The sequence below is a fragment of the Canis aureus genome, chromosome 23, assembly GCF_053574225.1.
Source record: "Canis aureus isolate CA01 chromosome 23, VMU_Caureus_v.1.0, whole genome shotgun sequence".
Lineage (NCBI taxonomy): Eukaryota > Metazoa > Chordata > Mammalia > Carnivora > Canidae > Canis > Canis aureus.
The window spans coordinates 184,146-255,247 of record NC_135633.1 but is presented as its reverse complement, the minus strand read 5'-3'; the positions used below and the strand labels follow the sequence as shown (position 1 = coordinate 255,247).

Below are 71,102 nucleotides of genomic sequence, written 5' to 3'. Positions count from 1 at the left end.
CAATAAGTCTTGATAAGGATCTTCAGAATGTGTTCTGATCAAGCAACTCAGTGCAGAAACCTAGAAATATGACATCATAACATCTACAATTATTTCATCTAAATTTTCAGTGATTTTTGTCTGATCATGTCAGCTTCTCTCTGCAATGCTCTATGTAGCTCCCTGATTCTCAGCTAGTGGTGCTCTTACATGCACCCCCTCCCCCCACCATGCACCTCCAGGGAGATTTAGCAATGTCTGAAGACATTTTGGTTGTCAGAATGAGGGGTGGGGTAAATCGTTGATATCTAGTGGATAGTTGCTAATAAACATCCTACCAGGCACAGATCATATGCTGCACAACAATTAATTATTCAAATTATTCATTACAAAATGTCTTTATGTCAATAGTGTTGAAGCTGAGACACCCTGGCCAACCAATGTTTTCGTGACAGCCTAAGGAGAGAGAAGGCAATTCCAGCCATGTCTGGAACCACTCTAAAAAACTTCTTTTGGTGATCTTTTTAGACATTTATGTACCAACAATCCATGCCAGCATCACCAGGCATTTGAGGAGTAAGAAAAAGGGTCATTCCATAAAAAATAAAATGTTATCCATGAACCCCTGGGTGGCTCAGTCAGTTAAGTGTCTGCCTTTGGCTCAGGTCATGGTCCCGGGGCCCTGGGATGGAGCCCCACCTCAGGCTCCCTGCTCAGTGGGGAGTCTCCCTCTGCTGCTCCCCCACTCATGCTCTCCCTCAAATAAGTAAATAAAATCTTTAAAAAAATGCTATCCATGAACACAGTGAGGTATGTCCCTCTCTTTTGTCCTACAGACATGCAAACAGAAATATCAGTATGATAAATTTGGGGTGTAGTGAGGCCAACTATTTATGATGGCTTCACAGAATCTATATGGTATGTGGCTCTGTGGGAGACTACATAAACACACGAGTATGCATGTGTGCATGTCAGGGTGTATATGATTGATGGGATGACATGGACAATTATGAGGTGCAGAAGTAATATTGAAATTACAGTTATGTGTTCCTAAAACTATTGTATCTCTTATTTGATTGCTACTTTTCTCATTAAGTGTTTACTTTATCCATCACGACTTTCACTAGTTGAAGACATGGCTAAGGACACTGTTTCCTTACCTCACAACACACTAAATACATGTTCAGTATATTTTATTTTATTTTTTTAAAGATTTTATTTATTTATTCATGAGAGACACAGAGACAGAGAGAGAGAGGCAGAGACGCAGGCAGAGGGAGAAGCAGGCTCCATGCAGGGAGCCCGACGCAGAGCTCGATCCCAGGACTCCAGGGTCACGCCCTGGGCCCAAGGCAGGTGCTAAACTGCTGAGCCCCCCAGGGATCCCGTGTTTAGTATATTCTAGATGAATGGATAAGAAATTGAATGTGTAATGGAATTAGGGAAACTGACTGTGTAACTCACTAGGAATGAAATATATCTACAAAGGAATAGGTGGAGACAGAATGGCTGGTGAGTGTAACACAGGGCCCCTGTCCTCTAAACCCACCCGCTCCCACACCTTCCCATTAAGAGAGTTTGGGGGCTGTTTCGTTGTGGTGGTTTTGCCATCTCTCTCTTCAAACAGAGATTGGAATGGACAATTAGCCTAGGATTCTCTGAGATGCTTCAAATGCTTCCCCACCTTCCCAGTAAAACAAGGCTACTCACCAGGCTCATCTCACTGCCATTCATGGTGTAAGTGAGCCCACAGAGTGAGAAGGAAATGAAGATCTGCGCACAAGTCACTATCATTTGAAGGATCACAATACTCTATGGAAGAGAAGAAGAGCAAGAGTTTATATTTCCCCAACCAGCTTCAGCCTGTGAGTGACATTCCCATCCTGGCTGCCCAGGGACAAGGGCTGGCGGATATTTCGCAGAACGATGCACTTCCTACCCAAGGTCTGCACATTCTGTTCAGACAGAAGATTGCATCTGACCCAAGCCCTGCTTCCCTGAGCTCCCATATGTAAACTCCTACAGAAACAAATATGAATTATGGGAATTCTAAGAGGCGAGGCTCTGCAGAAGAACTCCCTTCACATGCTAGAGTTAGTTACTCCTGCTACCATTTTGTCACACGTCGTAGACAAACACTGACTGAACACACCAGGATCTCTCTCTCTCTCTCTCACACACACACACCACACGCGTACACATACATACACAGACATCAAGTGATTCAACTTTACTCACAGAAAGGATGGGTTTACCAAAATTATTGATCTTTTAAATTAACATTAAAAGGACACAGACCAGCTCCCAAATTTTGTATGATTTTGATTATAATTTACATTTTTAATTTAACTCATTTGAACCCACAAGCTGATTCTCAACTCATGTTCCAGATCAAGTTTCTCTTCTTTGGGCAGACTGTTCATAGATCAGTGTATCCAGAAAAGAGAGAGAATTTGAAACGATAAGAGTATGTGTTTTTCGAGCAACATGCACACCTAATTCTGCAGTTCTAAAACCGGGGGTTTGTTTTGTTTTGTTTTTAACAAAATTCATGATGACATTTGTTTGTTTCTCTTTTCCCCTATTTTCAACATTTAGCAACTTCATAGTAGGCTTCAGGCCCTGGGAACTAATGTAACTGAAAACAAGCATCGCATACGAAAATACTCAACAAAATAGTACTTACGGTTATAAAAGATTTAACCAATGAACACTCACGTAACTCTGAGCATTCAAATAAGAATACATCAATTAGATTCACGAAGAGAAGAATTAGCCCAGTGCTTGAAAGTAGCGTGCTGATAATGTGAGCTCCCATACTGACTCCAATCTGCAAGAGAATAGTGCATGTAATAGAAATACTCAGGGCCGTTGGTATTTGCAGACACATCTTCTGTAGGGTGCTTGAGGCACACCTTGGCTCCCTGGGCTAGTGCAGGCCATCCGTCACAGGCAATTCCATTTCCTTCGTCACCAAAGCCATTTGCTGGCAATCCGCTCCACCTCATGGGAGAGAAGGAAATAACTGGTCCCCCCGAAATGAAAGTCCATGGATGGAGCCAACACGATGGGGATTATATTTGTTCCAATATCGCTTGCAGGGGGGATCTTTACTATGTCCACCTGAATTAGCAGCTCCCTGATACACACCCACAACATGTACCATCCCTCCCTTTCAGCCTTGCAAAACGGATCTCTTCAACCACTGCAACAGGATCTACATGTAAAGACTTCCTTACTTTGATTCTTACCAGGAGATTTTTTTAAAAAATGTTTGTGAACATTCAGACAGTTGGATTTTTCCTCTTCAAAAAGCTAAGCACATACTTTGCGTTCTAAAGACTTAATAGATTGTTGAAAAATAAGTTGCAAGATAGTCAACGAAATAGACTGAAATATCTAAATTCTGTGTTGCTTTGGCTTTGTGCACAGAGTCAGAGTCGACTGTTCTTATTAACTTGTTAATTGAGCAAAATGGAAAAGGATACTCACCAGAAATTTTGTTTGTTTTTTCATACATGAGATGGTCAAAGATCCAGATATGATGAACTGTTCATAAGATAGGGAAGACATTAGTGGGGAGCTGTTTCCCATCCGCATCAGCCACCTCCACCCTGGATGATCTAACCTGGACCCTCACCTCTCCCAGTCAATACACATATTCTGACAGAGTATTCCTAAAGAACAAATATCTGAATTGAACCCAGTTGAATCTATTTTGGGAAAATGGGAATATTGATGTGGAAAGAAGGGGAGGCAAGAGTTCGAGATGACATTAATTGTGACAAAGCTGGATGGGAAGAATGACCCTTCCCTACACACCCCCATCCTAATCTGTCCAAACATCCTAAAGGTTCATTTGCTTTCTAAAGTATCCCTGGACCATCTCAGTGAAGAATGATTCCTCCCTTCAGAGAAGGGAGCATGGGACTCAAGAGCATTTTTAAGTTTTGACAAGTACTTGTGATTGGTCCTGAGGCTACTTTTGTCACCTTCTCTCCTACAAATTCCCTACTTACTTGGCACAGCGCCTCTACTAAAGAGTCTCAGCTATTATCTATAAAAAGAGAGGATAAACTAATTAAATGTATTTTCCGTTATTTATAATTTCTAAATAACTTCTTTGATTTCCAAAGTAGTTCCAACAGATATACTCACAGATGCTGCACCCCAGAATGGGTAGCCAATATAAAAGCAGAATAAGAGACCTCTGTGATTAGAGTGCCAGTAAAAAAAAATCTCAATGATTCCAAACAAGAAGCATTTCAGGCCAATCATGATCTGAGCTACCTGGAGGAAGAAAACATAGAAGATTGGGGTGAAGTAGAAACTCTACATTAGAGTCTTCTTTCCCTCAATTGCAAGATGACATATGAATCACACTTGATCTTTCCCATCTTGATTGGCTCTTAAAAATAATCCCTGGAAGAGTGAAATCCAAAGAAATTGTGTCGGTTTGCCAAGCTCTGTGAATGGACATTACCTCACGGGGATATTATTTTTGGGAAAAACATTCCATTTGATGTCTGGGAGCCTGGAACACCTTCACACCAAAACACCTGACCTAAAGGTACTCCCAGATATATTTTCCTCTCTTATTTTTCCCCTAACCTTATGAACTGGCATAAAATAATTCATCCCAAATAAAATTATAGACCACTTACTTTTCCATACTCACCCCCAAATATCTACAGGACTAAAGATAGCTTACACCCAGGGAATGCAGATTCTTTTTAAGGAAATCGTGCAGCTTGCTGGATCGATGCCGAGCAGAATCAGATGCATCTGCTTGTCCCACCTGCGTGCTTTGAATTTCATTTGTTGAAATGCCCTCCACAAACTCATCCATACCAACAACACTGCTCATTCTGCAAAAGACCACATGCAGTCAGAAGTCCTCGGTAAGCCCCATGACTCTCAGTGCACAAAATACTGCAAACGTTTCTGGGAGGCATTTCAAAGAAAGCAGCCTCGTGCTTCCTGGTACTGAGAGGATTTTATTTCAGAGGAAGACAAGACACTGGCAGATTGTGTGCACCTGTAAAGCGTGTTACTCTGGCTCTCAAGAAATCTATCTGAAGGGAGATGATAAGCAACCCTTAAGTGAGGCCTGGGAGGGTGGGTTCTGAGGTCCCGCAGGATGGAAGAGTGGAATATGGGGTTCTGGAGCAGAGTAGTGGGAGACAGGCAGGGACAGGTAAGTGGGTGCCCCTGGGGTGGGAGGTTTCGTTATCGCTTCCAGGAATCAAAGGAAGGGAGAGCATGTGTGCCAGTGGTGAGGGGGCGGGGAGGAGGGAGGGACAGGATCTTAAGCAGGCTCCTCGCCCAGCACAGAGCTGGCCAGAGGGCGGTGGTCCCTCTCAGTACCCTGAGATCATGACCTGAGCCAAAATCAAGTCAGATGCTTCACTGGCTGAGATACCCAGGCACCCCCAAACTAGACCATTTCTATGTACTTAACATAATAAATCCATTATAAGATTTTGAAAAATAGAGAAAAATTCACATGGTTATACTAGCCTCACACAGCTAGCAACATTTGTCTTCATTCCATCCCAGTATTTCTTGATATATATAAATGGTCTTGAGAGCTTAATTATGGTTTAGGCACATATTTATCTCTAATTATTTTCACTTAGGATTATATCTTTTTTTTAAAGATTTAGTTAGTTAGTTAGTTAGTTAGTTAGTTAGTTAGTTAGTTATGAGAGACACAGAGAGAGGCAGAGACCCAGGCAGAGGGGAAGCAGGCTCCATGCAGGGAGCCTGACGTGGGACTCGATCCTGGGTCTCTAAGATCACGCCCTGGGCCGAAAGTAGAGCTAAACCGCTGAGCCCACACTTAGGATTATATCTTAAAAATCTCTCCAAGGGATCCCTGGGTGTCTCAGCGGTTGGGCACCTGCCTCCAGCTCAGGTCGTGATCCCAGGACCCGGGATTGAGTCCCAGGTCGGGCTCCCTGCATGGAGCCTGCTTCTCCCTCTGCCTGTGTCTCTGTCTCTCTCTCTTTCAGTCTGTCTCTCATGAATAAATAAATAAATCTTAAAAAAAAATCTCTCCAAGTGTCTTCTAATCATCCGTCATATATTTGCACAATATCTGATAAAAAGGCTAATGGTATAATTTATCAAGCATTCCCAAGATGCCATATATTTAAATGACATTTTTGTTATTGTAAATAAATGTCCATTTAATGTTTACATTTATAAAATTTCCTTTTGTGGGATTAGAGTATCAAAACTCAAGGATTATATAACATGTGTTACACACCCCAAATTTCATGCCAAAAAGGCTTTCTCTGTTTTCATTGTCACTAGAAATACTTGGATTATCAGGTTATGACACCCTCACTGAAACACTTCTGTTCTAAAGATTAAATCAAATAGTTACAAAATATTTGAAGCTAAATATGAAAAGTAGTAGCAAATTTTTTCTTTTTCTGATGCTGACATCCTGGTAATATAAGATTTTATTTATCTTTTTCTTTGTTTCTTTAGCATCTAGTCCATTGCTTGGCATGTAATGAGAGAATAACCTTTACTTTTTAAATGAACGAATGATAAACAATTAAAGGAAGATTAGAATTGATTGCTGAAATCGTAAAACAAAAACAGGTAATATTTTTATGGGTAAAATATGAATTCTGATGCAAAGGATGTCTAGGGTGACACGTTACTCTAGAAACTTTCTAAATTACTCTTGACTCCATAGCATACATTTGCCTCTGTGAAAACCTTTCTCTCTGTTTATTTCAGAGTTTAAGAAAAGGGCATATTTAGCTTCTAGTGAAGAAATAATCTCTTACTTTTCAACACTCCAATTTTAAAACAGGACATTGCCCTAACCTATGTTTGAGTGCATATGCATGTGGTAAAATTTTTACATGGAAAAGAAGGGAAAAATAAAGATGATCTCTGAGTGCGGGAGGGAAGAAAGGGGGCCAGCAGCTCAGGGCTGGGACTTCAGCTCTGTCTACAAAGATTTATTTATTTGTATTTTGTAACATGAACCAAATGAGGCAGAAATCTGCCTGTTGACTCTGGGCAGGAGGTGAGGTGTTCGTAACAGTATTGCTCTTACCAAACAAATAATAATAAGAAAATACCGACACAGAACACCTGCCTCATCGGCAGAGAAGGAATTTTCTGCTCCCTGCTCGCCTCCCCAGATCCTCACTCTCTCAGCTTGGATCTGCTCCCAATCCGAGGATTATTGTACATGCCGGACCCAGACTCAAGCACAGAATCATTGCCAATTTCCACCGGAGTGTATAAACCCGAAAATGCACTGTGCCTACCTTGGGGTCTACCGCGGGCTGCTGGGGGTCCAGGTAGCACGCTATCCTGGTTTGCAACCTCGTGTTTCATCTCTTCCACACTCGCCCCCTGCCCTCGGCTGGGGAGGACGATGGTTACCGTAGAACTGCTACTCTAGGCGTCTTTAATTCCACTTCAGCTTACGTAGAAGGCCAATAGAGATAAGCTGGCCCTAATATTATTGGAAGATGATCAAAATCTACCACACTCAGAAACAGAGATATTTTCACAGCTTCCTGACCTCTTCTGATGGTACATATTCCATCATATTTGTCTTCACCTGATTCTTTTATTTAGACTCAAACTCCCTGAAGTCTGTTTGTATTAATAGTTCTGTTCTGGTTCTAGTGATGTTCTCAAGGTGTCCCCATCAAAGGAGATCACTTCAAACCCTGGCCTCTTTCCTGTACCACATGCTTTTCTCTCCTTGCTGAGACTACACGTTTGAAGGATGAAAATGATTCCTTTCCTTTATCTCAGACATCAGAGAGAGGTAGAGTGAATGGCACTTAGAATTTCTTTTTCCAGTCCTTACATGACACAAAGATCTACTTATTATCTGTATTTTAGAATTTAAAAAAAAAAAAAAAAAAAAGGAAAGCTGAGCATTGATCCAAGACCACACGAGCAGTAATTAGTCCAATGAAGTCTGTCAAAATGCCTGGTTGTGTTGTCAGGTTTAATTTCAAGAAGCCTGAACAGCCTGGGCTGCTCCACGGGAGTCCCTGCAAGGACTGACCCTTAGTCCAGGCGTGAACACATGGATTCCACGCATTGTAACTGTGGATCTGAGGAGTTTCTGGGTGGTTTGTGCCAGCTTGTCAGCATTCTTTATTGGTAACTGTGTGACTAGTGATTTGCCTGTGGCTTCAGGGACATCACGGAATGTGTGCTGCTGGGGCTAGGTACATAGCAGGCCCGCACGACAAGCTGCCCATGAGAAGTCCAGCCACCGCCACAACCTGGGGCTTCCTGGCCTGAAGTATTTTGTTGGGATTCCCTATCAAAAACAGGTCAGGCTCCCTGTGGGGGGCCCGGTGTGGAACTCGATCCTAGGACTCAGGATCACGCCTTGAGGTAAAGGTAGATGCTCAACCACTGAGCCACTCAGGTGCCCCCATGACTGATTTTCATAATATGTATCTTCTCTCTCATTTTATTTCAATTTTGCTGGTATTTTAAAAGAATCAACTTTTAGTTTCATTGAGATTTCTTTATTATTTTTCTGTTCCTTGATTTTTTCTCTTTTTTCTATTTATTTTTATTTTTTATTTTTTTATTTTTGTTCCTTGATTTTTTTCAGTCTAACCTTAATTATTTCCTTATTTCTGCTTACTTTGGATTTTTTTCCTCTTCTTTTTTTTCTAGTTTCATAGGAGGGGGCTTAGGTTATTGATTTGAGACATTTTTGTTTCTGATATAAGCACTTAAAGCTATACATTTTCCTCTAGGTCCAGTATTAGCGGTCTCTCATATATTTTGATGCATTTTGTGTTTTATTCAACTTAAATCTTTTCCCAATTTCCTTTTTTTATTTCTTCGACCCATTGTCAATTGAGAAGTGAGTGATTTAAATTTACAGTTATGTAGGGGATTCTATAATATTGTACTGCTATTGATTTCTCATTTAATTCCACTTTGTTCAGGGAAATTGTTTTATTTCAATCTTTTAAAACTTATGGTCTTCTTTTCAGTACTAGCATATGATTGGCATTTGTTTCCTGTCACTGCAGAACATATACATTATTACCAATTTCCTGGTTTAACACAATCCAAACGGATTATCTCATAGTTTCCTTGGGTCCAGAGTTGAGCATGGTGGGATTGGGTGCCCCACCCAGGGTCTCATGTGCCTGACATCAGGTATGGGCCAGGGCTGCTAATCATCTTGGATATGGGGTTATCTTCTAAGCTCATTCAGGGTGTTGAGAGAGTTTAGTTCCTAATGATGTTGGGAATGAGGTGCCACATTCTGGCTGGCTGTCAACTGGAAGCCTCTTGGAGGCCATCCACCACCATCCATGGCCACAGGCCCTCTCTACAACATGGCAGCTTTGACTTCTAGACCTAGATATAAGGGGCTTGTGTGATTAGGTCACGGCTGTTGGGACAGTCTCCCCTTGATTAACCCCAAATCAATTCCTAGTAATATTACTTATATCCTCAAAAGTCCTTTTGCCATAAACCATAATTTGGGGAGTGATATTTCATGATATTCACTAGTTTCACTCAAAACCTGTTCCCAAGGCAGCCCCAGCGGCCCGGCAGTTTAGTGCTACCTTTGGCCTGGAGATGTATTGTCACATCTCCAGGTGTGATCCTGGAGACCTGGGATCGAGTCCCAGGTCGGGATCCCTGCTTGGAGCCTGCTTCTCCCTCTGCCTGTGTCTCTGCCCTGCCCCCCTCTCTCTGTGTCTGTCATGAATAAATAAATAAAATCTTAAAAAAAAAAAAAAACCCTATTCCCAAAATGGGAGGAGAGTTTTATACTGTAATATAATATGACACAATATATATAATTACATATTATATTATATTAATATTATCATTGATTAATTTGTATTATATTGCATTATTATGTTAAGATTATATATATATGTATATAAGTGCATCAGGATAAGTAGGTTAATAGTATTCAAGTCTTTTATTTTCTTCTTGATTTTCTGTCTAGTTTTTCTTCCAGTGCTTGAGGATAAAATATGGAAACCCAATTTTGCTGAATTCTTTCAATCCTAGCAGTTTTTGCTTCCTATCATGGAAGGGGTCTGCTGTTAAGTACACATTTATTTACAGTTGTTTCTTCCTGTCTGTTGACATTTTTATCATTATGACACATCCCTCTTTCTCTGTAATAACGTCTCATATTAAATATATTTTATTTCATATGAATATAGTCACTCCAGCTCCCTACGGTTATGGTTTGTGTCTTTTTGAAGATGCAAACGATAAATAATTTCTGAAAGATGCATTGTACCCCTGACTGCTGACATGTGCAGACAAAGTTTGCAGATGTGATTCTGTAGTGTCCAGTTAGCAGCCGGCAGGGAGATTCTCCAGGGAAACTGACTGCTTATCCCCACCTGCCTTTTGTTTTGAGGGGGGGGGGGGGGGGAAGAAGGGGGAAAGTGTTTCTCTTTATCACCACTGGATGTCAGTAGAGTCTCCTGTGCAGAAGCTCTGAGAAAAGCCCTTTCTTCTAAAATCTTCCTTTGTAGCAAAGGGGAGAGAAAATAACTGTGGTGGAAGATTCTCTGTTTGGAGCACTATACAGATTCTCTTGAGGAAAGGAAGGATTTTATGAGATGAAGCAGTTTTGAAATCCCAGGGGTGGACTGAGATTAAAATTGATTAGAGGATCAAGTTGGTGTAGGAGAGAAGGGGAGGTGGAAGAAAATAGAAATAAAACTCAAGGTAACTGAGCATCTTCAATGTGCCAGATATAATGGTGAGCTTCACACACGCATTTTCAATGTAGCGTCGCATCTCCAGGTGGACGCCAGTCTCATTGCCCTCACGCTAGAGGGGTACTGCTACTTAAAGGACATGGATGCAGTTTGGTGGTTATGTTGAACCGAGGATGAGAATTGACCTTGAGTGTTGTTGCCTAAAGGGATGGCCGCCTTTTCTGAGAAAGGAGGCAAAGCTAAGAGAGGCCCAGGAGGAGCTCCAGGTACTAGAGATTTATTATACTGGTTGCTCATGATGGAAGTGGTGGTGTGGTGGGTGAAGATATGGGGGAGCACACCTACTGTGCGTGGAAGGGGGGTGACCTATGGGGTTGACAGCCCCACTGGTAGCATGTCCACTGAGGAGGTGGCGTCCTCAAAGGAGGGAATTTCTCTTTCCTACTCACACACTCACCTATATCCTCTACAATCTTACAGGCAGAGAAGGGTGTTCTTTCTTTGGTGCTCAGATAGCACTTACTGCCTTGTATGGTGCTTCTCTATCTCTATTGTCATCTGTTTTCCTCCTTTGATTATGAATTCCCTGAAGCCAAGGAGTGTATCTTACTCACTTCTGTAATCCTGGCATCTAACCTGGTGTCTGGTACCCCCAAAGTGCTCGTAAATGTAGAACATCCATAATAAGCCAATAAATAAGAGGAATGGTGTCCATATGTCTGTGTAAGGAGGGAGGGCAGAAGAACGAGAGAAGACAATGAGGAGAGAGTTTGAAGAAAAAGCTAAAAGCAAAAACCAAAATTCTATTCTGATAATGAAGAATAGACTAGGGAAACTGAGCGCCAGATACGACACAGTGGGTCAAGGCAGGGAAAACATGAAAAAAATCTTCCAAAGAAACGGAGCTCATATAAAATTAGGAGGAGTCTTTCTAAACCAGCCTCTGTGTGTGTGTGTGTGTGTGTGTGTGTGTGTGTGTGTGTGTAGGCTTAACATTTACCCAGGAACAATTGTTCTTTCTTTCTTTGAAATCAGGAAAAATTATGAACTGGCTGTCTCTTGATAAGTATTCCAGTTAGCCTTTGTTTGCTTATTTGTTTTGTTTGAATGCTTGCTGAGGGAGAAGGGAGTTCAAATCTAGGTTTATATCTATCATTGTTGACTTACTCTCTATTTAAAAGGACAAGTAAAAAAAAGAGTTTCTAAAAATATGTAATGATGATTTTGTGATATTTGTAATAAGTATATACTTAGTCTTCCTTCTAATTTCTGGCACAGATCTGTGGAATCTCCTAACTGATAGAGCTGTAAAGATGCAAATTTTTGTGTTAATGAATTGACTTTCAGAAAGCCCTCAGGGAACCTAAGGGCTAGGTTAGGTTGGGGTTAGGGAATGTTCCCAGGCAGAGAAACCAACCTTGTGATTAGAGGATGGGGACTTTCAGTACCCCTCCCCATGCCAACCTCTGGAAAGGAGACAGGAGCTTAAAATTGGGTGTAATTACCAATGGCCAAAGATTTAATCAATCCTGGGTATGTAGCAAAGCCTCCCTAAAATGCCAAAAGGGCAGTATTGGGATAGCTTCCTGGTAAACGCTGGGAGATTCGGTAAACGCTCCACACCCCTTCCCATTTCTTGCCCTCTGTTTCTCTTTCACATGGCAATTCTAGAGTTATATCCTTTTATAGTTAACTGGTATTCTAGGAAGTGAAACATTTCTCTGAGTTCTGTGAGCCACTCTAGGAAATTCACTGAACCAAGGAGGGGGTCTTGGGAACCTCCATCTATAGCCAGTGGGTCAGGAGCTCAGGTGATAAACTGGACCTGCTACTGGCATCTGAAGTGGGAAGAGAGTGGTAGGGAGATGGTCTAGTAGGACTGAGCCCTTGACCTGTGGGGTTTGATGCTATCCTCAGGTGGAGAGATGGTATCAGCATTGAGTTAATAGCTTGGTGGTGTTGAGAAACTACACATCATAGTAATCCAATAAAGATTTTATCTTGAAGCCAGTTCCTAAGGCAGCTCCTGGGACTTAATTGTAGGGGGCTTGTCTGCATGCCACAATGAGTAAAATCATGTGATACACTAGTGTCTACCACAAAAGAGTCTGAACACCACCTTTAATCGGTTAACTCCGGTTTTCACTTAAGGAGGACAGGAAAGAGTTGTCTCCTTGACTTTCCCAGGACCCCTGAATCACACCATCGTGTCTAGTTTCTTGGGAAATGTCCATTTGTCAGTCTAGTCCATGGTAATTTACGCATCTGTGCTTTGCCTCATGGCAAATCAAGAGACCGTCCTTGAACACACAATTCAGTAACATCAAAACAAAGATATATATTTTTGATATTCATTACATAAAAGCCTACATTTCAGAGAATTCAGGCTCTGCTTTCTTAAGTTTGGTTTCTTTGGTTGGTTTTGGTATTTTATCATAAATCCAAACTTCTGATGAATATTTCCCCTAAGAAGTCAATAGTTTTTCATATCCAGGGTCAGAAAATGCCTTGATGGGTATGCTGGATTCATTCTTGTTACCCTGAGGCAGGAAAAGCACACTCTAAAAGAAACAAAAGATATTAGTTCTTTATATCCATGTTCTTCATATGTTTGTTCTTCAGACTTCGCTCAGGTTTAGCTTCATATATATACATTTATCTCAATGCCATTTCCTCCATCTTTGCATATATACATATATGTAGCACACAAGAGGAGCATAGCATGTCGTTAAGTTCTTTAAAGAAGTGCTGCTCATCGGCTCAGTATTTATCGTGCTTTCTGTACCAAAATGCTGGATAAACCAAGGCTTTTTCATTTAGTGAAATAAAGCCATGAGTCCATGGTGGTGGTAGGGTGCTGTGCCATGGAATTTGAAACAACAATTTTTTTAAAAGTATCTTTCAGGTGAAAAAAGAATTTTAAGATCACAGGAAGGTGAAACCAGAGCATAGGACATTTACAGAGTCCAGTCATGTGTGCAAATGCCCTTGACCAAGTCAAGGTTGTTAGACAGCCTAGGGCTGTGGTAGGAAGTGTTCTTGTCTGGAAAACACACAAACCAGGTCCTAGGGATCTGATCACAAACTCATCCTCAATGGCAGGCAAGCCATTCAACTTCCAGGTTTCTTCACTTACAAAATAGAAAGATTGAACCCGTCCACTTGTCAGGTTCAACCAGCCCATTTGCTTAGGCCTCAGCCGGTCAACTGCTTTCCTCATCTGTCTTCCATCCCCACCCAGCCACCTGCCATGTGTATCTCATGACTCACAACCCCCACCCTCTGCCACCCTTGCAGATGCTCAACACAGCCCAGAACCTGAGATCCCCCTGGCAGGACTCGGGGAGGGGAGGGGGGCGGGTGGCCAGCACACTCACCCCAGTGAAGTCTGAGCGAGCCTGTTTCCACCAAACCACGGCAGCGAGCCAGGCCAGGCACAACTCCAGCACCGTGCAAATCAGCATCACAGACAGAGTTCCCTGAAATTCAGGACATACAAGGTGAGCAGTGCTTGAGTCAGCCCAAGCCATCATGCCTTGCTCAGTGGTGCCTGCAGAGGTGAAGACCACCTGCACCATCAGGGGATGATGAAGGAAGAACATCCCTCAGTGAGACAACGCTGCTCCTTCCCAGCCTAGCAGTTGGCTTCATTGGATCCCTCTGCTTATCTGTCCCCTCGAGAGGGAGGCTGAGCAAGAAGTACGGCAGCTACGCATAATCCATTTTGTACATTGTTTCTTATCCCACAGAGACACGGTGACGTCCGATGCCACTGTTCCCTCAGTGAGTGGTGCAATAACGTCCAGGACTGACAAGACAGCTTCCACCCCAGCCTCCCCTCTACCACTTAGTAGCTGTGTGAGCCGGAAATCTCCACATTTATCAGATGCTCACAATGATAATTGCTCTGAGGTAGTTGAGAGTCAATCAGGTTTTGACACCATGGGTGCAAGCCTTTTGAAAAATTCAACATTAGCACCCCCTTTGGATGGGCTTTCTTACCCTTTCTCGATGTCCGTGAGAATTAGCAAAAACAATCGAGGCAACAAACATAGCACACACAAAGGTGCCGCCATTGCTGACAACCCAAACCAACTCAACAAAGATCCTGCACCTAGAGACCAGGTCCTACCACTTTGGTCCCAAGGCATCCTTCACGCAGACCTGGCAGCCTGATAGAACAGGAGAGAACACGTGATCGCACAAACCTCTAAGTCTCTTTACCTACAGTTCCGGAGGAAATGCAGCTCGTTCACATTATCTGGAGATCATCCTGCAAGCACGTGCAGGATCATCCCTTTGTGTATAAAGCAAAGTCATTCCTCATGAATTCGTGCTTTATCCATTACACAAAACCCTCCTGGGCCTCTCTCCAGGATTTTCCCAAGGTGCAGCTGCCTCCCCTCCCACGTGTTGGTTTATGCCAACTACTATCAACCTCATTTGCATGTACCGTTCCTCACTTTAATATCGTGAGCCTGGAGAAAAGCCCCTGGGCCCAGCTCCAAATGGAATGGTGAGCAAGTGGGTCTTGACCAGCTCTGTCTGCATCTGGCCACCCTCCCCCTGTGGCCTTGACATAACTCACTTTGTGGTTGCGAGACAAGAGACATTCTGTAACCTCTTTATTGTTATGTTGCCTGGGTCCCTCCCCGTGTTTTCTGACCATATGCAAACCGTTAATGCTCCAACTTAAGGCATTATATCTGTGAGCCAAACCTCATTGTTTTCTTTTCGTCAATGATGGCGATTGTAATCAGTTCCCATTCTCCATATTCCTACACTTCTCATCTCCCAGTTTAATAAATCCCACCTCTAAATATCACAACCAACAATGATGTTGCCTTCTCACCCGATGCATCCTTTTCATCACTGGGGTCACTGGAAGGAGGAGAAGCCCTCACCTGTGAGGCCCTATTTCTTCCTCCCCTCTTCTTAGTGCTGGGCCCAATGTCTGCTGACACTGAGTTAACACCTCAGCACACATACTTTCCGTGTTTCCTGACCATTTGGGTCTTCCTGCTATGATCACCTTTCTTAATTTGCCTTCCTTCCGTATGCCAAGATTTTTGGTGGAACAAACATACTTTATGCCTCTAACAACAGAATTACTTTGATTATTAAGAAACTCTATCAGCAGTAAGTTTTAGTTTTTTATTATCAACTTGATTTAACATTTACTCTTCCATTTCACCTCACTAGTGATGTAACCCCAGAGTCTAGCCCTTGTTTCTGTCATGTCTTTTGTTCACATAGCCCTGGCCTTCCACCTGATGCCCAAAACAAAGAATTCGACAGATTTTCAAAAGAAGGGAGAAAAACGGTCAAGGATTTCAGAAACCTCAGAAGATTGGAACAGTTCACCTAAAAATACTTACGGCCAGAGTGCCTTTGGTCATGAAGCATTCCTCCTTAATATCAGGGTGCATCAAGTGTAAGTAATATTTATAGTGTTCATGTACTTCCTTCTTGGAGTCCAAATCACAATTCCAAAAGGCAGGATCCAAAGCAGCCAGGTTGACAGAGAGGAGAACAAAACCCAGGAGAGCACATAGAAAGCTCAAAATGTTTGCAGCCACGGTGCTCTGAGCCTGCAAGACAATGGCTGAGTGAGCATCGTGCCCCACAAGCAACACAGACTCTCATCCCGTTTCCTGAGCTGTGTCCCTCAGGGGCTCGAGCATTGGTAGACTTCAACCAGTATGTCTCCCCCGGTCTCAGCAACATCCCTGAGCCTGGAAGCTCAGTCTCGGCTAAGTGAATGAATGGAGTGTTTCTCCCTCGGCAGGACTTTGTGCCCAGGCAGGACTTCAGTAGGCGGCAGAAAACATTGCTCTTCTAAATTCCTTCCCTGGGACCAACAGCAGGGCTTCATGTGGCCATGCCTGCAGGATCCCAAAAAAAGCATGACCAAAGGCGGATAGGATTTCTCTTTCTCCCAACTCATTCAGAAGCCCATTGTAGAAGTCATTGGCCACACAGGAGGGGCTACTACTTGCACAGGGTCTCTTAAATCCTCATCCCCCACCAAAGATGAGTGTGAGGACATAGTTCTGAGGCTTAGGTGAGCACTGGTGTGGGCAGGATCTGGATGGTCCCAGCCAGGGGCCCCTGTGAGTGTGGCCAGAGTTCTAGCATCAGGCCCAAGGATGGTAATACTCATGAGCGGGGGGGGGGTGGGGGGGGGAAGGTAGAAGATGAGCCTGGATGTCAGGAAACTGAGGTCCTAGTGTGATCTTGGTCTGAGATCCTCTCTGTTTTCTGAAGTGTTCACTTCTTCAGTTTCATTTCTGTCTCTGGGTTTCATTTCTACATTTAAGAGGTGAGTGATAGCAATAAATACACTGATATCAAAAATGTGCTCCCTTCTACCCCAACTCACAGAAGGGGGAAGAACTAGGGTTATCCTGAAAGTTGTATTTATGGGTAATTGTGGTCCAGGGCACACTCAAGAGCCATAAATAAGAATATTACTAAAAAAAAAAAAAAGAAATATTACATACTCCCATCTAGGTTCCTCCTCCTGTACTGGCTCAGCAGTTGGACTTGGGGCAGGGGGACTGTGGAGAATCAGCAGGGCATTTTCTCTGCTGACCCCCAATCCCTAAAACAAGGACTCAAGTAGGGGCTCCTAGGCTTCTTGATAATCACAACAGTCATGATTCTAGAGGATATATTTCTTAGAGTGATTTAGGTTTGTTCTGGGACAGTCTTCTTCCCCAGCCTCCAAAAGGGCTGGGTAATGTGAGAATACGGTAGAATTTACGACAGGCTAGATGACTCTGCTGAGCCCGAGTGTAGCCACACTCCATATCCTTGAGTTCGGTGCCCTAGTCACTCTGGTATTGTTCTTCTCTGGGTAAGAGCTTCATATGCTTGCCCCAAAAATCTAGAGGTAGGGGGCTCCTGGGTGACTCAGCAGTTGAGTGCCTGCCTTTGGATAAGGTCGTGATCCCAGGATCCTGGGGTGGAGCCCTGCATCAGGTTCCCTGCTCAGCAGGGAACCTGCTTCTCCCTCTCCCTCTACCTCTCCCCCTGCTTGTACTCTCTCCTCTCTATGTCAAATAAATAAAATTTTAAAAAAGAAATTCAGTTTCTCAATTTCACTAGCCACATTTCAAAGTATCAGTTGCAACAAGTAACAAAACGGGCAGCATGACTATTGCATCTCCATCATCACAGGAAGCTCTACTGGACAGTGCCGACCTAGTAGTTTAGAGGCTAGGTGAGGGTTCCAAATGATCAGTCTCCAAATTCTGGTGAAAAAAGGGAGATAAATTGGCATTGTCTTGACCGGTTGCTCTAACATCCTCATGCCTTCAGGAAATTCTTAAGAGCAGAGCTTCCAAAATGTGTTTCTGGGCTGCTGTGTTACATGGCCTTCTCACACATGACCCCCAACATCAAACTACTTGTGGGATCTAAGATTGAGTGAAGACTTAGTGAAACTTTACAGAGTAGATCCCTTCTCCCTAGAATCCAGCTTTCCTTTCCCTGCCCTCCCAATTATGGTTTTTCTTAGAAGAGCTAAATGCAGGTAAAGCTGTCTCCTTAGCCAACATTTTGACTGGGTTCTCTCAGGGCTTTGGACAGATGGGCTTGCACAGTGAATCCACAACAAACGGACCTCTTTATAACACTGTCACTTTCTTTGTCATTGAAGGCCATTATCATTAAAAAGACATTCTGGGGAGACAGATGTTTTCTAGAATAGTTTCCTGAGCACTGGTCTAGGACATAATACAACACCCTGAATGAAGAGTGTGATTTAAGGTACAGTGGTTAGAGGAGTGTGCACTGGGCTGGAACATGTATTAGCCGGGCTCAACTCCTGACTCTGCCAAACATCTGCTCTCAAACTGAGTTTCCAAGTGTGTAAGGTAGAGACATTGACCTTGAGAGTTCTCCCTCAATTTCATTTCGATCCATGAGTTGTGGGTTTTGGTTCTGTACTCACCAAAGGCTTAGTTGACCTTTTCTCCATGACGATTGATAGAATTCCAGAAATGACAAACTACTCAGAAAGGAGAGACAATGGCAAGGTCAGTTTCTACGTAAGGTGTAGCCACAATGTTATTAGCAGGGTGTTTATGGAAAATTTCTATGGAAACAGTCCTGGGAAACCAAAGACCAACAATATAAGACCCAATTAATTACACAAATCTCCCCCCACCCCTCCAGGCCACAGGGTATTCAGAAAAGCATGATAATGTAGATATAAGTAGGAATCTATCCCAAGTAAACAAAATGAGGGTCTTAAGAGCCAGGAAAGAAGGTGTTTTTTAAACAACAGAGAAGAGAGTTTTTGAGTTAGACATCATATAGAGAAAAGTACAAAAGTAATGGTAAGGAAAAAGGAAGGAAAGGGGGCAGCTAACATATACAGGAGGACAGAGACACACACTTTAAGTAGGTGGCTCCTCAGGGTGGACTGGCAGCTGAGATCAGAGAAAAGACGAGCCTGAATGCAGAGAACCATTAAGGCTGAGTTCTGGAAATCAAAGATACTATTTTACAATATTCACAATCTGATAGGTTTGGGACAGCAAAGTCACAGAAAGTTCTTTAACAACGGGAAAAAAAATGGACCACGCAGGGAGAAGAGAAAAAGTTGTAGATCCCACAGCCCCAGCATTAAGCTTTAGGTCTGCCTAACTAAATCCTGGGTCGTCAAAATTGGACAAGGTACCTCTAGCGATGTGGGCTGTGCTTCATGACTTTCTCTCAAAGAGTAGAGTACGGAAAGCGGAGGGAAGAAGTGACCTTATGGTGCAGGCACCTGCTGCCTCTCCCTCGGCCACAGGGACAAGGCAAATGTCGTCTGTGAGAAATCGTGCTGATAGCAAATGCTCTTGGTAGATACCTCACCTCTGTCCCTCCCACCTGAAAATCCATCACAACTAGTCTGAACACGGGGAACAATATCAGATGAACCCAAATTTGGGGGCATTCTAAAACTCAAAGCATCCTGACCAGTGCTACTCAAGCCTACCAACATCCTCAAGGGCAAGTCTGAGAAGGTGTAGGGGAGCCGGAGGAGACACAACTAGGTGTCATGTACTATCTTTCATGGGATCTTGGAACCGATAGCAGGACAGACTCGGGAAATGCTTGAGGTGATGAGATGAAAAGTAAGATTTTCAAAGGAAATAATTATTTGAGCTAACCAAGAAATAGATTTAGAATCAGGCAAAGTCTTCCCTGCCACCCCATCAACCCCCTGGACTGAACACACAGGGAAACCTCTTCGACCGTGCAGCAGAAATACACTGAGCTGCCAGCTGCAGAGCCTACACTATGGCATCTTCTCCAGCACCCACCCCATCCTCCTAAGGATCTCTACTCACACACAAGGCTCCTATGAATGGGTAAGAAGTCTTCAACAGGACGGAAAGCACTGCAGTAAAGTGTGGAGAGGAGGGAGCGAATGCCAAAATAATTCCCAAGATCAACAGCATCGCTCCGCACAGGATCTGAATGGTCTGTTGGAAGTAGGATTAAAGTCAGCATTTGGAAATTTGGAAAAGCCTGCATCTTTGTCTCTCCCAGGGTGCTTCACTTATCACCCTCTGCTGGACCCAGCAACGGATACAGACATTGTAAAAGCTCCGGAGTGAGAGCTCTGCAAAGAGCTGGAGGAGATGCTGCTGAGCCGCGGGAAGCTGCTGCCTCGGGCCGCCTGGCGAGTATCTGGCAAGCCCTCAGGCATCTCTGCCTCTCTGGCCCTTGTCTGCTAGCGATGGTTGCTCCTAGACCTTTTTCTCTGGCTCTCTGGGTCCGTTGCTACCAACTCTCCTTCTACATCTTACGGGAACAGGTGACATTTGAGAGCCCTCACACGCACTCTTAGCCCTGGTGGTGTGCAGGTGCCTCCTTACATACCCAGACCCGGCTGGACACAACGGAGAGCCGGCCCTCTGGCCAGCTCCTTGACCCTGATAGCTGAGGATCTCGGCTTCCAAGTGGCCAAGTTTTCCTCCTTGACATCCACCTCAGATATTTATAGCCCTGCTAACACTTACCAAGCCAAAGTTTCCAAACATTATGTCCCACGAGGCTCCTAATAACCCACAGGATCACACATACAAGGCAAAGTAACCACTCCCACCAGGTTCTGCAAGCTTAGGTCTTAGAAGTGCGGGGGCAATTCCAGGAGGCAGGCTCTATAGGCCCTTCCAGTCCCAGATATATCACTACTTGCCCTCCTCCCTTTGCTCCAAGGAGCTTCTTTAATAAATCATTCATGAGAGGAGAGAAGCCAGCAAAAGGAAAATATCTCTGTTCTCAGAAAGGAAGTTTATTTCCTATAATTCACAGTGAGAGAAAAAAATTCCCTTAAAAAATAGACTATTAAGCATGCAATTGGTGAACACAGAGAAAAAAAAGTACCTAAAATATGAAATTATTTCCCAACATTACTTTTGTAAAAATATACATATGTACAGCTTTTTGTATGCCAATTATTCCTCAAGAAAGTGTCTTTTTTTAAAATAGGAAAATGTTGAGAAGTGTGCTATTGCAAACAGGCAGAAACATCACCCAAAAGTCAATTGCTCAGACTCAGAACAGGAGAAAAACACTTTAAACATCATGCGTTGTCTGGGGAACGTTCAAATGGCTCTCCAAGTGGCTTCCACTGGTCTGTCCTTCAACCCAGATTTCCTCTGGCAAAACCTAAGAGCCTCCAGACTCATGATGTAGACCACATGAGTAGTCTTTCCTACGCCCCCTCCCCATCCCGTTCCAGCATATTCTGAATTGGACTTACCCCAAAAACTTTGACCTCTGCCTTAAGACGTTTCTCTAGGCTGTCTTGCCTCTGCTTGGTAGGTTTGGGTTTCCTTGTTTGGGGGAAATTGATGCCATTTGGTGTCAGAACTATGATGGTCTCACTGGCCATGGGTTGTGAAATGACGGTGCCACCAATACTAGAAGAGAAAATAAATTCAGCTCTAAAAAAGTTTGGAGTTCCCAGGTTTCCTCAAACCGGAAGGCCAGTACTTTCCCATCAGTCCTGACTTGACCTATCCTTTAGGGAAGGAAGCTGATAGCATGGAACTGTGAAAACCACAAAAATCTAGTATCATGAGTATTGACCACAGTTGGCACATTCCATTCGTTCTAGATAAGACGCCCATCACAGGGTAGCAGCAGCACTGATCTTGAGAGGTCTCACTGTCCAGTGCCAAAAGGTCACACAAAACTTGCAATATGTAGAAATCTCTTTCCTCTAGTTCTACCCACAACAACTGAATTGCCAAATATTCAATGGATTTCACCCTCAAACTTTCCTGCGGTTCTTTTGGTCAATGTCTTCCTATTCAGGTTCTGCAGATCTCATGTTCTATTCATTTTTTTAGTTCAATAAGAATACGTACTAGGATTAATCCTAGGTATTTTTTATTGTATTTTACTGGACATTATCCTGTAATACCTTTTATTTTCTTTACTTTTTTGTAGTACAGTTTGTTACATTTATTAAAATTTTAATAAAATGCATGCTCCTATCTATTCTTTTATTTATTTTTTTTTAAGTAAGCTCTATATCTAACATGGACTTTGAAATCATGACCCTGATTCCAAGAGTCACATGTTCTACTGAGCCAGCCAGGTGCCTCCATCCCATAACACCTTTAATCTTACAACAACACTCTACATTAGTTAGTGCTTTAGATAGCAACACCATATTTAGTTAGAGAAACTCTGGACCAAAAAGTTTATTATGAGTGGAAATAAAACCACTTTGTCTATATGCATGGGAAAGAGTTAATGTTGACGAAATATTTGCAGTTATAATGATTCCTCGGGCAGTGTCACACACCCGGGGAGCGGTAGAGCCAGGGTTGGGCCCCAGCTCTCTCTGAGTCTGGAGCCTCTGCACTCTGCATTAGAGCATGTGACCTCTTTGTCCATCCTCCCGGCATCAGACCCTGTGCCTGCGTTGAGTCAGTCTGGAGAAGCAGCAGCATGCAGAAGTATGGCAACAGGATCTGGAGTCATGAAACCCAGGTTCAAGGCTGGAGCCCTCTGGTTGCCCACCTCAAGGACCCAGTTACCTGTGGTGTTGGCGGTATTCACCATAGTAGCGGCAAGCTCAGCTTGGATTTCTGTTTTGCAGCACCAGTCTCAGCCCAGGAGCGCCTGCTTTGCGCAGGGCCCAAGAGCATCCGAAGAGGCAGGAGCTGTGCTCCCATTAATCACATGGCCTCAGGTAAAGGGCTCACCGAGATCACACAGAAAACAGCAGAAAGAATTAAACCAGATACTCCTTCCCTCTGTTCACTCAATTTCCAAAATACTCTAGTGCCCCTTCACTTCTTTCCAGAAGCTTCCAGTCAAAGATCCCCTCTCAGGGAAGCAGAGCAGAGCAGTCCCAGAGAGCGGAACTTTGAAAACAGTCTCTCAGCACTGCCTACCTGCACCTGTGGATCAGCCCGTGGGTTCCTGCTGCGTGCTCACAGACGCCCAGGAGACTGTAAGTTTGGGCTCTCATGCACTCCTGTAGAATTTTTTACTTGTCTTCTTCTTTGAAAAGTCACCAGCCCTTCCTTAGTCAAGAGTTTACACACAGGATGTGATACTAAACAGATTGTAGATTTGTGAAATGTGCCTGCACTTGCTTTTTTCCCCACAAACTCCTACATCTTCAGAAAAGTCACAAGTAGAGCCACCTAATGACTGGAAGTATCCCAGGGCACGCTCTGTGTGCATTGCCTCCCGATGCTCAAACAGTGGGGTGCAGTCCTGTCCTGGGCTTTGACAAAGCAGGAGCTCAGCCCCATGAGGGACAGCCACAGCCTCTTCCTCTGCGGTGGCATGTGCTAGTCACCAGTGAAATCTATAGCCCAAGCAAAGATTCTCTCCACACTCTGTCTTCTCTTCTCTACTGTTATTACTGCAAATGATTCCAGAGGAGTTACAAGGATTGCGTGGCACAACACACATAAGGAGCCTGGTACCGACCCGAGTCTGAACTCTCTAACCCAGCTTGGAAGGAAAGGCCTAGCAGAGCAGTCAATACCTGTGTTAGTAAATTGACAGCTCTTCTCCCATAGAAACATTAATGACATTTTGGATTGGATAATTCCTCGTGGCAGTGCAAGGAGGTCCCATCCTGGGCACCACAGGATGTTTAACAGGATCTCTGGTCCCTACTCCCTAGATGTCAGGAGCACAGCTCACCCCAGATGTGATCAGTAAACACGGTGCCAGATACTGACGATGTCCCCTGATGGAGAGCTGATGAATCTCCTCTTTAACAACCACTGATCTGAGAGAAACTTTTTTTTCTGTGACTGCTGCATAAAGGCAAGCATGTAAGAAACGAAGCATTATGGTACTTAAACTCATTGATTTCTCTGGTTTTTATTTTTAATCATGGTAAAAAAAAAAAAAACATACACACACACATATAATTTACCACCTTAGCCATTTTTAAGTGTATAAGTCAGTGGTGTTAAGGATATTCACCTATTCACCTTGTCCTGCAACAGAGCTCTAGAATATTTTCTTTCTTTTTCTTTTTTCTTTCTTCTTCTATTTTTTTTTTTTTTGTTTGTTTCGTTTTTGTAAAATGAGAGCTCTATAGCCATTGAACGGCCACTCCCCGTTTCCTCCATTCTCAGCCCCTGGCAACCATCACCGTGGCTGTTTCTGTGAATCTGACTACATGTGACATGTCCCATGCATAGAACTCCATCATGTTTGTCCTTTTCTGACTGGTATATTTCACGTAGCAGAATGTCCTCGAGGTTCATCCAGGCTGTCACATGTGATAGGATCTCCTTCTTGTTGAAGCCTGAATAATATTCCATTGTCTACATATGACACTTTCAGTTTACCCATTCATCTGTCAATGGGAATTTGAGTGGTTTCCTTGATTACTGTGAGTAATGCTGCCATAAATGTGAGTGTCGCATCTTTTTGAATTAAGATAATTCGTAGCTCTCCTTTTCCTTAGAGCCAGTTTCCAAACATTTATTTTGGTTTGGTTGTGCCATGCTTTCCTGTTTCTCTCTATGCCTTGGGATCTTTTGTTGACTTGGGGAATTTGAAAAAAAAAAAAAAAAAAAGTCACCTCCTCCAGTCTTTCGAACTGGCTTTCTAAAGGGGAAGACCTTTGTCAATCAGCATGGCTTGAGGTTCTGGGGACCTTTCCAACCTTTTCTCAGGATGTGTGTGCTCTGCACATGTACATAAACTTCCCAGTTAGGGAGGTTTCCTTGCTTCTTCTCTGGACCCATGCTCTTTCTTCCCCTCATGTCTGCATGCTGTGCTACAGTTACTCTGGTGCTGTGACAAGCCACAGCACTTGCTTTCCTCTTAGAGACCCCCAATCTCACATCACAACTGTGCAGCTTCCCTCAGCACTCCAGATCCGGTGAGACAGAAACCGATCCCTCTGGCAGCCCCTTGAAAATCCTGAATGCTGGACACATGCTCTGTGCCTCCATTCTCCTTTTCCTCCTGAGCAGAGAGCTGGAGTTGGGAGTTTTCTCCTGACTAGGGTGGGAGAAGTGCCACAAGTTTTCCCACTCACTTAGATGCATGTCTTCTTGGTTTTGTGCTTGCCTAGGGTGTTGTGACCTCTTAACTGGTTTCCAGAGGGCTCACAAGACAGTTTGGTCCATGGAGTGTTAATTTGCTGTTTCCATGGGAGAATGGGGGCCTGGGCCTTCTTATTTTGCCATCTTGCTGATGTTACTAAAGTTAATTTCTTGTTATAAGACTTCGTTCTGCTGAGAGGTGGAAAGTCTCCCTTCTACTTGTGGCAGGGCCTGCAAGCAGGTCTTTATATAGTGACAGACAGTTGAGTTAGGGAGTAATTTTGGTGTTCACCTATCAAAGAGGGTCATTGTTCCATGATTGACTTGGAAATTAAGAAGTCCCAAACTCAAAAGAAACAGTCAACAAAAATAAGAGACAACCTACAGAATGGGAGAAGATATTTTCAAATGACCTATCAGATAAAGGGCTAGTTTCCAAGATCTATAAAGAACTTATTAAACTCAACAGCAAAGAAACAAACAATCCAATCATGAAATGGGCAAAAGACATGAAGAGAAATCTCACAGAGGAAGACATAGACATGGCCAACATGCACATGAGGAAATGCTCCGCATCACTGGTCATCAGGGAAATACAAATCAAAACCACCATGAGAACCCACCTCACACCAGTGAGAATGGGGAAAATTAACAAGGCAGGAAACCACAAGTGTTGGAGAGGATGTGGAGAAAGGGGAACCCTCCTGGACTGTTGGTGGGAATGTGACCTGGTGCAGCCACTCTGGAAAACTGTGTGGAGGTTCCTCAAAGAGTTAAAAATAGACCTGCCCTACGACCCAGCAATTGCAGTGCTAGTATTTACCCCAAAGATACAGATGCAGTGAAACACCGGGACACCTGCACCCCGAGGTTTCTAGCAGCAATGTCCACAATAGCCAAACTGTGGAGGGAGCCTCGGTGTCCATCGACAGATGATGGATAAAGAAGATGTGGTCTATGTATACAGTGGGATATTCCTCAGCCATTAGAAACAACAAATACCCACCATTTGCTTTGACGTGGATGGAACTGGAGGGTATTATGCTGAGTGAAGTAAGTCAATCAGAGAAGGACAAACATTATATGGTCTCATTCATTTGGGGAATATAAAAACTAGTGAAAGGGAATAAAGGGGAGAGGAGAGAAAATGAGTGGGAAATATCAGAGAGGGAGACAGGACATGAGAGACTCCTAACTCTGGGAAACGATCTAGGGGTGGTGGAAGGGGAGTAGGGCAGGGGTTGGGGTGAGGGGGGGCGGGCACTGAGGGGGGCACTTGATGGGATGAGCACTGGGTGTTATGCTATATGTTGGCAAATTGAACACCAATTAAAAAAAAAAAAAAAAGAAGGCCCAAACTCTTTGGACTCAACACCACCATCTGAGTCTTTGTTGTTTTAGCCAGGTCCTATCTGCATCTCAACTTTTGTCACTGACTCCCTGCCCCCTCTCTTCTTCAGAACCACAAGAATCTTCTCAAGTACCCAAGGACATCTGTTCTCTTAATTATCATAGTTACTTCCTTCCATTCCCTGTTTCCTCTTGCACCTAAACACAGGAACCCTTCTCTTTCTGAAGCACCTATCATAGCTTCTTTAGCAGGATCTGATTGTTTGGACTTTTGGAAAACAAAAGCTGTAAATTCATAGGCAAAATCTCCTTTTCCTTCCTCTGTTTAGGTATTCCTGTACTTCCCCCACCATTTCCTCAATTAATAGGTTATCTCAAGGAAAAAGCTAAGAAAGTTCCAAATGTTTGGGCTGGGGAGGAAAAACAAACATTATCTTGCAAGAATTGCAGTCTTGCTCAGTCTGTGCATACATTGCTGTTGCACAACAGGAAATCTGCAGCTGAAAACAAGGCCTGACCACCTGCTCCACCCTTCAAGGGTTTTGGAGAAGCAAAGGCCAGAACCAAGCCCAAGCTGGTTTATGTCAGAGCCTGAGATGCTCCTACATATGTGAGGAGTTTCTTCCCATAATGGAGAAGAAGCCTGCAGTGGGCAGCAAGAAAGGGGAAAGTTGTCCTCCAAATGGGAATTAAGTGGGCTGAAGTGTGTGGGATCTATGTGACCTGAAGAAATAGACCCCTGAGTCTGATCTCAGTAGGCATTGGGAGGTTTCTAATAGGAAAATCCTTGTTGTTATAGCTAAGGAATAGCCCTGATCAATTGCTTTCTATTTCTGTCCCATATATACAAAAGTCTGTTGCAATTCTGTACACTAATAATGAAGTCGCAGAAAGAGAAATTAAGAAAACAATCCCAGGGCAGCCCGGGGGGGGGGGGGGGGCTCAGTGGTTTAGTGCCACCTGCAGCCCAGGGCATGATCTGGGAGACCCGGGATGGAGTCCCAGGTCGGGCTCCCTACATGGAGCCTGCTTCTCCCTCTGCCTGTGTCTCTGCCTCTCTATCTCTCTTTGTGTGTCTCTCATGAATAAATAAATAAAATCTTTAAAAAAAAGAAGAAAACAACCCCACTGTTTACAATTACAACAAAAATAATGGAATAATTGGGAATAACCTTAACCGGGGAGGTGAAAGACTCATACCCCTAAAACAATAAAACATTTGTGAAAGAATTGAATATGACACAAACCAATGGAATGATATACCATGCCCACGGGTTGGGAGAAGACATTGTTAAAATTTCCATACCACCCAAAGTAATATACAGATATAATGTAATCCCTTTCAAAATACCAACAACATGTTTTACAGAACTAGAACAAATAATTTTAAAATTTTCATGGAACTACAGAAGACCCTGAATAGTTAAAGCAATCTTGAAAACGAAGAAAAAAGCTGGAGGTATCTCAATTCCAGATTTCAAGATATACCACAAAATAGCAATCAAAACAGAAGGGCACGGGCACAAGAACAGACACACAGATCAATAGGACAGATTACAGAGCCCAGGAATAAACCCATACTTATATGGTCAATTAATCTTCAATAAAGGAGACAAGCATATGTAATGGGAAAAGGTCTCTTCAACAAATATTGTTGGGAAAACTGGACAGCAGCATGCAAGAGAATGAGCCCAAACCACTTTCTTACATCATACACAAAAACAAGCTCAAAATGGATTGAAGACCCAAGTGGGAGACCTGAAACCATAAAAATCCTAGAAGAGAGCACAGGCAGTAATCACTCTGACATCAGCCATAAAGTGTTTTTCTAGATAGGTCTCCTGGGGTAAAGGAATTAAAAGCAAAAATAATCTATTAGAACTACATCAAGATAAAAAGCTTCTGCACAGCAAAAGAAACTGTCAACAAAACCAAAAGACAGTCTACTGAATGGGAGAAGATATTTGCAAATGACATATCCAATAAAGGGTTAGTATCCAGGATATATAAAGAACTCCTACAACTCAACACCAAAACCCAAAATTGTCTTATTAAACAATGGGCAGAAGACACGAGCAGACATTTCTCTGAAGAAGACTTATGGGCCAGCAGACACATGAGAAGATGCTCAATGTCACTAATCATCAGGGAAATGCAATTCAAAACCACAAAGAGCTATCTCCTCACACCTAACGTCAAACACACAAGGTGCGTGAGGACACACAAGTGTTGGTGAGGATGTGCAGTAAAGGGAATCCTCGTGTACTGCTGGTGGGAATGCAAAGTGGTTGCAGCTACCATGGAAGACGGAACAGAGATTCCTCAAAAAATTAAAAGTGGAACTACTGTTATGACCCAGTAATTCCACTGCTGGATATTTATCCAAAGGAAACAAAACACTAGTGTGAAAAAATATATGGACTCAAAAATCTCGGCAGCATTATTCGCAATAGCTAAGTTATGGGAGCAGCTCCCCAAGTGTCTATAGAAAGATGCATGGATAAAGAAGGTATGGTGTATAATACAATGGAATATTGGCTACAAAAAAGAATGAGATAGTGTGTCCTGCATTTACTATTGGTATTTTGTGTTATGGCTTACAGCCAAAAACATTTTGAAATATCTCTCTTCAAATTATTAATGTGCGCCTACTGATAAAGAGATAGTAGTTTTATGGTCATGCGAAGCTTTATGTCTCCCTGAACGACTCAATATCTGCTTTTAACTTCCTAGCTTGGGGGAAACATTGCTTTACCTGGGATCTACAGGTGGTTTAAACTGTGCCATGTCAACCTAACACAAGATCTAGGCTCATTTTCTCATGAAGTAATAAACACTGGACCTAATTAGGATTAATTTATTTAAGAGAGTTTGCTACCGTTGTGTCTTCCCAAGAATGATACAACATTTTTAGTTTGATCTCAGAGTTTCTGAGGAACTACACACTGGATGATTATATTAAGAAATTTGGGGAAATAATAATGGTAGTAAGTTATATAGGAGAACGATATTCCTAGGAGATAGGTTCTGGGTATTTAGGGACCGAGTATCATGATGTCAAGTACTAGCTTCCAAATGATTCAGCTGTAGGTGTGTGTATGTGTGTGTGGTGTGTGTATCTGTAAAGTGGTTCTGATCACCACTCCAATGTGTATGTGTGGTGGGGTGGGTTTCCTACACCACTAGGCAATTCTTGCACACCTGCAGGAGTCCCTCAATTCAACTCCATTCTGACACTATCAACTTGGATACAGCATCAGATTCCACAGGAGAAGGGCTCAGTCCTACAAAACCACTCCTCGCCCCCAACATACAACTTCAAATGCCAGTCCCAGTCCCAGGTTGTTATGTGCCTCAGACTCACTCCCTATAGATTTGGAGGTGTGCACAACTCCCTTGGGTTTGATTAATTAAACTCAGAAGCATGTTACAAAATGACTCTTGATAATGTGAGGGTTGGGGCATTGACTCCTGCGCAGTTGAAAACTGATGTATGACTTTCGGCTCTGCAAAGACTTAACTAATAACTGCCTACTGTTGGCCAGAAGCCTTACCAAGAATGAAAGGAGTGGACTAACACATATTTTCTATGTGTATTTTATATTGTATTCTTACAATAAATAAGGTAGAGAAAAGAAAATGGTATTAAGAAAACAAGAGTATGTATTGTAAAAAAAAAAAAAATCCACATATGCGGTGCATGGGTGGCTGTCAGTTGAGCATGTGACTCTTGGTTTTGGCTCCGATCATGATCTCAGGATGCTGGGATTGAGCTCCATATCAGGCTCTACACTCAGCATGGAGTCTGCTATCCTTCCTCTGCTCCTCCCCCTGCTTGCACTCTCTCTGTCTCTATCAAATACATAAATAAATCTTTGAAAAAAAATCTTTTTTAAGTGGACCCATGAGGTTCAAGGCTGCATTGCTCAAGGGGAAACTGTTCTTATTAATTTATCAGTTTATCACATAAGGACATGACTCAGAAACAGGCAGATGGAAGAAAGGCATAGGGCAAGGGGAGGGGAAAGGGCGCAGGGTTCCATGTCCTCTCTGAGCATGTCACTTTCCCCAAACCCGGGTGTTCACCAACCAGGAACCTATCCTAACCTTTTCCTTCTGGATTTTGATGGAGCCTTTATCACTCAGACATGATTGTTGGCCATTAGTGATTGATTCAACCTCCAGCCCCTCTCCTCTTCCTGGAGGTTAGGGGGCAAGACTAAAAGCTCCAACCTTCTAACCACATAGTTGTGTCCTCTGGTGAGCTTCCTTCCTTGGGTAATTTCTAAGTCACTTCATTAATATAAACTCAGTCGGTAGAAAGCAGCTTATAAATTGCTGGACACCCATCTCACCTTTATGTCTCTGAAAGGATTTTAGTAACTGAGGACGAGACATCAAACGTTATAACCAAGACGCTCCTATTGCTCTTGTTACTAAGGAAAATCCAAGGGTTTGGGGAAATGTGAATCAGGAACTGTAAATGAAACACTATAGATGATAAATATATTTTGGTTATCTGAATGACCAAATGCACATTTCTGTAAATGCAGTCGTGTGTGTGTGTGTGTGTGTGTGTGTGTGTGTATTCAATAACATAAAATATTACCCACAGATATAGACAGATAAGGCCCATCTAATCAACAGCCTCAGAGGCAAATACATAGTGCAACAGAGTGGGTTTCTGGACTGTTTGCCCCAAGTGAGAGCACCAGCATAAGAACTATGAGGCACCTAATCACAGGAAAAAATTAGATAATTTTAGGATTTGGAGAAAGGTGGAGTTTAAGTAAACTTTAGATGTGGTGTTTTGAACGGCTTGAAGCAAAACAGAGCAGCGTGAAATGGGGTTACCCCCAGGCCTGGGCCAGACTTAGATTCAGAGTTCTGTTTCCCTGGAAACCAGAAAGTTGAGGGAAAAAGTCTGTAATGTTGTATCCCCAAAGCCCTGATGTGAAGCTCTGCACTGGTGATTGTTGGATTGGTTTGTTTGTTTTTTTTCATTTCCTATTAAACTAGGAATGAACATTTAAATGCTGATGTGATTTTTTGTCTCTGCGGAGACAGTCCAGAGAAAATGATTAATGCATAGACCAATTTAGGTGTGGGTTGCACATAGGTAGACCTTTTCATATGTAATCTGTCTGCATGAGAATGTGGAATGCCTATTTTTAAGTTAATTTTCAGTGGTGTTAGCCCAAGTTTCCAGAAAACAAGGGCTGGAGACAGGTGGTTGTTGTTGTTGTTGTTGTTGTTGTTGTTGTTGTTGTTTGGAGACAGGGATTTAATGTGCGTATTTTAGTTGGAGGAGCATCAAAAGTGCCCATGTCATAATATGCAGCTCAATGGGCAACACAGGGCGAACGCAGCTTTGTTACCAACTCCTGGATCAAAAGTTAAAAAAGTGCCAGCACCCAGAGGCCTACAACCCTTGAGCTCCCTTCCAGTCATTCCACCCCTAGGGTAACCACCATATGGACTCCTAATACCAGTGATTCGCTGGTCCTGGTTTTGGTGTCTCAATAAATAGAATCACACAGCGTGTACTCTTTTGCATTTGCCCTGTTAAAGAAGAAAACCACAGGGGCATCTGCGTGTCTCAGTTCCTTAAGCGTCTGCCTTGGGTTCAGGTCATAATCTCAAGGTCCCGTGATTGTGCTCCACCTCAAGTCCCTCGTTGGGCTCCTCATTTGGTGGGGAGTTTGCTTCTCCCTCTTCTCCTCCCCCAGCTCTCTCTCTCTCTCTCTCTCTCTCTCTCTCTCTCTCTCATATAAATAAACAAAATCTTTAAAGAAAGAAAACCATAAGCCCCGAATGGAGCCACTTATGTTAAAGCCCTGCACCAGCAAACCAAGACTTAACAATTGCAGTTTCAACCCCTTCAGGAATGGAATCTCTAACCGGTCAACACACAATTTCTTGGTCAGCACTAGGATATTTCCTGGAGGACCTTTCCGTCCCCCTTGGGAGGGTGACCTTGTCTAAAACAATGCATCTTTGTTAGCAATTTCTGTTTTCTGTCCCCTCTCTGTCTTCAAAAGCTTTTCCTTTTATGTGTCCTGATGGAAGTCTTTTCTTTTTTTTTTTTTTTTTATTTTAAAGATTTATTTATTTGTTTGACAGAAAGAGGGTGAGCACAAGCGGGGGAGCAACATGAAGAGGGAGAAGGAGAAGCAGACTCCGCAGGGAGCAGGGAACCCAGCACAGGGGCTCAATCCCAGGACCCTGGGATCATGACCTGAGCAGGCTGAGCCACCCAGGGGCCCTGACAGAGCTCCTTTCTATCTGCTGGAATGTATGCTGCTCAAATCATGAGTTGTTCAATATAGCCAATTTGATCTTTTAAATTATCATTTGCATTTTGGTGTTTAACAGCCTTCTCTTCAATATTATCCTATCAAAGCGCTGGGTAGCACATAACCCCCAGACTGAGGCATTAAATCAAATGTATATTATCCCTCAAGCTTGTGGGATGGAGGGGTTTTAGTTGCTAAAGGGAAGCTAATTCTAACGGGGAAACGAAGTTTAGAGACGATGCCAGGTTTTTATTGTCACTTTTAACTGAGAATTCTGCATGGATATGTTAACACTGCCTTCCAAGGAATAATTCTGGAGATAACTAGAATATCAGCTCTGCAAAATCACAACAAGCCTGGTTAGTTCATTGCTGTATGCTTGGCAGGTAGCAGATGCTCAATAAATATTTGTTGACTAAAGATATTGTAGAGATGGAGTTAATTTGCAGCTCTACTGAAAAAGCTCTATCTTTATCCCTGAGGATGCGTGGATGTCTAGATTTCGACTCCTGGTTGGAATTTAGGGTGTGCTCTTTTGAATCCTAAGCTGCCTCCTGACCTCTCTTAGCAGTTTCTTTACCAATCATGTATAATTCACGGAACTGGTTTCATAAGCCTGGCTTGACTACTTAGTGAGATATTGAAAGATTCATGGACAAATCTGGGCAATTCAAGCCAGAGCCAGCAGGCTTTACCTACGTAGTTGGGTCCCTGAGGAGCAGTACTGAGGAATGTCTCCAAAGCTTGTCTGAGCTTTCTCCTGCTGCATTGTATCTTTTGTCTTTAGATAAAAGCCTTATGGGAGGGATCCCTGGGTGGCGCAGCGGTTTGGCGCCTGCCTTTGGCCCAGGGCGCGATCCTGGAGACCGAGGATCGAATCCCACGTCGGGCTCCCGGTGCATGGAGCCTGCTTCTCCCTCTGCCTGTGTCTCTGCCTCTCTCTCTCTCTCTCTCTGTGAGACTATCATAATAAATAAAAATTAAAAAAAAAAAAGCCTTATGGGAGAATAGCCTATAGAGTCTGATGAGTCCTCTCATATATGCAAACAAGACTGATTTGGGCAATCTAATTAAGAATAGAGAAGAAATAATCTTTGTTGACAAAGACTTTGAATTGATTTTCTTTTTGGGCCAGATATCTTCCAGTCAGGAGCATAAAAAATTACTTAAAATATGAAACCTATTTACTAGGTCAAGTAAAACAAATGTCTTTTTAAATCTTTTAAGTTTTTCAAGTTTATTTAAATGATCTCTGCACCTCTCATGGGGCTCAAACCCACAACCCTGAGATGAAGAGTCATATGCTCTTCCAACTGAGCAAGCCAGATGCTCCTGAAACAAATTTCTTATAAAGCCTCTATAGTATTCAATTGAAAGGTGAATATTTGGATTGTACGCACATGATGGATTTATAGTCATTATCATAATCATTTGTATCACAGGCTCTTCCCTAGTTCCAAAATAAACCTAACTAGAGTGATATTGAGATGATTTAACCAAATGCTAAATGACCAAATTTTGTAGTGTATATGTAACATGCAACTTAGGTCATTTGGGGTAAAGTGGGAAAATTTTCATTGCTCTCTGTCATCTTTAATCAAATCTGGGAGGGAAGGAATGAATACTAAGTAGAAAAAAATAATTGAAGGGAAAAATCAGTTTTCAAAGATGATCAATACAGATTGAGGTGTTCTGGTGTGGTGGCCAGGCAGAGGAAAACCGCCTGGATGACAGCTGGGTGCAAAGCACCAGGAAGGTCTGGCCCCCAGCCAGCCCACGACTCTCCTCCTCCTAATGGTCAGACCCACTTGGCCAAGCTCAAGGGGTCCATTCAAGGGGTGGATGATTCCAGTGAAGCTGTATGTGGTAATAGAGAAGAATCAGAACAGGCTGTCTGACCTTTTCATTGTGGGAAAATACCACACTTTGCTAAAATTGATAATTCAAATGGGAACATCCAGACAGCAACCACAAGACTTTGAGAACTTCCTCTGCCTAATGTCTGTACTTATCAGACCTGGAAAAAAATGTCTAAATTTTAGCCCTTATGAGTTATTCAGAATTAGTTAAGCTCCTGGGAATCACATGGGCTGCAGCAACCCCAACAAATGTCAATCAGTAAAAAACAAATTCTTGACCTTGAAGAGGTTCCAAAAGGAAGCCAAATACATTGTCAGCTTTGTTTAAACCATATCTCAAATTTAGAAGCCTTATTTTTTTCCTATTAACCAAGAAATCAAAAGAAAGTGATTTCATGTATCTTTTCTGTGTTATCATAAGGCTATCTTAAAAAAATCAAACCAAGGAACATCCTTGGATTAATTTAAAAATGTAAATACTTTCCCTGAAACTTGTCTATCTTTGTCTCATTGTGATACCACCATTTGTGTTCTGTGTAAACAAAAACCTTTGAGCGCGGATCAAAACTGTCCCGATATTATTATATGAAGGCATTGGGAAATAATCAGAACTTAAATATAAAGTAACAACTGAAAAGTGCAAATGTCTTTTAGTAGTTGGTTCTCATGGAGCATATGAAACTTGTTGAACTTTATAGTTAGGATTTTAAATGATCAGGCAAATATTAACTTAATTCAATGACCTACTTAGATATCCTTAAATAAACTTTAAATATGGAAAAAAAGTAAAAAAATACCAACATCTATGTTTATAGGGAACCTTTTAAAATTGAAGGAAAAAATCAATTCTCCCTGTTATTATGGAACCAGACTGACTCTGCAGACAACTCTGTTCAATTACAAAAGTAGAAACAATTCTAAACAACTACATTCAGACATTGGACAGTAGTCACTGCAGAGCTTTTACCACTGAGGAAATGGAAACAAATATGATTACAGTAATTGGTCTGGTTCTGCATGAAGAAACGCTCTAGACCTTGGTCAAGGAGATGGATCCCTGCTGATCTTGCCACATTGAGAAGACAGAAATCAGAGGTTGAGGGAGCTGAAGCAGCTAGATTAGTGAGCGAGGGAAGGAGGTAGCTATGCAGAGACAAGAGTTCCTGAAGTCTGAAAGAAAGTCCCCTTGAATTTGTCGTCAAATACTAAGCTGACATTCAGAAGTTGAAATTCCAAAAGTCCTATCAATGACTAAACATAGAGTTGCAAGCTAAAGGATTACCCGGACTCACACAGAGCTGGGAGACATTCAAGATTCTATGAGCTAGAGTGCAGAGTCTCCCTTGAACACTTAGGATGTAAGGGCTGCCAGAAAAGTTAAGCCTGATTAATAAATCTAAAGTAGCCCAGAACAATAATGACTCTAAAGTCTCCCTATAAAGGCTTTTAAAACATTAAAATGGAAGCCTAGAAATGCCATATAACCGCAAATTAATATTATTACGTGTAAGTCTGTATGTAAAGACATTAGCAGGTTAACAATGCTTATCTTTAATGGTAGGATTATTGGTGGATTTGGTGTCATATATTCCTAGGTTTTCTAGTTTTTTTCTGCAGTGTATTAGTATTATAATAGCATTATTAGGGACTGATCTTTCACTTGGAACCTTTCAGTTTTGCTGTCTTCTGTAAGCATTTGTCTCTGAAAGGATTTGGAGAGTAGCATGTTGATTGCTAATAGCATCAGATGCATGTCCACACAGCGCTAAGCTCCACAGGAAAGAGAAAAAAGGAAGACAGTCTTTCCTGGTCAATGAAGCAAAAATGTTGGGATGAGCTTTGATTGGAAACGTGTCATCTATACATTTGATTTTCTTGGGTCACTAAGCTACTGCAGAGTCAGCCACTTGAGTCGAGTTGATGTAATCCTGCCATGGCCCAGATCTAGGAGAAGTTGAGGGTAGGGTCAGCTCCACCCTAGTGCATAAATTGCGAGTAAGGGAATGGCGGTTTCTTAGAGGAACTTCACATCACAATCATCATAATAAATGGGAATAAATTTTATGGCTTTTGACCGTGTGTCAAAAGCCATAAAAAGTAAATGAAATAATATCAGAAAGGGAGACAGAACGTAAACTCAATAGCAAAAATACCCTCAAACAGAAACAAAACAAAATAACAAGAAAAAAAAACTCTAAACCCAAATAACCCGATTACTAAGTGGGCAAAAGTCTTGAATACACATTTCTCCGAAGAAGACTTGCAAATGGCCAACAGGAATGAGAAAAGATGCTCAACAGGAATGAGAAAAGATGCTCAACATCACTAACCATCAGAAATAGGCAAAAACCACAATGGAATATCACCTCACACCTGTTAGAATGACTACTATCAAAACAACAGAAGAAATGTTGTTGAGGATGTGAAGAAAAGGGAACCTTTGTGCGTTGTTGTTGGGTTGCAACAGTACAGTCACTATGGAAGAGTACGCGGATTCCTCAAAAAATTAAAAATTAAGTACTGTATGATCTAGCCATCCTGCCTCTGGGCATATAGTTAAGAAAATTAAATCATGGTCCCACAGAAGAATTGTACTCCCACATTTACTGCAGCATTATTCACAATAGCCAAGAAATGGAAACAGGCTAAGTGTCCACCAGTGGATGAATGATAAAGAGATGTCTGCATGTATGTTCATGTATTACATACACACATATGGAAATCAGGCTTAGAAGGAAATCTTGCCATTCGCGACAACAGTTTGAGCCTGGGGGATACTATGCTAAGTGAATTAAGCCAGACACAGGAAGACAAATGTTGTGTGTCTCACTCACATGTGGAATTTGAAAAATTCAAACACGTAAAAGCAGAGAGAAAAATGAGAGTTGCCAGAAGCTGGGGAGTGGGAGAATGGGGAGATGTTGGTCAAAGGGTACAAAGTTTCAGTGAAGCAAGATGAGTGAGTTCTGCAGATCAGCACGCTCACTGCAGTTAATAAAATAAATACTTGAAATTTGCTAAGAGAGTTGATCTCAAGTGCTCTAACCACAAAAAAATTATATATATAAAAGGCAATTTTGTGAGGTGATAGCTTTGTGATAATCATTGCACAATATATACGTATATGAAAACATCGCAGAGTGCACCTTACATATATATAATTTATTGTCCATTATACCTCAATAAAGCTGAAAAAAGTTTAAAAGTTGAAAGAGAAAGCAAATGTCCATAAAAATGCAAGGATAGTATTTCTGACATAATGAAAATGGTACTTCCTCAGGAAGAACTTTCCTGGTGCTCTAATGTCCAACCCCTGCCCAGCCATTGTTAGCCCACCAAGCTGTTCATCATCATAGCTTCTAACAACACATGAAAATATTTTGACTGATTATTTATATGTTCAACTATGCATTGCCCCATAACTTTAACCTACATGAGATAAGGCACATCAGCCTCTCTCTTTAAAAAAAAAAAAAAAAAAAAAAGATTTTATTTATTTATTCATGAGACACACAGAGAGAGGCAGAGACACAGGCAGAGGGAGAAGCAGGCTCCACGCAGGGAGCCCGACATGGGACTCGATCCTGGGACCCCGGGGGTCACACCCTGAGCTGAAGGTGGCACTAAATCGCTGAGCCCCCCGGGCTGCCCGGCACATCACTCTCTTGATGCCTGCCCATCATAGGTACTTTATAAATATGGGTTTATTTATTTTTTACTTTCTTAAATATTATTTATTTATCATTTATTTATTAATACCACACAGAGAGAGGCAGAGACACAGGCAGAGGTAGGAGGATCCCTGCGTGGAACCTGATGTGGACCTGATCCCAGGACCCCAGGATCACAACCTGAGCCAAAGGCAGTTGTTCAACTTCTGAGCCACCCAGGTGCCCCCATAAATATGTGTTTAATAAAACAGCAATGAATGGATATATATGCCAATAATACACATGCACATGTATATTCGTGTCAGTGTATATTAAGACTTTATGGCTCAGCCTCTGCCAGCCAGAGTAGTAGTTACTCTACCAATATTATCACAAGCCATGTGATATTTTTTCTGTTTTACTGAACAGAAATAGGAAGCACAGAGGCATTTGGTGGCATGTTCATGGCAAATGGGAGTTATGGAATTTTAGAGATGAAACCCAGTGTTGTCTGATTAACAAACCCCCCCTAGTTTATCACCACTCTGTATTTCCTGATATCACCACTTACACCGCTTAGTCTCTTTCCATCATATCAGATATGACTAGGAACTAGGCAGTACATGAACTTATTGTTTCTAATTTCATTGAATTTATTTTTGCTCTATATACATAAATTGTATTTAATGAGCATTGAGGAAATAGCATGTATTGCACAATCACATATATGGCACGAGATATAGATTTGATTAAGATAATAATTCTGTCCTATAAAAGAGAGAGAATTCGGGGGGGCAGAAGGAGAGGGAGAAAGAGATTGAAAGAGAGAAAGTAGGGAAGGAGGGAGGAGAGAAAGGTGAAGAGAGATAGAAAACATAAATGAAATCTGATCCACGAAATGATTTTTACTCTACGTTTACTTATATTCAAATCATGGTCTGTGTGCTTCAAAGGACCGAATGTGTATTAGAAGGTATTTTCTATGGGAGAGGAAAAACAGGAAAAGGAAGGAGAGGAGAAAGCTATGCATCTCAATATTCTGAAGGTAAAAAAAAACCTTGCATTCCCACAGGTGAGAGAAGAAAGTCAAGAGTCGGGGTATTGGCCAGGGAAGGAGAAAAATGTCATCTTTAGGGAGCCCTCATTTCAGCAATATCCTTTTAACCTTCTGCTGCTGAATCTAATTTACCAATTTAATGTCCTAATATAGAGTTCTGAAGATGGATAAAGACTTTTATTTTTTTATTAGAGAGAAAGAGCATGAGCGGGAAGGGGTGGAGGGAGAGGGAGAGAGAGGATCTCAAGTAGGCTCTATGTTCACCATAGAACCCAATGCAGGACTTGATCTCACCACCCCAAGATGATGACCTGAGCCAAAATCAAGAGACAGATGCTTAACTGACTGAGCCACCAGGCACCCCAATGGATAAAAACTTACAAGCACCATTGACTCATTAAATGCATGATTTAATCACTTAATTTCTGCTACTGTTGATAAAGAGCCAGTAAAGTGAGTTGTTGAGTTCTCAGGGGAAAGTGAAAATGTGATTCTGAATTTTATGTGTGTGTGTGTGTCTGTCTCTGTGTGTGTGTACACACTTATTTTTATATATGTAGAAAGCAGAGTTGGATTCTGGTATTTTCCCAAATGAGGTTCTTGCACAATTCTCAGGATGGATTTTCTGGAACATTTGGTTGTCAGTCTGTTGGTGGCATCAAACCTGCTGCAAATGGTGCAGGAGCTGCTGTTTCTGCCACATGAGGATTTGATGGCATAATCCACACAATCTGTGAAATCAATCAGAATGTCATAGGTGAGTCGATCAAAACACCTCAGGGCTTCCCTTTCCTGTCCACACAGTGGCATTACTATCAGAGTCTGGTTTTTCTTCTCTGAATTGGGTCTCCAGTCAACTTGGTGGGGTTTCTCTGGCATTCTGGAGCTCAGAATGGATCTTGGAAAAACATGCAGTGATAGCTCTTGGCATGAGGTGCTGCTGGCTGTTGCTGTGACCCTGTGAGTGGACTGATCTTACATGTGAATGACGGTGCCCCGCGAGTTGGAAAGCAAGGGGTAATGGAAAATCTAGAGCTCTTTTTCCAAATCAGGTTGTTTACACTGATGGCAACAACATACCCAGATCATGATTTGACCAAGACCCAACCATTTCAAAACCACATTGACCCAGAAAGGCAGGAACCCACCAGCAAACTAAGAAAAATGCTGGTCTTTCTTCCACAGACTCAGTGTGAAATGCAGTGTGTGTGTGTGTGTGGGGGGGGGGGGTGCGGTGGTAAATAGAACCAGGAAGAGAAGAAACTTCAGCATTAATGCCTCAAAGACATTGCCCTTCTGGATTCACACCAAGAGATTTGTGGGAACAGCCTTTCCCACCTCTGTAACTCCAGGAGCAGAAGGGAAAGCAGGCCTAGACATTATGATAGGAAGGTTACTAAAGAATTTGCCTCGTTGGGGAGATGTTTTGGTCAATGCAAATGCAATGCTTCACTTAATGAAATTACAAGGTCATTAGGAATTGCTGAAAACTCTGACTTCGAGGCTCTTACAATGCGGAATTCCACAAAGAGAGTTAGTCCATCTCTCTTCTGGGGAGCAGGAGGTGTGGTGCAGCGTGGAAGCCTCAAAAGAAGGTAAAGAGGTACAGAATGGTGGAGAGGAGCAAGAGAAGAAAATAATCTCAACAAACTATTACTATTTTATGATTTGCCTTTGGATGATAAAAGTAACGAGCGACTCTTGGCCTTTTCATTCAATTCTCGGAAAATATCCTTGTCCTGTTCCGCCTACTGGCTCCCGGTCTCTTCTCTCCTCCCATTTGCCTATCCTCCCTCTCTGGGTGATGTTCTTTCAGTGACCAGGAGGATCTTCTGCAGATCTCTGGGTAAGAGGTGGGCAGGTGTGCACGCACAGGCCAAGACGTTTGAAACAGTGACTTTTCAGTGAGTCCAGGGAAGGTTGCTATGATGAGATAATGCAGCAAAACCTGGCGCTCTCAGGGACGTCTCCATTGGGAAGAATTCTCTGACCCGGGCTAAGAGAAGGGGCCCTCTGGGGGACTAAGGATGGAGAAAATTAGTTTGTCTCTATTGGTTGTGGTAGGCAGGATGCTATGATGATGCCCCTGTGTGATTCCCCCTGCTTGAGTATGGGTGGGACCCCTGCTTGTATATGATGGGATGCCACCTGTGAGCAGGTTCCTGAGCAGTTGACTTTGAGTTTATCAAAAAGGACATGATTCTGTAAATCTTTTTCCAAAGAAGACACACAGACGGGCAATAGGAAAAGATGTTTAACATCCCTAATCATCGGGGAAACGCAAATCAGAACCACAAAGAGGTATCACCTAATAAACCTGTGAAAATGTCCAGTATCATAAAGACAGGAAATAAGTGCTGGCGAGGATGTGGAGCTTCCTTTCCTGCTCCTCTGAGGGGAAAGTAGATTGGTGCAGTCAGTGTAGGAAACAGTATGGAGGTTCCACAAGAAATTAAAAATAGAAATACCAGATGATCCAGATATATGTGCCTCTATGTTTATTACAGCAGCATTTACAATAGCCAGGATACGGAAGTAACCCTAGTATCCATCGATAATGAACGGATGAACGAGATGGGCAGGTATATGATATTGGATATATTTTTTAATATATGCTGGAAAAATACTCAGCCATAAAATAGAATGCGATCTTGTCATTTCTGACAAGATGAATGGACTTAGAAGTTAATATGCTAAGTGAAGTAAGGCAGGGACTGACAGATTCCATACAATTTCATACAGTTGGAATCTAAAAAACAAAACAAAGAGATTTTTAAATGGAGAACAAACTGGTGGTTGACAGAGAGGAGGTGGGTGGGGGAAAGGGCAAAATAGATGAAGGGGCTTAAGAGGTAGAAACTTTCAGTTATAAAATAAAGCAGTTGTGAAGACGAGGAGTACGGTGTAGGGAGTATGTCCATTATACTGTAATAGCCTTGCCTGGTGACAGGAGCACTTACTGCCATGAGCACTGGGAACTGAACAGAATCGTCACATCCCTAAGCTGTACACCTGAACTAACATAACTCTGTACATCAATCATACCTTATTTTAAAAAGGGCGTTATTCTGGGCAGGCTTGACCTAATGACATGAAGTATTGAAAGGAATCTTAAAGCATCGGGGGTTTACACTCTCTTGCGGCCTCAAAAGTAGAAGGCAGTTGTCGTGAGTTGCTCAGCTGAAAGGAAACCCATTCTGTATGTCGGCAAATTGAACACCAATAAAAAATAAATTTATTATTTAAAAAAAATAAAAATAAAATAAACAGGATTGAAAAATTAAAAAAAAAAAAAGGAAACTCATTCCACACATTCGCATGGAAGAGGATCAGAGGGGGGTTGGAAGGGGAGAAGGGCGGGGGATGGGAGTGACTGAGTGATGGGCACTGAGGGGGGCACTTGACAGGATGAGCACTGGGTGTTATTCTGTATGTTGGCAAATTGAACACCAATAAAAAATAAATTTATTAAAAAAAGAAAAGGAAGAGGATCAGAGGCCTCAGCTGAGTCCGCAGCCCCTGCCTTATCAGACCCTGAGCGGAGGAACCAGTGGGGCTGTGCCCACGCTCCTCACCCATGGAAACTGGGAAGTCATAGATGGGTGTTGTTTAAGCCTCTGGGTCCTTGGAACGTAGGGCCAGGGAAATCTAAAGACAAGCCCAGTACCCACCTCGTCAGTATGGCAACAGGTTACTTTGCACCCAAAGGAAGAGAGGGACACAGCGATGCAGAACTCAAGGACGTTTAGCAGGATCACTGTAACATCCAGGCCCTGGGGACAGATTTATAACAGGGATACGTGAGGACTAGAGATGACAAGATGAAAACACTGCCCGTCTGATTACAAGGCTAAAGGAGAAGCACTGGCCGGAGGTCAGAAAAAACTGGCTCCTCCAAGATGTCCTCCGACAGAGGAACGGATGGAGAAGCTGTGATCTGTGCAGTGGAATGTTCCACGTTCCTCAGCCATCAGAAAGGACGGACACCCACCATTTGCTTCAACGTGGATGGAACTGGAGGGAATTGTGCTGAGTGAGATAATAAGTCAGTCGGAGAAGGGCAACCATCAAGTGGTCTCACTCACACGTGGAATGTCAGAAATAGTGAAAGGGGTTAAAAGGGAAAGGAGGGACAGTGAGTGGGGGAGAAGCAGAGAGGAGGACAAACCACGAGAACGGTTTTAAGTACGAGCATGAACGGGAGCGCTGGAATCAGGAATGCTCAGAAATCTCATCCTGTTCCCCAGTTCCTAACTGCGTGACCGTGCGGGCGGGAAATCCAAGTTCTCTGAAGAAACTCTCTTATTCTGAGTAAGCGGCAAGAAATAAGCTTGCCTACTCTAAGCACCGTTAGAGACCTCAAGGGGGAGTACGCATTCGTTTAGCAGACAGTCAAGGGGTTATTTTGTTGTGACTAGGCAGCACGCAGGACTCGTCTGGGATTAGCCTGGGACGAAGAAGAGCCAGAATGAGCCTAGAAGAATGCTAAGATTCCAGGTCGGGGTGAAGACGAGGGGCGGTGAGACAGAACTACCTGAGCAGCACGCAGAGAGGCCAGAAGGGAGCTCGCATGGACGACAGAGAACAGGGAACTTGTGCTGAGAATGGCTAATAGACAGTGTGTATAGCCTTTTAGTAACAAAGATTCATTTTCATTTGGCCAGGTCTGTGCCACGGGAACACTCGCTCCCTTCCCTTATGCAGAGGCCTACAGCTCCAGGACCTACAGTGTCCGGCTTAAGTAGCAAGTTGGAGCAATAAGCCATTAGCAGAACATCTACATGAGGGCAAGTACTGCAGAGCAGTAGTGAGATACAGGCTGGGAACTGAGAATTTGCTAAGAGTTGGACGTTGAGGCCGGGAGGTGCTCGATCTTGCGAGAACATCCAGAGATGTGCAGAGGGATAATGGCTGATTTGCCACTTGTTGGACAATGTTCAAAACAGCTTTACTATTATTCGAAAACCAGGAGACTCCATCGGGGAGCCCTGGGGATGCAGAGGGACTGACATCGGGTTCCCCCTTTAGGGTGGATAACGGAGTTGGTGCTTTGAAATTAAACAGGAAAACAAATCGGCAATATGCTTAGTGCACTGACCAGCGAGAGTAGGTGTTCCATGACTATGAGCTTTCTTCTCACTTTCCCTCATCGCATCCGGAGAAACAAAGAGAAAGAGGAGATGCGGGCCCAGCTCTTAAAGAAAGATTGCCCTTTTTTTGCAATCATTTTCAGTTTCAAAGTGATTTATTCACCAGTCAGGAACTACGGAGTGTTACATCTGCCAGAGCCAGGGCTCCCATGACTTGCTTCCGTCCCAGTATCCCGGGAGATGAGGAGGCACTCACCATTAAAATAACCAGGAATGTGAGGCAGGCTCCTGTTTTTGTGTTTTGGCGGCACGCAAAGAAATTATATTTAAAATTATCCAAATGGATTACATTGTAAAAGACCCCTATTACGGCCAAGATAGAGCTGGCGATGTTTACTCCCAGGCTGCTTCTGATCTGGGAAGGAAGGAAAATCAATTCAACAATCCAGTGGCATCCACAAGGGTGTCCCCATCAAGTACTTCACACCCACAGCTTCTACCCCCACAGCCCTGCTGTTCTATCTTGAGTTCTCTACTGTCCCCTCACTTGTCTCTCCTCTCACAGCTCTTCCAGCTAGTTTCCTGCACAGACCGCAATATGACCCTGTGGTTTTCAAGCTTGTATCCTTCCGATGACACCAGCACAAGAGGAGAAACTCTTTTTTCCATGTTGGCTAGAGATGTCCACACCCAGCTCCTTGCCTAGCTCCTCCGTGCTCTGCTTCGGGTGCCTGACCACACACTAGTTTCTCCATGTTTCTTGTCTCGCACGCCTCCATGCTTTTGGTGGGTGACCTCCCTCTGCTCTGTATTCCCTTTTTTTGCATTCTCTTCCCTTGGAGGCTTATTCTAAGAACTAAAATTATCCAAGAAACCATGAGACGTTTAGTGTGGCTGTAGCATAAGGGAGATTTTAGTGGTTCTACCCGGACCGGATGCTAGAGAGACACTTGAGGTCAGATTTGGAAAACCCATGGAGATCGTGCTCCGGGCTGATCTCTATCCTTTGAGCAAAAAAACCTCAATTATGGTCGTTTGCCAGCAAAAATAGTTGATGAAATCTGGGCCTTTGTCTTTTTGGGCTTTGCGAAAGACATTGGCATGAAAGTTAGGTTTTAAATTCGCATTTCCTTATTGAATAGCCTTATTGTGAATTCCTCTCGATTGCAAACTAAATGAAAATCCTTTCCAAATACAGTTAGAAGATACATTTTAATCAATAGGTCAATAAATATCATGCCACACCAGCACTCGGTGCCACTGTCATGGCCTGGATCTCAAGCTGCAAGGTCTGCTGGCCCATCTGACATTCCCTTTCAGGAATTCTCTGTATTTTCAGAAAGACTCAGCAACCACTTCCTCAAACTATTCTATGTCATATGAGTAGTTTTCTGACTAGCCAGGTTTTTAGGACAATTTCTGAAAGACCAATGCAACTGTGCAAAACTTACCATCTCTCCCGAGTTTCAAAAAACAATCTATTTTCTCCTCTTGTAGAGTACATACTTGGTTAGTCCTTCTTCTTTTGGGACCAAAATAAGCAACTGATAGATAAAGAAAGGAAACGTGACTCACCAGACCTTTCGTAGTTCTATTGCCGGCTGCAACTGACAAGGACCCTGAAGTAATAAACTAGTAACAAGAGAAAAAAATGCAGGCAAAAAAACTTTAAACAAATATTTGAAGCCAAGACCTCCTGAAACTTATCCCTACCTGTGATAAGTACGCAAAACAGACCAGTTATATTGGAGAAACACAAAAGATTATAAATAACTCTCCTCTTTTCCCAGAAACAACAGAGAAATTCTATGAGATGGATTCAGAAGGGAATTCATCAAGCCTTTCGAAAACATAAGTGCAATGTCATTTAAACTGTTTGAGGGCCTTGAAATAAAGGAAAGCTTCTAAATTCCTGACCTGAAGGAACCCTAATATGCTACCAAAATTTACGAGTTTATAGCAGAAAAGAAACTACACATCGTTTTTATTTAAAGTGACTATTAAAAGTTATACACAGGGATCCCTGGGGTGCTCAGTCGGTTATGTGTCTGCCTTCAGCTCAGGTCATGATCCCAGGGCCCTGAGATCCAGCCCCACATTAGGCTCCTTGCCCAGCGGGGCGTCTGCTTCTCCCTCTCCCTCTGCCTCTCCTCCCTGCTTGTGCTCTCTTTCGCTCACTCTTTCTCTCTCAAATAAATAAATAAAGTCTTTAGAAAAAGGCTATAAACGAAATAGTAGCAAAGAATGTTTCAAATTCCATATTCGATGCTGATTATTTTTTAAAAATTATAATATACTATTCCATTTGACTCCATCAGTCGGGTAATTACTGTCCATTGAGCTAAAACAGGTGGAATCAAGCAATTGGACCCCCTGCCTTAAACTATTTGATGTTTGAATTTCTGGGTTTGCTTTCCAAATTTGATTTTAAGAGTTTCAAAAATTGTATCTTAATATCAGACAAAGACTGATGGAAGGAAACAGCTTGGTACGTTTCTTCAAACCATTTCTAAAGACCAAGACATGGAGATGGTAAAGTTAAACTTAGTCACTTCTGGAAAAAGAAATAGCAGGGAGAATCATCCATCATATTATATGAAATGAATCATGACAATGTGACGTATTCCTTCAAATGTGCAGGTTTCTTACCATTGAGTATTATTACAATTTATAAACACAGATTTAAGGAGAAAATTCACATACTAATTGTTATTTATGTTTACAATGTTAAGACATAGAATTCAACATTATTAGTGACTTCAACACGATTGATAAAAGATGAAGAGTTCCATTTTCCATAATATGGTAATATGATGGAATACTTGTCTCAGTTTTATCATATTTAAGGAGGAAACACTAGGGCCATCTCTTTAAAGTCAAAGTCAAGAGAAATATGTAGATGAACATGTGTTAATTACTCTTCTTAATATATCAACCAAAATAACTATATAAGAAATATATTTGAGGAAAATGGTTACATTACTGCTATTCAAATATGTTCTGCTGCAGATCTCCAAGAATATGAATTAAAGGCTAGTGTAACTCTAAGAAAATTTGGTAAGACACATAGGAAGAACATTATATTCATAAATTATATTTAAAAACATATATATTTGTATGTGGGTGGGGATTTTTTGGTAAAGATTTGTTTAATTATTTGAGAAAGAGAGCACACAAGTTGGGGAAGGGGTGGAGAGGGAGAGAGAGAATCTCAAGGAGACTCCACGAGGAATGGGGATCCCAATGCGAGACTCAATCTCATGACACTGAGACCATGACCTGAGCTGAAACCAAGAGTCAGACATCTAGCTGACTGAGCCACCCAGGTGCCCCTGTATTTGAGTGTTTAAAGACAGGATTTAATAAGAGGACTTCACTCATCATAGCAAAAAATGTATAAAGTTTCTGAGAGAAAAAAAAAATTAACAGGGACTACAAGTAATGGAGAGGAGTAAAACTTTACAATGTTCCAAAGTCTACAAACGAAACCTTGAGCAGATAGACTCATGTGGGAATAATTGTCTAGTGTTCATCCTGGTGAAAGGTGTCTAGCTGCACTGGAGACTAAATCACCAAAAGTAAGAGATATTTGTAATTAGTTCTTGGTATTGGTTGTTGTGCTATGTAAGAGAGTAAAGGGAAGCACATCACAAGTGAGGTTTGGAAACAAGGTTGGAAGAATGATGGAAGGTAGCAGCAAAAATGTTCCACAAACTAAGCAAAAGCTCATCTAGTGGGATTACTACAACGGTCTGAGTGATAGCTCAGTTGGCACACATAGCTCCTGCAGTGCCTGGAAATCTACTGAACATGTGGAGAGGAAGGACATAAATTAGGAGAAGTGGTTTCCAAAGTGGTCTTGAAATGGAAATTAAAGGGGAAGCAGAAAATGAGAGTGGCTAATGTCTGCAAGATTGAAATCAGAACGACCCTGTTTGAGCCCTGATTCCCGTACCAAATAATTGGGTGATCTTGGGCAAATCACTTAATTTCTCCAAGACCCGGTTTCTTCATTCACAAAATGAGGGCAAAGGTAAAGCCTTTTTCAGAAGTCTGTGATGCTTGCATAAATGGGATTGAATATACAAAGCATTTAGAAGAGTGCTCAGAATACGGTAAGCACTGAACAAAAGTCATTATTGACATTAGTCTCATCAGACGTGTAAAGCATTGTACAGCGGCACAGAAGTAGCACTGCAAATGCTTCTCTTCAAATCTTGCACTTCTGTAAGCAGGCAGGGGGAGCAAAAAGCCAAGTCTATAATAAAACTCTACACGTTCACATCCTCAACTTTGTAGATAAATGGAAACACTTCAACACTACAATCTTCTAACATAAAACCAGTGTATACATTTATTTTCCTCTTGTCGCTTGAGAGCTGTATCCTGTTAGCACTCTTAATTTGCAGAGAAACTCTCTTGCATGTTATGTGGAGGGAAAACTTTTTACTTCTTAAAATTTCACTCAATTGTTCTTAAATTTCTGAAATAAAAGCAATCCAATAGCAGCTCCATTTGCTAGGATTTGATAGCTGACTATAAATTGCCTGCATACCAGCCATGTCTCCTATGCTTTCTTGTTAATGAACTCATTTTGTTCATGAGCTTCAGTGAAGCCTTCCCAGCCTACTTGAGAACTGAGTCCCAGTTAGTCCAAGCCAACAAAGGCAAATCCATTACCTTTGCCCAGAGTTGGTTTGGGAATATAAAGGATCTATGTGCACAAAACATTGGTGAACGATGAGAGAAATCGGGTGTGATATGCTAGTCATCAGCAATGAGGTCCTTGCACTCCTGAACCAACGCTGGAAATGACTAGCCCTTGGGTTTCTTGCTGTGAAATAATAATGCTTTCAATGTTTAATCCATTCTGGTTTGGGTCTTTTGCTACATACAACCGTAATATATCCTGATACATACTAAATATTTAATCATCCCAGTGTTCTAGGAGTCTTATTACTCCTACTTTAAATGTGATACGGTTAGGTCAAAAGGAGATTAAATATCTTTCTCAAAGTTATAGAACTATAAAATAGAGTTGGGGTATGATTCCAAAGCTCAGGATATTAACAACTACGTTAGGTTGTCTCCACCTATATCAGGAGCTATTCTACTCACCATCAGTGACCCCACTATTCTGAACAAGTCATGCTCTGCCAAAAGACTGCTTTCTTTGAACGGCAATGTGATACTCAGGTGTACTATTGTGAAGCTGAGGACCATCAGGGCAATCAGGATCTGCACAACCTAGAAATGACGAAGAAAGTAAATCTGATTATATCTCACCCCCTTTCCAATCACTAAGTTACCCCTCTTCTGCATCTTTTGAAATAGTTTGATGGCCTCGATATTTTCCTGTTACCTTTCTTTCATATAAAGGAGTATGGATACATTAACGTACTAAAATTGTCTCCTGGGATATCTATTTCTATCGACCCAGTCATTTTCAAGGTAAAAAGAGTGCACCAGGACCTACCCACAGGTGCTTTACTGACCCCTGTGACGCTACTCCTACTGTAGCTCTTGCTCTCCTTTGCACACGCTCAGAGAGAAATGATCCAGAAATTAGGAAATATTCTAGCAAGGAAAAATAATGTGAAGGAAGGAGCATGTGTACAGGAGAAGATAAAGAACACTATGATCTTTTCTTGACATCTGGGCCCTGAGGACATGAGTAAGTACAGGGGTCTAAAAATAGAAGCATTGGGGTATAATTATCCCATGGAAACAAAAGGATACAAAGGGTCATAATGATTTTGTCCCATTGGTTTAAAGCTTGGGCTAGAGCAGCAATGTCCACAATAGCCAAACTGTGGAAGGAGCCTTGGTGTCCATCAAAAGATGGATGGATGAAGAGATCAACCTCTGTAGTCACTCTCCTTCCACTTGCACTAATCTGTCTTTCTTTAAACTGTCCATTTCTTTTAGGCTCACCCTCTTGATACGCCAGAAGGAAATGCACAGAGAATAAGACTTTTCATCCTCTGAGGAGTAGGCTAAGGAGATTTCCCAGAGATAGTAACACTTGGAGCATCAGATATGAGGAGGATCTGTTGGGAGGACACCAGCTAGTGTGCATGTGGCCTTATTTTTTGTTGCTCTTCCCTGCTGACATTAAAGTTATCATGGACCACCCACAACCCCAGAATAGACCCAAAGTCACAGTTTTTTAAATACGATGAGATCAGAAGCAGGATGTAATAGAATATTGCATCACTCTTTAGTTATAGGGCCTGAACATCAAATACCATTATGCTTAGGGCTTGCTGATGTTATCTTGAAGCTAATGGGACTGAGTATTTGTCATCAAAACTGATCAGCTATGAGTTTACAACACAACTGGTCTGCTTCCAGATCTGCAACGCACTTACCCCAAGGGCTTTAGGTTCCCCCTTCAAGAACTTCTCTGATATCCCTTTATGCAGATGTGATCGTAGAATAGCAGACTGCTCTGGCTGGTACACACCAGAGCCAGTGCCTGGTGTGGTCCCTTCTGGTCCTTGTATGGTTGCCATGGCAGCAGAAAAGGAGCTACAAGAAGAAATGTAATTTAAGATGAGGTCCTGTTAATGCCAGGACAACCTGTCGTCTACATTCCCTTGCTTTATTATAATAGCTATTAGAACGTCTTTGCAAAATGTAGTTATTGCAACGGCCACTGGGAAAGTGGAACAAGACACACTTTACGGAGTGAGACAGAGAGACAAAGACACATGGGAAGAGAGGATGCCGTGTGTCATCAAGATGCTCGAAAGAACTGAAGAGAGGGGAATCTAGATAGAATTGAGGTGAATATGCTGGGCCCCTCAAATAGATGAAGTCTGCGCTCAGATTTCCCTCTCTGATTACAACCATTTCCCCCTTGGAAGATGACTTTTATCATAGGAATAAACTACGTGGAATCGTTTGTGTTCCGATTGTTTGGAAAGTGTTTTATGGTCCCCGTTTACTCCTTGGAGCACGGTTATGTACTCAGAGCTGGAAACTGCCTCAGAGTCACCTTTACTAAATATGATTTATCAGGAAAGGATGTTGAATTTTGTCAAATGTTTTTCTGCATCAATTGAGATGATCATGTTTGACTGTTTATGGCATTCTGTTAATGTGGCATATTAATTAATCCATTTTCATATGTTGGACCATCCTTGCATTCTAGGCATAATTCCCACCTGGTCATGGTATATAATCCTTTTAATATGCTGCCAAGTTTGGATTTTAGTTCTTTGTTAAGGATATTGGTACCGGTAGATGTACGGATAATATTCTGTAGTTTTTCTTCTCATGTCTTTATCTGGTTTTGGTGTCAGGGTAATGCTGACCTTGGAGAATGACTTAAGGGGTGTTCCCTCCTCGTGAATGTTTTGGAGAAGTTTGATAAAGGTTGGTGTTAATCGTTCTTTAACTGTTCAGTAGATTTCACCAGTGAAGCTATCTGGTCCTTGGTTTTTCTTTGTTGCAAAGTTTTTAATTATTCATTCAATCTCCCTTCTAATAGCAGGCCTCTTCAGACCTTCTCTTTTTTCTTGAGTAAGTCTTGGTAGGCTGTGTGCTTCTAGAAATTTGTCCATTTCCTTCAGGTTATCCAAGTTGTGGGGAACCAATTATTCAGAGTACTCACTTATAATCCTCTTATTCTTTCTATAAAATCCAGACTAATGTCCATTTTGACTGATAATTTTAGTTATTTGACTCATCTTTTTAGATAATTTAGTTAAAAGCTTGTCAATTTTGTTGATCTTCTCAAAGAACGAACTCTTGGTTTCATTGATTCTCCCCCTCCCCCTTTTTTTTTCTTTGAGCTTTGTCAGGTTTTAACTTGTCCTGTTCCTTTTACCCTCTCCCAATTCTGTGGTAGCCCTGAAAACTAGAAGCCATAGAATCATGGCAGCTGTAGACACCAGCCACCGTACAGCCTGTGATGGGGTTTGAACAAAATTAGAAGTCCCTTAAAAATCCCCGTCCCTAGAGACTTGTCACTGTTTGACCTGTTGGGAAAACATCTGGGAAAGCTCTACTCCTATATCTTGTCTTTACTTGCTAGGACTTAAGGTTTATTCAGTGACAGAAGTCCAAACCCCAATGTTTTGTCAAAAGAAGTCATCAGAAATTGTTTTTAATTCACAGCTTCCGGTGGCAGTGATACAGTTCTGGTAAAGAAAAAGCTGGATTACAAAAAAAATAGTTAAAAGAAATAAAAAACACAGGAATGAGATTTTTGCAGGGATCTTGAAATATTCTTGGTATATCTTAGTATATCTTGATATATTCTTATATCCCTGGGAATCTAAAAGGCCATGCACATGTGTACGTTGTATGTGTGCTCAGGATTGACCTGAGGAGTCCCTAATTCCTCAATGATGGCTTTTCTTGGGGCTCTGTGCAAGCAAGAAATAACAGCTATAGAGAAAGGAAACGGAGCTGTTAACTGCTGGAGTATTAATGTTGTCCAATGAACATACACATACATGACCTAAGACAAAAGGGTAGGTGACTTAAGGGGAGTGGGCTCTAAAAGTTATCTGTTAGGGCAGCCCCAATGGCCCAGTGGTTTGGCACTGCCTTCGGCCCGGGGTGTGATCCTGGAGACCCTGGATCGGGTCCCACGTCGGGCTCCCTGAATGGAGCCTGCTCCTCCCTTTGTCTCTGTCTCTGTCTCTGTCTCTCTCTCCCTCTCTCTCTCTCTATCTGTCATGAATAAATAAATAAAATCTTAAAAAGAAAGTTATCTGTTAAATCATTAGCTGACCATTAAACTAATCAAGCATAAATTCTAATGTGTATAGATTACAGAGAATACAGACTTCACAGAAGAGATCTGGCAGTCACGACACAACAACAACAAACAGCAATGACAAATAGCCACAACACAATGACTACATGGAATGGGGGATTCCTTGAGAAGATCAACAAAACTGGAAACTCAGACATCACAAGAAAAATTGTGAGAAGAAATTACTAAAATCAGGAATGTAAAAGCCAACATGTTACCAATCTTTTTTTTTTTTTTAAGATTTTATTTATTCATGAGAGACACAGAGAGAGGCAGAAACACAGGCAGAGGGAGAAGCAGGCTCCATGCAGGGAGCCCAATGTGGGATTCGATCCCAGGTCTCCAGGATCACACCCTGGGCTAAAGGCGATGCTAAGCTGCTGAGCCACCTGGGCTGCCCCATGATTACCAATCTTACAGATAAAGAAAAAGAATTACAAGGGAATACTATGAATAACTATATGCCAATAAGTGAGATAACTTAGATGAGGCAGTTAAATTCTTATAGAGACACTAATGAAACTGATGTAAGAAGATGGAAGATGGAACTGTATAGATCTATAACAAGAACTTAAATTAGGGTTTAGAAAATTCGTACAAATGGAAAGACTGGGTGGCTCAGCGGTTGAGCTTCTGCCTTCAGGGCGTGATCATAAATGGAATCAATTTCTATTTATCTATCGATCTATCTATTTATCAAACTGATAAAATAGAAGCACGAAAGAAGGCCTGGCCTTGGATGGTTGCTTGGGGATGATGATGGGAAAGTCAAAACTGAGCAGGGAGAAGGTCTGGACTAGGAATCAAGACATCTGGTTCCTGGTCCTAGTGTGACCCTGGATAAGTCATTTCTCTTCTCTGGGTTTCACTGACCTCATCTGAGGAATGACTGCATTAGGCACAGTTGCCTCAAGCTACTTTCTGATCCCAAGGATGACAAGAAACTACAAAATCTCTTTGCTCAGGGGGCTTCCTCACAGGCAGCTTTAGTCTATGGCTTGGTGTCTCACGAGTGGTGCCCCTAAATGGTTGGAGAACTAGGTCAGGCCGCAGTGTACCCCAGGGCCGCGTAAGATGCGACACCTCACCTTCACATGACATCATCTCCAGCAGACACTGCACGTGGCAGGTCCTTTCTGAATGCTCAATTATAAAAACGATGTCAGAGACAGAGAGTAAAGACCACTCAATAGTACACAAAATTTCTAATGAAAAGTGCAAAATATTGCTTTCGGCTTCTTAAGAGCCTAGGGATATAGGAATCAAACAACCTCATCCGACATCAGCCTCTAGGAGCCTGTCTTTACCCCTGTCCTCTGCAGCAAAGAATGCTCTGCAACCCCACCCCCCAAACATACACTTAAAGGGGCACTAGACCCACCCCGACCCAGAATACCAGCTCATGCTCTGAAACGAGACCTGATCCTCTCTCGTTCCACTCTCAGGGATCCTAGAACCAGTGGATGAGAAAACCATCAGCCCCAGAGCCTAGGAAGGCATGTCCCTACCTTTCTTCAAGCCTGCAATGCCTGCAGCGTGTCTTGTGAGTGTCGCAGACCCCAGGCAAGTGCCTTCAGCCCAGATACAATACTTGCCCCCGCTGCACACCTCGGTCAGGTCAAATCTGCATTCCTCTCCTGAGTATTTCTGAACCCCAAAGGCAGTGCTGAGATGCACACTGGTTCCTTCTTTTGTGTCGGAAGCGTTAACTGATTTAGTGTCCCTAATATGGGTGTGGGTGTCTGTTGTGAAATTTGCTGAACAAGCAATGACAGCCTCACACAGTCTTCTATAGGAAAAGAATAGCAGGTACAATACTGTGTAGGTAGTGTGTGTGTATAGTGTAAAATCACTGTGTATATCAGTGGAAATCAGTGATTAAGGAGTTACTATGGGTCAGACTTTGCTCAAAGGTCTTTATACACACAAACTAATTTAATGGCATTTAAAACTCATTTAAAAAGCTCCTCTTCACAACTTCACACATTTGCACCCCTCTCCTCAACTCCCTACAGAACTGCATGTTCTGTATTGTGCATATACACAATTTGAATGTTATTTACATGAAAATCCAACATCAGGGATGAATGCCTATGAAGTAGCAACACGTCGATGCATGGCAATGATTAATAAGACACATTTCTAAATCAAAGAGGCATCTTGTATCATAGAAAGAGCCTGATACTAAGACAAAGCTAAAGCCAACCATTTACTCCCGGCCTTATTATTTCTCTAAAATAAGGTTCCTCATTTGTAATATGATATTGATATTTTGTATGGAGGAGAAAGGTGTCTGAATATGCAGAGGAGACTTCCTAAAAGAGCATCACAGTGGGGACCTGATGAATTAGCAGGAGAATGGAAGGAGGGTTAGGGGAGGGGAGATTCCAATAGAAGCAATAAAATGAAGAAAAACCACAGAGCAAAAGAGATCTCTGTGCATTCAAGAAACTGAAAGAGCTTCTTAATCACTGAGGGAGAGCACTGGAGCAGACCTTAAGAGGAGTCAGACAATTCAGGGCTTTGGAAAGTATTCTAGTAATGAGAATTTATAAAGTCTTCACATTAATGAATGCAATCATCACCAGATTTAAAACTGATTGGATGTTTACTCTGTGTTCGGACATTTACTTCAGATGTGTGTCTACTTCTGTTTTCACGGAAGCTGAAACTGGAGCTCAGGCACGTGCACAGAGTTGCTGTAGGTAAGGCTGAAATCCAGTTTTGCCTAAATTCAAAAGATTGTGTTGTTTGGAATCCTCTGGAGTTATCCTTCCCAAAATGAAGGGAGAAAAAGTCTTTCAGAGATGGTAACCTAGGCACCAGCTAGAGAAACAAAGGAAGAAATAACACTGGAGTTCCAGAGTGAGGCTGACGGAAGCCCGGGTTGTGCACAGAATAGATGAGGGCTACTTGAACCAGCACCGGAGCTACCGAAAGGCGAGAAGTGCAGGAGTCTGAGAGACGCTTAGGTAGTCGTCATGGTCCTACTTGCTGGAAGAATGGATGTGCAGGATCAAGAGCAAGAGCGGAAAGGGTGACACTCAGATTCTACTTTAGGGAACTGAGTGAGTGATAGGACCATTCTTGAAGGCAACGGACATGGCCAGGGACAGGGTTACAGGTACAAACGGCAAAATTTGGGGCATGTTTAGTTTGGGTTATGTCACGACCTTCAAATAGGGCTGGCAGTTCGGCACTGGGTACCAGGCAGGAGCCAGCGAGGGAGAGCAGGCTGCTGTTGCAAACAGGAGGATGAGATCCCCCAGGCTTGGAGGTGAAGACAGAGAAGACCAAACCCTTTGAGAGAAGATGAAACCAGTTCCCAGAGGGCTGTGGAAAGAGAGCTCCGCAAGGTATTACGAAAAGTAGGAAAATGTGCCATCGCAGATGCCAGAGGCTACGGCGAGTTTCATGACCTTACAGGAGATGCTGAGATGCCGCACTGGAGACAAATGTCAACCCCCTCTCCCACCCGGAGTGCATGGGATGGCACAATCATTAGGCCCAGCAGGAGCTGGCAAGCGCTGAGGAATCATGGAGACACAGTGAGGAGTGGAAATAAGTCATGTAGGGAAGCGGGAGTAGAATCTCTCTACCCAAAGCAAGCAAAGAAAATTGCCATAGAGGGGATCCCTGGGTGGCGCAGCGGTTTGGCGCCTGCCTTTGGCCCAGGGCGCGATCCTGGAGACCCGGGATCGAATCCCACGTCGGGCTCCCGGTGCATGGAGCCTGCTTCTCCCTCTGCCTGTGTCTCTGCCTCTCTCTCTCTCTCTCTCTGTGACTATCATAAATAAATAAAAATTAAAAAAAAAAAAAAGAAAATTGCCATAGAAATGAGAGGGAACACACAGAGTTCAGGTTCCGGGTCAGTAGTTGCAAACAGCAGGGGAGCAGGGCAGAGCCCAGAGCAGCTTTTTAGCTAATTCGTTGTAAAGATTCTGTTGGCGACAGCTGGGTCTCCCTCACCCAGGCACCACACGCCACCATGTGCAGCCCCCGCCAAGGTCTGAGAACTGTTTTCTGAACAAAATTACAGGTCTGCTGCAGGCATATACCCAGGATGTGAGTCCTAGGTCTCGGGGGGAAAGCAGAACAGAGGCAAGAATCACGTCAAACCTTCAAAATAACAGGAAGAGGAGAGAGTAGGGAGGCGGGTATTGTGGGGTTGGCACTCTAATCAGGGCCCTGACTGCGTCCTCTAGGGCTAGGATTCTCATAGTGGAGAATCATGAGGATTGAAGATCCTCTAGGGCTAGGATTCTCATGGTGGAGCATCAGAGGGCAACTTGGTTTAGAAAAGCAGGGTGGTCTCTCCCCCCCCAAGTCACCGTCTACCTGCAGGTACTTCGTGCTACTTCCCACGCACGATCATCACATGCAGGCTGGGTGAGCAGAACGTATATGCGCTGACATGAAAAGCTATTACCAAGTTACAGTGTGACTAGCAGCAGCGTTTCAGGAAACCAATACCATAAAATAGAGTAACCAGATTAAACAAAGGAACATACAAAAAAATAATAATAAAAAAATAAACAAAGGAACATACAAACCCTTTTCTGTTTTTCTGGCAACTGCTCTGTATTCTCTTGTCTCCCCTTTATTGCTACATTTTCAATATGTGTATTTTTTAACTGAGTATTTTTATCAGTATAGTTCCCCCTTCAATTAATCTACTGATTATATTGTCTTTTATTCTGTATTTAGTTATAACTCTAAAAAAAATCACAGCATGTATAACTGATTTATCAAATTCTAATAAGAATTAGAACTTTTATTTCTTCCAGGGAGGCCAATATAGATGGGTACTGGGCGAATATAGATGGGTACTGGGTAGATTTCATTCCAAATATATGAGCAAATATATTATGTGTATAAGTGACAAAGATTTTAGACAACCTTTAAAAAAAGACCAAAGTTAATTACTTATTATTTAAAAGAGGAAATCTTAATAAATCAACATAGTTTAAAGAATGAGAAAAGTCGTATCATACAAATCCTAAAGCAAAGGCTTCTTGATATCATGCAGAGTTAACCTTAGAGCAGAAAGTATTACTGATGCAAAAGAGGAATATTGCATCCTTATAAAATTATTACTATAGTCAAAATCTCTAGAAAGATAGAACGGTTTTAAATGTGTATACAGTTAAAAACAGTACCCATAAAAATAGAATTTTAAATGGTAGTTTTTACGTATAATCAAGAAAGGATATATACCCAGAATATAAAGGACTCGTATAAGTATTAGCTTAAAAAGAGACAACTCAGCAGAAAATTGTTCAAGAGACTTGTCCAGGCATTTCACAAAAAATAATACCCAAATGGACAAAAAGATATGAAAATGGGTTTCATTTCATTAGTAATCAATAAAATGAAAGTTAAAACCATAGATACCACTGGACATAAGAATCAGCAAATATTCTTAATTAGAAAGTATGCTAAATACCAGGCTCATTTCTCTGAGTTTTTTTTAATCATTTTCAATTATTAATGAAAAATTCCAAGAGATAGCAAGTCACTCCTATCTATATAATTAAATTCTTCAACCTGTCTCTCCTTCCATTCTCCAATTCCCGCCATTGGCCAAGCCCAACCAGATGGCAAAGATCACCTCTACCACTATTGCTTGGTTTCAAAATGGGTCATTCTGGTATTTCCCAAAGTGTTTTGATTGAAAACTAGTCCCTTGAGATACCTTGATGGGTAAAATAGAAATGGGTAGATTCCATGGATCATTAAGCTTAGAAGGGACAGAAACTTCACTATCTTCTGGAAGAACACAATGAATAGTAACTAAGAGAAGTCCTATAAAATCCTAATATTTCATTTAGAGGTATCTGATACCACCTGGGGATATTTCTACTGAATTCTATTGGTTGAGTAAAATAGAGTCCAATGGAGGGAGTGGATATAGGTGATACCTTAGGAGGGAACTGAGATATATCATCAGAGGAAATTAAATTCCAGCCTCAGTGAAAGAGAAAGGAAAAGCCTCAGACATCTGGTATTAAAGATTAGAGCAGAGGAAAAATGTGAGGACAAATATATTAGAAGCCCAGAGTTCATGTAAAGTTGAGGTGATACATTTAAGCACTGATCTTCATTATGTAGAGTCTAGGAAGGATATTGCTTTGCTTTCTTTTAACAAAAGATTTTTTTTTCTAGTGTTACATAATTCCGAATTAAAAGCACAAACACAGCATATTTTTCTGTGTGGGCTTCCTCTATGATGATGAACAAAAATGGTTCTGCAAATAGCAGATACGCAGCAAAGAAAAGTATTCTCCTTAGGAAATCACTCTGAAAATGTTTAATAAATAACCTCAGACACTTGTCCCTATTCATGACTAATATATAAAACAACTGCTAGAGACCCATATAGACAGTCTGTTTAGTGACAGTCGCCCAACTAACCCACACCAGCACCAAAGCCAGGTACGCTCACCACAGTGTCCTCTTTACCATTGTCGGCTCACTCAATTCTGCTCATTTACTGCCTTGCAATCATTTTGCCAATTAAGTAAATTAGGTTTTTACTTGAACTTCTCAGAGGATGTCTTTCAGACCAATCACACCATATGCATACATACATACATTTCATATAAATAAAATGTTTAAAAAAGGTGAATTCTAAAGGCCTACAATTTCAGGGAAATCTAATATCACTTTTTTTGAACACCGAGTTTCACAGAAAATAATAAACATCAACAGTCTGTGGCAAGTAATTCCCCCAACCCTTCTGTTTTATCGAGAGTTATAAAGACAGGGGGACCCCCGGGTGGCTCAGAGGTTTAACGTCTGCCTTTGGCCCAGGGTGTGACCTTGGAGACCTGGGATCGAGTCCCACGTCGGGCTCCCTGCGTGGAGCCTGCTTCTCCCTCTGCCTGCGTCTCTGTCTCTCTCTCTGTATCTCTCATGAATAAATAAATAAAATTTTAAAAAAGAGATAATAAATTATTGGTACAGTGGATTTTATCTTGTGACTTTGGGACAGGAAAAAACAAATTCCACAAAAAGCTAAATAATATATCTTAGCACTTCTCCAAATCCAACTACAGTGGCTTGATACAATATATCTCGGTTTCATTTCCTCTAAATTCCGAACCCAGAATGATCAGTTATCTCAAGTTTCCTATCGTATATTCATTAACCCAAACAGTTGCTATTCCCAAGCAGCCAATCATTATAATATGTTTTATTTTTAAATATATATATATTTTTAAATTTTTATTCATCCATTAATGAAAGACAGAGAGAGAGAGGCAGAGACACAGGCAGAGGGAGAAGCAGGCTCCAGGCAGGGAGCCCGAGGCTGGACTCGATCCCAGGACCCCGGGGTCATGCCCTGACCCAAAGGCAGAAGGTCAACCGCTGAGCCACAAGGCGTCCTTGAAAGTGTTTTGTAAACTGTCAAGCTCTAGGCAAATGCAAACTGATTGCTGCTTGCCCCAGGCCATTCCCAGCACAAATGCTCACCCAATGAATTATGAGGTTGGATTTCTACGTTTCAGTACTTCTTTGAGACAGAATTGACATGTGCCGCCCTATCGGTTCCAGGTGTGCAGCAGGATGATTCGACATTTGTATACGTCGAAAAATGATCACATCTGTCCCCACACAGAGTTACATTTTTTTCTTACCATAGGAGCTATTAAGATCCACTCTATAGAAACGATTTGATAGGCCAGTGAAGCCTGACTCAGTAAGATGTGAGCTCTTGCTATGAGTTTTAGGAAAAGGGTATGGAAAGCACAGGGGCAGGAGCTAACAGGGAGCAGAGAAGGCCAGAGGCGGCAAGAGACAACCAGAACCAGAGACCCGCTGCCTGTCCCAGAGCCTGTTGCGGGGGGGGGGGGGGGGGGGGGGGGGTAGGGAGGAGAGAGGGCAGGATTCCCCAGGAAGGCCCAATTTTCGTTTCTGCTCAGCTGTTGAACCCAGAAGGCAGGCCGGTGAGGTTTTGTCTCTTCATCCTGCAAGCGAGGAACTGAAGGAGACTCGTTCTACCCGCCAGTTAGGGCCCCTGCTTAGTCCTTGTGGCTTCCTGGGTCTGGATGGGCAGCTGATCTGACCCCCCCACCTGCCCCCACCAGCGACACCACCTCCCACGGGAATCTTGTGACCGTGACTTCTGCACACCTGAGCTCCCTAATGCACAAAGTGCAGGCCCTGATGCAGCCCGGTCTGCAGCCCGCTGTCTGCCCCTTGGCGGCTCGCCTGGGCAGGACTCGGGGTCCACATCTTGTCCAGTGTGTCCGGTAGCAAAGAGCAGATGGTGCCTGAGATAAGCCCGAAGCGCAGGGGCATTTTCTCAGGTCTTTACCCTGAGAGCCTGGACGTAAGCGTCCTAGATAGTGTCCCCAGCCTAAGTGAGCCACACTGGAAGGCGACTCTAGACACCAGCTACGGAAACACCAGGGACAGCAGCGAGAGGCCAGCGGATCCACAGGGGCTCAACCCCAAATTGGGATTCAGACTCCGTGTCACCTCTTCTCCCCTCCCTGGAGGGGAGGGAAGGGAGTGAGCAGACACTTGCTGTTGTCTCCTACGGGTGCGTGCAGTCTCCACTTTAGCCCTGTGAGCCAAAGCCAAGCTCCATTTCATCGTTTCTCCCAGGATGGGGGCCCGTGTGCCCCAGTGGGAAGACCTCAGGGCAGCAGACGTGAGCTCCAAGTGTAATCTGGCCACCCACCACTGTGTCTCTCCAAAATCTCCTCAAATCTGTAAATTTGGAGTGAAAAAGCAAACCGTGCAAGGTTGTCTGGAGGGTTAAGAGAAGCATTTGTCCCCCCAGCTATGGCTTCTGCTGGGGCCGTGTCCTTCACAGTCAGCTGGCAAAGCAGCTCCTCACCCGGATTCCTGCTCAAGCTGCTGGACTCCGGGAATGCTTGCTTCTTCCCAGGCCCACAGTCCTCAAGGGGGAGCAGCTTCCTGCCTTTCCTCATCTTTGTTGCCTTAAATCTCTTCTTATGCATTCATTTAAGTCCTTTCAAATGAGTCCCTTGGGGTGAGTCGTGTCCCGGTGAGATCCTGGCTGATAACCGGGGATTCAGTGGCACCAACGCGGGGGTGAAGGACGACGGGGAAGTGCCTAGTGCACTTCCCTGGGTGTGTTCTGAGCAACCAGGGATGGTGCCTCCCAGGATCAGTGGGATCATGCTTTGTCCTGAGCATGGCCTCCTCACCACTCTGCTTGCTTCTGTCCTGCCTCACCTGTGGCCTGTTTTCAACACAGCGCAGTGGCAGAGTGATTCTGAGAAAACACAGACCCTGTGTCTCCTTGGCTCAGAATCCCCCAACGCCTCCCACCTCACTCAGAAGAAAAACTCAAGTCCTCAGTCCAGGCTTTGTTGATCTGTCCCCAGGCAGGGCAGCAGGCATGGCCTGGTCCTCCCCGCCCCGGCCCCCAGCTCCCTGCTCCAGACCCACTGCCTCCTCACAAACAGGCTCACCTGGCCAGCTTTGGTCTTTCCATTTCCTCTGCCCAAAGAACTGCCTGTGAGCTCCAGGGATCTGTATTATCAGGTTCCCAAAAATTGCTTCATTCCACTCATGGATGTCCAACATGATCAGTCAGAAAAATAATAGTACTCATGTTTTAAGTTAGATGAAATTGTGTTCACCTCAATTCCTTGGGGGGGGGGAACCCCTTCATTAACCATTTTGAATAAAGAATGAGAGCCCCAGGGGGTACTCAGGGAACACAAGGTGGTTATTCAATTGCTGGCCTAAAATGGGGTATTTTAAACTCAAAATTCCTGTGGGGGACGTAGGAAGAGTCAGAATAAACTCATGAAGCCCTGTACTGTATGAAATAGTGAGAGGACCAAAACCAAACCAAATAAAAATAAATAAATAAATAAATAAATAAATAAATAAATAAATAAATAATTTTTTAAAATTTTAAAAATTAAAAAAAAAAAAAAACAAATAGTACAAACCAAAAAAATCTCCGATAGTGGTAATAATGGCCCAGCTGTGAGGGAATGGACTATTACAAAATATTCAGTCCTGATTTTATTTCACCTTTTTAACGTTCCTCTCGGCTCTTCCACTGATCCAGTCTCTGGCATCCAGTGTCTATTGTCATCTGTTGGCTGCATTGGGAATGACCGGGGTGGCTCAATCCCATCCAGAGACATTTCCAGCCCCGGAGATCATGAGCTATTCCAATGTGTCCCTCGACCTATTTCCCTGGTGTGTGTTCAGATGCCCAGCTCCCGGCGTGAGGAGCCTCTGGGTCTGGGTCAGGCTGTTTCCTGCCTCTCCACGGAGATGGAAGGAAGCCAGGTGTTGGTGGTGCCACCTGGACTCATCCTGGAGCCTTCCCCAACCCTCGACTGCGGCAAGGTCCACTTTCCATAAGACGGAAACCAGGACCAGGCAATGTCTCTGGCGTCCTATCCACAACCCGGATCATGCAGAACAGGGGATCAGGTGAGATACTCATCTCGGTCTCTCCTTCTACCTTACTCCATGCCCTCCTCCATCTGGCAGGTGCTCAGACTTTCCAGAATGTGAAGGTGGAGAAAAGAGGAGACTAGAGTACATATCAATTAGACCGAGTTCAAAGGATTGCTTTCACCTTACCCACGGAGGAGGATGAGGGGAGATGAGGGCACAAAAAGCGCTCTTTGAAATTAAAGCAGGACGTGCTCCCTTTGAACACCCATCTTGAGATTCAACTTCGTGCTCAGTTTTTTATCTGCAATCTCAACGATCCTTACAAACATCTTTCTGTAGAATAGTATCTCCTTTTAGCAGAGGAGACAACATCAGAGGGATGCTTTATCCGCTAAGCCCTCAGGTAATATGGGACAGAACGGGGTCCACCCAGATCTAGTACACACCGCACAACGGTGGGTCCGCCTCCATGAGAGCCTCCTGGAGCCTCCCCAAGAGGGGCTTAGGCCTGAATCCCAAGCACATTTCCTTGCCAACTATCCCCTCTTGTGGCTCAATTAAGTAGGTCAAGTCGATGTTCAGAAAATGAGGCAGGTTGGGCCCTTGGGAGCTCAGCAGTTGAGCGTCTGCCTTCAGCTCAGGTCCTGACCCAGGGGTCCCGGGAACACTGGGCTCCCCCCAGGGAGCCTGCTCCTCCCTCTGCCTGTGCCTCTGCCTCTCTCTCTGGGTCTCTCACGAATAAATTAATACAATATTTAAAAAAAAAAAAGAAGAAGAAGAAGAAAAAAATAAAAATAATAAAAAAAGAAAGAAAATGAGGCAGGTTATTGAGAAAGAGAGTTGGGGAAATTGGTTATAAATCCATTACCTTCACAGTACAAGTCACTTTCTTTCTTGGGGTCACAGTTTTCTCCTATTTCAGTGTAGGGAGGTCTCCGATTCCCTTCTAGCTCTGATGTTTATATTTCTATGTTCATATGTTTGTATATAAGATGCATATTGTTTTCTCAAGTAAAGCAAGTAAAGCCCCCTCCAGCACCTTCATATTATAAGAAGAGTGTGTGTGTGTGTCTTTGGATTTAATTTAAGCGACTCCTCAGTGAGCATCTCCATGTTTCTTTTATATTGGTTTATTCAAGTATTTTATAATTCAAATAATGTCTTTTTTTGCCTTCATTTCTCAAAACTTGCGTGTTAAAAGCTGTCATGAATATTGTGTTTTTGTTCATTGTTCATATCTCTAGACAAATCTTTCAATTATTTTTTATGATTTGTATATTATGTGACTTGGTCACAAGAACCATTCGTTCTTGTTAGACAACAACAAGTCATCTAATAGTAGTATGGCATCCCTTGGTCTCTAATTTTGCATTCTTTGACCGATCTCTGTTCCTCGTTACCCTTGCAAACACCACTGCACTAAGGGCCTCTGGAAATGCACACGTGATTTTGTCGGCACACTGCTGACGTCCTCCTGCAGCTGCTTACGCCTCTGGGACAAGCCCTCCGGGAGGCATTCAATGCTCTGGGCATCCAGGACCTTGCCTCCCCCAGTCTGGTCTCTCAGCTCTCACTGTGCGATGGAATCATAGCACATTGCTTCCTGCTCCAGGGCCCTGGCCTTTGCCTACACTGATCTGTCCGCCTAGAATCCATACGGCACAAGCACCTGCTTTTCTTAGAAAGTGCCACCTACACGGCACCTGGAAAGGCCTGCTCTCCTCCTTGCTTGACTGGCTGCTCCCAGCTGTGTGCGCCCACAGCGCTCTCCACACAGTGTTTCAGGGCAAGGACAAGATCTGATGCATCCAATCTCCCACACAGCGGGCACACGACGGCACCCCACAAACACAGGCTGAGTAGGTAAGTGACTGTGAATGGCGGTTGGCGTTGCACAGTGACCCAGGAGAGCTGCAGCACCGTAGGGCCAACGTGAAGGACTCGGCTCACGCACACCGTCACTGGCACTGAGGACGCCTTCAAGTAATATTTGCGGGAAGGATGTGGACTCGGGGGACAACGGTGTGACCGTCTGTCAAATGCCAAGCATCCAACCTGCATGAAGCAGGGAAGAGCTGTGACAAATCTGTTTTCCAGCACATCTTCACTCATGGAGCAAAATGCCGTCATAGTAAGAGAGTAGTGAAGTGACAGGGAAGATGATCTGAGTTTGGAGCACAAGCGAAGTAAGACAAGGTAGCCGCTGTAGGCAGCGCTTACATGGCATCAGTGCGAGGCATCCTCTTGCGTTTCTTTGGCACAAACGCAAATGAATAAATAAAAATCAAATGTGAAGCCGTTCATGGGCTCCTCAGCCTAGTATCCGTGTTCCACAGCCTAGAACACTTACCAGCTGAAGTCCCTGTAGGGGAAGCAAAAATTCCTAGTGGGAGGGGACCCCATTTTTTCCTTGGTTGTCCTGGAGAAGGAAAACTTTACCGTTTCTCTCCAGCTCCTTTTCTCATGTCTTTCCTCGAGAACAGCTTGGTTTCCTCTCCTCATTGTCTACGCTTCATGTCTAGGGTCCAGAGCAAAGGAATAGGAAAGTGATCTACCCAAATTACAATCTGAATTGGAGAGACGGGGTCTTTGTGACAGTAAGCAAATAATTTTTGTGTTTCTAAAAGCAACATAGGGAAACTGCATTATTTATCATATAAAAAAGCTTCATACACCTATTTAAGGAAGAATATTTGATTAGATTAAAATATGCTAGATTCAACGGAATACAGGAACTCCCATTTTTCAAAAGTTTACATTACGCCACTTCACTTTTATGAAGGAACTACCTGAGTGCCTGTTTTCACTAACCAAAAGAAAATCGAAGAGGGCTTTTGCTTTTCCAGAGGGTTTTGTAGCTCTTACCCCTGTGAGGTTTTTGTTTCACTGGCCTCAGGAGGACCTCTCAGGCCCCCCCACCCCCGTTTTCCTTGTACCACAGGCCAATCACTGAAAGAAGCAAGAAAGCGATGTATTGCATGACAGATCGCACCCTAGACATTTAGATTTTATACCAAGGATTCTTTAAAAACAAAACAAAAAAACCCAACCCACCATTTTTTCGGCCTGAAGCTTCAGAATGAGACTGCTGAGAGTCCCCGTGATTGGCCCATGCTGACCCGGTCGCTGTGCTGATGACATCCTGGAACCTGAGCCCCTGGGGAGGGGGTTGGTTCCTCAAACCACAAGGATCTCCACCAGGCCGTCACCCGCCTTGGGAAGCCCAAAGGGGAACGTGGTTCTGAGGAGACAAGCGTGTTGCCCCGTTTTCATCCTGCCGCATTTTCTGATTTCACTAACTCTCACCCAGAGATGCTTCCTTCAGATTCTGTACAGCTTTGGAGATTTTTTTTTAGCAGCATTCTAACTTTCCTCAGCTCCAAATTTACAAAGTTTAGAAAAAAAAAAAAGCGCAAAACAAATCATTTGGACAGTTATCCCATGAAGAGCTATGTTTCTGAACCCCGTAGGTAACCTCGACCTTTGACCCAGCACCGAAGTCATGGCTCAGAAGGAGCTGAAGGAGGGAGGGTGGACGGAAGAAAGGAAACCTGGACTTTCCTCCTCAAGGATGCCAGTCAATCCCAGTCTTCCAGAAATGATAATGGCTGAGTTTAAAATGACTTAACATGGAATTTGGGCACCTTTTAGTGCTGTCTGTGGGGTACGGGGTGCACTGCTTTGTCTTTCAGAGGGTGGGCTTTGAGACATCCAGGTTCCGTATCAGAGTTCTCTAGAGAGACAGACACTACAGGATGGGAGGGAGGAGGAGAGGAGGGGGAGGGCAGGGAGGGGGCAGGGGCAAGGAGGAGAGCAGAGGCGCTGGGGCAGCTGGCTCCCGCCTTAGGGAGGCGCAGAGTCCCAGGGCTGGCGGCCTGCAGGCTGGGAACCGGGAAGCTCCAGCGGACTCAGCCTGAATCCAGGGCCTGAGAATCGGAGATTTCACGTCAAGGAACTGAGAGTAGCTGAAGGACGAGTCTCAGGAACACACCCTGAGCTTCCGTCTCCCACAGGTACGGCCGCGCTTCCCTCCCCGTCCTCACCTCACGCGGGGCACCGTGAGGGTCCTGGCCAACCCAGGAGGCCCAGGCGGATCTCGCCCGGTGGCTGGGAGGTGACCCTCCAGGGTGACGGCGGGGCAGGCAGCAGGGCACGGCTAAGGCTGGCTTGGAGACTTGCTTTTATTTTCAAAGGCAGAAGCCCAGGAATCTACCCCCCTCACGCCCTTGCAGGAAACACGAACGGCCCGTCGGCCTTTGCCTCTGCAGGAGCCGCAGCGACAGAGGCTGCCGGTGGGGCAAGGCCTGTCCCCAGGCCACGGCCACCGGCCGGGCGCTGCCACCGTCCCTTGGCTCAGGACCTGCCCCAGGCCTCACTGGGACCCAGGGCGGCTCGGGAGACGCACAAGCATGTCTAGCCCCGCAGATCACATCCCTCCCTCCAGGGGCCTCTTGCTTCCTCAAACAAACAAAAAATAGGATCTTGAGTGGGTTCCTCCACTCCTCAGAGCCTTGCTCTCCACGGAACAGGGAGAGGGAATCACGGGAGCCAAGCTCCCCACCCACAGGGTCGGGACGATGGCTGGCAAGCCCGGCCGGGCCCTTCCTGGCTGGTGATCATGGGTTTCCTCCTCCTCCTCTTTGTTGCTTTGTCTGCTTTGCCTTCAGTGAAGACAAGGCCACCCAGCAGAGCCTGGCTCCTTCCTTCTCCCGGGAGCCTCACCTCCTCCTGCCCACCTCCCACCACACTTATCCGACGCCCACCCAGGCGGCTTTCCCGTGCCTTTCCTGCTGGCCCAAAGGAATAAAGAGGAGCCATGTGTGGTGGAAAATTTACAGATTAGCCAGTGCTGAGTGCTCCATCTGCTTTCTGAACTTGCATGTACACACGTGCACACGTACCTGTGCACGGAACCACCACGGGTGAGCACACAGGGGGAACCCAGAACTAAGAGGCTCTTCTCTTGCAACCATCACAGACTTGCCTGCTTTCTAAGCTTCCCAGCAGATGGCAGCAGTGTCTGGAGAAGGCTCTGCAAAGGCTGGAAGCTGAGTCCTCCATCCCGGTGTTACCAGGCCTCACACAGGCCACCTGAGGCCCAAAGACAGTGCAGGGCGGAGCAGAGGGAGGGGTCTGCCCCAGGAATAGGCCACGTTTACATTAGAATTTTGATCAATGAAAGATTTTTCCCCCCAGGGAGTATTTCATTATCAATAGTGTTTAGAAAGCTAGCACTCAGACGACATAAGGCAGATGGCAGTTTTGTTATAATTTAAAAATTTCCTACACACAATGCTCCCTCGGTTGTGCGCCTTTGGAGGGACCACACCCATCACCACCCCCACCCTCACCCCTTCTTGATTTGCCAATGAGTTAATAATTGCCCCCCAAATGCCATTCGCCCATGCAGAAATCGCAAAAGAAAAAGTAAGAAATGGTTTTCTCAAGCAGTCTATAAAATAAATTTAAATACCGAGTTGGAACTCAGAGAATTTCTTTTTTTTTTAAGATTTTATTTATTTATTCATGAGAGACACAGAGAGAGAGGCAGAGACACAGGCAGAGGGAGAAACAGGCTCCATGCAGGGAGCCCGATGTAGGACTCGATCCCGGGACCCCAGGGTCACACCCTGGGCTGAAGGCAGGCGCCAAACCACTGAGCCACCTGGGGATCCCCAAGAACTCAGAGAATTTCATTAGCCACAGAATTATCTCTTGAAAACTTTACTGAGAATTTCACCGGAAGAAAACTGTTGAGGTTCTGTGGGTTTTCCTGCCTTCCCGCTGTAGGAGAAGGAAGGAGGACTTCTCCCTCATTTCTAGGCTCAGAAATAGAGGCTGTAATGGGACCATGTGGGGAGCTTCATGTGGAGACTCATAATTTGGGGAAGAAGGTAGACGTGAGGCTAACACTTGAGAACCAAGAGAGGCTGAGGCTTGGGCTCTCGACTCTAGTGGCCACATCGTATTTGTCTATCACTGCATACCAAGTGACCACGACCTTATAGCTCTAAAGCAGCACAGCTCATCACCTCATGCTGCTACAGGTCAGGACTGGGCACGGTTTAACTGGGTTCTTTGCTTCAGGGTCTCATAGGGCTACAGGCAAGGGATCGGCAGGTTTTGGTCTCAACCGAGGCTTGTCTGGGGAAGGATTCACTTTCCAGCGTCCATGATGATGACAGAATCCAATTCCTTGAGCTGTAGGACAAAGGGCCGCCCCCTTTCCTTTTGCTGGGTGTTGCCTCGAAGTGTTTGTAGGCTCTTTGTTAGAGTCTATTAAGTTCCTGACAGTGCCTGGCCACGTGGGGCTCCCCCCATGGCTGCCTGCTGCCCCAAAGCCAGCAAGGAAGAGAAAGAGAGCAGTAAAACAGTGCTACAGTCTCCTGCGGCGTGGCCATGTCGTCACGTGCACTTAGTCACGCACATCGTCACCTTGCTGTATTCTGTTTATTCACAGCAAGTCAGAGGTCTCGCCTCTGCTCGAGGGGGAGCAGCCACAAAGGGCATGCAAGCCAGGAGGCAGGGAGCCTGGGAGTCGGAGAGTCTGTCTGCCACAGCGAAGCAGGACAGGTTGCATTGAGGTGGCCTGTCGTCCCACGTGTAAGCCATGTGACAGAAACCTCACCTGAGTGACTTTGCTCCAGAACCACATCAGGAGAAGTAAGGTGACCTTGAAGAGAATGGGGCTGGAGAGTTTCAGTGGCCGCTCAGGGGTGGGACATAGGAGGAGTCATGACTGGCTGAGTAAGTGCGTTAGAGTCCTGGGAGGGCCAAGCCAAAGACTCCCAGTGATGGAGCCCCTGTGCCCTCAGCCCTTCCAACCTGACATCAGGGTGGGGAAGTGCCAACCAATGTTTTCTGCCCCTCAGCTCTCCTCACTCCCACCCCTGGCTCTGCAGGGAACAGAAATCCCCGGTAGCAAGCTGGGGAAGGACTGTCAGGGAGGAAAAGAGAGCATTCTTTCTCCTTTCCACAGTAAGCTTCCCTGTCTGAAGCAAACCCAAACTGAGAGAGGGAAGCTTTCATAGTAAATGACAGTTGGAATTTAATTCTTATGTAAAACAGAACATTTTAAATCCTCAAGGGGCTAGAGCTCTCTAGTCCCCGGAAGCAACACATCTTAAATAAGAATCTGGGGATATCTGGTCTTACTGAGGATGCTTAGATAGGACAGTTGCGGGGAAAGAATGAGGTTGTTTTCTTTGAATTCTGTGAGTCCTGCTTATTCAAGTACAAGTTACAAAGACTTTGAAAAGTCAAAGAGAAAAAGTGCTATATAATTTTTGTGTTCTTCATAGTGCATACACTCATGCTTGAGAAATTGAGCTATTAAATTCCTTAACACCATGGGATGTTCCTTAGAGAAGAACTGGGATTTTT

The 71,102-nt window shown here is 43.5% G+C and overlaps 3 protein-coding genes across 4 annotated transcripts in view; all 3 read right to left on the bottom strand.

The window, feature by feature from the left end:
• Positions 1–4,829, bottom strand: part of LOC144295211 (high affinity immunoglobulin epsilon receptor subunit beta-like) — a 5,280-nt gene extending 451 nt beyond the window's left edge. The window contains exons 1-6 of the mRNA XM_077867643.1: positions 4,691–4,829; positions 4,138–4,269; positions 3,472–3,528; positions 2,666–2,809; positions 1,690–1,791; positions 1–60 (exon numbers count right to left, since the gene is read on the bottom strand). The exon at positions 1–60 is cut by the window's left edge and continues 451 nt beyond it. Coding sequence (XP_077723769.1) covers positions 1–60; positions 1,690–1,791; positions 2,666–2,809; positions 3,472–3,528; positions 4,138–4,269; positions 4,691–4,828 — 633 coding nt within the window. The 5' untranslated portion in view covers position 4,829. The remainder of the gene's footprint in view (positions 61–1,689; positions 1,792–2,665; positions 2,810–3,471; positions 3,529–4,137; positions 4,270–4,690) is intronic.
• An 8,184-nt stretch (positions 4,830–13,013) lies between these two features.
• LOC144295210 (membrane-spanning 4-domains subfamily A member 6D-like) lies at positions 13,014–23,208 on the bottom strand. Its single transcript, XM_077867642.1, has 7 exons — positions 23,117–23,208; positions 21,469–21,628; positions 20,048–20,182; positions 18,658–18,714; positions 16,079–16,291; positions 14,078–14,179; positions 13,014–13,261 (listed from the first exon to the last, which is right to left on the bottom strand). The coding sequence occupies exons 1-7, from the start codon at positions 23,191–23,193 to the stop codon at positions 13,166–13,168; spliced, it is 840 nt and encodes a 279-aa protein (XP_077723768.1). The 5' UTR covers positions 23,194–23,208; the 3' UTR covers positions 13,014–13,165.
• A 16,639-nt stretch (positions 23,209–39,847) lies between these two features.
• MS4A4A (membrane spanning 4-domains A4A) lies at positions 39,848–55,014 on the bottom strand. Of its 2 annotated transcripts, none has more exons than XM_077867639.1 (7): positions 54,827–55,014; positions 50,920–51,079; positions 49,667–49,795; positions 46,124–46,180; positions 44,805–44,963; positions 43,130–43,231; positions 39,848–40,189 (listed from the first exon to the last, which is right to left on the bottom strand). In XM_077867639.1, the coding sequence occupies exons 2-7, from the start codon at positions 51,061–51,063 to the stop codon at positions 40,100–40,102; spliced, it is 681 nt and encodes a 226-aa protein (XP_077723765.1). In that variant the 5' UTR covers positions 51,064–51,079; positions 54,827–55,014; the 3' UTR covers positions 39,848–40,099. The 2 variants fall into 2 exon arrangements, with proteins under 2 accessions (XP_077723765.1, XP_077723767.1); XM_077867641.1 differs by having other exon boundaries at positions 54,927–55,014.
• Positions 55,015–71,102: the final 16,088 nt, after the last annotated feature.

Bases quoted from the DNA above. Each gene is read 5' to 3' on its own strand.
- LOC144295210 (XM_077867642.1), bottom strand. From the start codon at position 23,193: ATGAGAGCCCAAACTTACAGTCTCCTGGGCGTCTGTGAGCACGCAGCA. The intron at 16,292-18,657 runs GTGAGTACAGAA...ATTGTCTTGCAG, and splicing joins AAAGGTCAACTAAGCCTTTG to GCTCAGAGCACCGTGGCTGC. The intron at 14,180-16,078 runs GTAAGTATTTTT...CCTGAATTTCAG, and splicing joins TGACCAAAGGCACTCTGGCC to GGAACTCTGTCTGTGATGCT.
- MS4A4A (XM_077867639.1), bottom strand. From the start codon at position 51,063: ATGGCAACCATACAAGGACCAGAAGGGACCACACCAGGCACTGGCTCT. The intron at 44,964-46,123 runs GTGAGTCACGTT...CTTCCTTCCCAG, and splicing joins ATAGAACTACGAAAGGTCTG to ATCAGAAGCAGCCTGGGAGT. The intron at 40,190-43,129 runs GTGGGTACTGGG...TTGATTTCACAG, and splicing joins CCTGTTGCCATACTGACGAG to ATTGTGTGGATTATGCCATC.